Raw genomic sequence first — 71676 nt, 5'->3', positions numbered from 1 at the left:
AACCGTTTGGCTTGTTTAATTGCAGCACATGTTTCACACTCATGAACAACCTGGGCAATAGTGTCCATTGTTAAGTCCACCCCTCCATCACGAGCCCATCTATATGTTGCATCTCTGCCCTGATGGCCTGAAGTGTCATGGGCCCACCGGGCCAAAAATAATTCACCTTTATGTTGCCAATCTAAGTCCATCTGAGCCACTTCAATCTTAGCCGCTTTATCCACTTGTTGGTTGTTCTGGTGTTCCTCAGTGGCCCGACTCTTGAGTACATGGGCATGTACATGACGTACCTTCACCACCAGGTTCTGCACCGAGGCAGCAGCCACAGTGCAGCAGCCCAGATGGGTTTACCTCTGCGTTGCCAGTTGCTCTGCTACCATTGCTGCAATCACCCCACAGGGCGTTTGCCACCATCCATGAGTCAGTATAGAGATAAAGTACTGGCCATTTTTCTTGTTCAGCAATTTAAAATCATTCTTCTTCCGGGTCACATGATAGTGAAGGCTTACAATTGAACTGTAATTTGGGATGTGCATTCTCCAGAAGCCCACAACAGCTTTTTGTTTCCTTTTTGTTAGTTGGTGAAGACATTGCTGTTATCTTGTTGATCACATCTGTGGGGATCTGTCTACGTCCATCTTGCCATTTTATTCCCAAAAATTGAATCTCCTGTGCAGGTCCCTTGACCTTACTCCATTTTATGGCAAAACCGGCTTTCAGCAGGATTTGGATTATTTTCCACCTTTTCTCCAAGACTTCTTCCGCTGTATCGCCCCACACAATAATGTCATCAATGTATTGGAGGTTTTCTGGAGCTTGCCCTTGTTCCAGTGCAGTCTGGATCAGTCCAGGGCAGATGGTAGGGCTGTATTTCCACCCCTGGGGCAGTTGGTTCCAAGTGAACTGGACTCCCTTCCAAGTAAAAGCAAACTGTGGCCTGCACTCTGCTGCCAAAGGAATTGAGAAAAATGCATTGGCAATATCAGTTGTGGCATACCACTTGACTGCTGTTGACTCTAGTTCATACCTAAGCTCTAGCGTGTCCGGTATGGCAGCACTCAATGGTGGTGTGACATCATTCAGGCCACGATAGTCTGCTATTAGTCTCCTCTCTGTTAGACTTTCGCAGTGGCCATATGGGGCTATTAAAGGGTGAGCGGGTCCTGCTGATCACTCCCTGACTCTCCAGTCTACGGATCAGTTTATGGATGGGAATCAGGGAGTCTCAGTTGGTGCGATATTGACGCCAGTGCACTGTTGTAGTTCTGATTGGCACTTGTTGTTCTTCCACCTCCAGCAACCTAACAACAGAAGGATCCTCTGAGAGACCAGGCAAGGTGGACAGCTGCTCAATTTCCTCTGTCTCCAAAGCCCAATACCAAAAGCCCACCGGTACCCTTTTGGGTCTTTGAAGTACCCTCTCCTGTTGTAGTCTATGCCAAGGATGCATGGAGCCTCTGGACCAGTCACAATGGGGTGCTTTTGCCATTTCCTCCCTGTCAGGCTGATTTCAGCCTCCAGCACAGTCAACTCTTGGGATCCTCCTGTCACTCCAGAAATATAGATGGGTTCCACCCCTTGACAGCTTGATGGCATCAGGGTACACTGTGCACCAGTACCTACTAGAGCCTTATACTTCTGTGGGACTGATGTGCCAGGCCATCTGATCCACACAGTCCAGTAAATCCGATTGTCCCCTACCTCCACCTGGCTGGAGGCAGGGCCCCTCTAATGGTCATCACAGTGCTGGACACTTAAGTCGTGGTAAAAGGGACTATTCTTCGTTATCACAGGAGCTGGAGTAAAATCAGCTCTTCCATTCCATCTGAAAACCTGCTCAGCAGAGACTGAAGCCACAGCTCTCATGGGATGATCAGCCTTGACCCTTGCTCCTCTGTTCCATTCACCCACCCATTCCTCCAAAGCTGAAGCAATTTTTCATCCCACTTCGTCATGTCTTCTCCGTGATCCAGCAGGTAAAACCATAGGGTACCCCGTGGCGTATACCTCCTGTATCTCCTCTCTTGAACAATAGGACGCCTTTTGTTAATAGCTGAGACGTGTGTTGGTACACGTGAGGAGCTGGATAAATCAGATACATCGTCCCTCAATTGTTTGAGGTCCTGGGACAGTTTTTCCACAGCTGAGATGATGGAATGGGTGAGATTGTCTTCGAACTCTCGGAGTTTATGAACCATTTCATCCACTGTTAGTGGTACTATGTCATTTTTTTGTTGTTTGACCCCAGACAAGACCCGAACCTGACTCTGCTTAACTCTTGAAATCACTAGTGGGCAAAACACACTCTGTATGCGTGTTAGCATGGTGATTCCCATCACCATCAGCAAACAAGTCTCAACAGCATTAAAATGCCATTCAAAAAATTCAAAACTCTCAAATGTAAATGGTCTGGGGGGACGACTGGGAGGGTAAAAGAATGTCTCCTTCACAGGTTGAGCACCTGAGAAGGAGAAAAAAGATGTGTAATTGCTAAGCACCTCCATCATATACCTCCCAAAGTATAAAGGTGGTGACCACACTGGGAACATAAGCCAGATCAGTTTCATGATCAATGATTCTATTGTATTACAAGTCATTACCATAAAGTACAATGGGACAAAAACCTTAGCCCAAGCCCCACACTTGATAAACACTAACACAGCAAATACTGGCTCTAAGTAAGTTACAACATTCTGAAGCTGTGAGATCAAGAGGAACAACCTTGAGAGCCAATAAATCAGCATTGTGACGAGTGACTATCAATCCAGTCAGATCTGTTCTTATCTCAACCCCTCGTGCCCCACGTTGGGCGCCAAAAAGAACTGTCGTGGTTTAAACCCAGTCAGGTAACTTGTTCACTCACTCCCAGTGAGTGGTGCCGAGCTGACAACAATCGAGGTCCGTGTCCCCCCCCCACCGGGGTTCTCCCCCACTCCCGGAGGAACGGGGAGGAGGATCGAAAGAGTGCAACTCCCACAGGTTGAGACAAGAACAGTCCAGCAACCAATGTACACAAATCACCACCGCTACTATCAACTACAACAATGATAAGGGAAAATAACAAGGGAAGAGAATACGATACCACCGGCAGGGAAGACGAGTTCCACCCGGAAGCCCCATGTCCTTCCGGGTAACTCCCAGTCACCCCCCACCCCGGCCATGATGTGCTGTGGTATGGAATACCTCCCTGGCTAGCCCGAGTCAGGCGCCCCATCTCTGCTTCCTCCCGGCTTCCCCTCCTCCCTGGCAGAGCATGAGCCTCACAAAGTCCTTGGTCAGGGTAAACATCACTTAGCAACAACTGAAAACATCGACTTCACCAACACTGTTCTCAGGCTGGAAGTCAAAACACAGCACTGCACCAGCTAGCACAAAGGAAAAAAAAAAAAAAAAAACATGACTGCTACTGCTGAACCCAGGACACCTAGATACTTTCCCATACTATCCCACACACCCTGCCACTCATGACTGTCAAGCCTCAAGGAAAATCTCTTGGTCCTCCTATATCGTTGTCCTGGGTTCAGCAGTAGCAGTCATGTTTTTTTTTCCTTTGTGGTAAGATTGAAGTGGCTCAGATGGACTTAGATTGGCAACATAAAGGTGAATTATTTTTGGCCCGGTGGGCCCATGACACTTCAGGCCATCAGGGCAGAGATGCAACATATAGATGGGCCCGTGATCGAGGGGTGGACTTAACAATGGACACTATTGCCCAGGTTATTCATAAGTGTGAAACATGTGCTGCAATTAAACAAGCCAAACGGTTAAAGCCTCTTTGGTATGGAGGACGATGGTTGAAGTATAAATATGGGGAGGCCTGGCAGATTGAGTATATCACACTGCCACCAACCCGCCAAGGCAAGCGCCATGTGCTTACCATGGTGGAAGCAACCACTGGGTGGCTGGAAACATACGCTGTGCCCCATGCCACTGCCCGGAACACTATCCTGGGCCTTGAGAAACAGATTTTGTGGCCACACGGCACCCCAGAGAGAATTGAGTCAGACAATGGGACTCATTTCCGGAATAACCTTACAGATATTTGGGCCAAAGAGCATGGCATTGAGTGGGTATATCACATCCCCTACCATGCACCAGCCTCTGGGAAAATCGAACGGTACAATGGGCTGTTAAAAACTACACTGAGAGCAATGGGTGGGGGAACTTTCAAACATTGGGATACACACTTACCAAAGGCCACCTGGTTGGTCAACACCAGAGGATCTGCCAACAGGGCTGGCCCAGCCCAGTCAGAACTTTTACATATTGTAGAGGGGGACAAAGTTCCCGTGGTGCATATGAAGAATTTGCTGGGGAAGACAGTCTGGGTTATTCCTGCTTCAGGTAAAGGCAAACCCACTCGTGGGATTGCTTTTGCTCAGGGACCTGGATATACTTGGTGGGTAATGCGGGAAGATGGGGAAGTCCGATGTATACCTCAAGGGGATTTGATTTTAGGGGAAAACAGCCAGTGAACTCAATTGTATGCTGTTGCCTGCTGTAATGCTTTTATAGCCCATCAACTAGATGTCTCCAGGTCACCAGTGACTGGCCCTGACTTCCCTCCAGCCATCATCCCAACAGAGAATGAACTTTGAACATCATGGACCAAATGGACTCGGCAGCATTATAGGGATTGGTCCATGCACTAAGAAAATGATCTTTTCCTCTTGGTCTGTATGTATATGGATGTATATATATGGGAGAGCGATGGTGTATTGAAAATGTGGGATCTGAGCACGACGTGAATGGTATGGAATAAGGGGTGGATAATGTCCTGGGTTCAGCAGTAGCAGTCATGTTTTTTTTTCCTTTGTGGTAGCTGGTGCAGTGCTGTGTTTTGACTTCCAGCCTGAGAACAGTGTTGGTGAAGTCGATGTTTTCAGTTGTTGCTAAGTGATGTTTACCCTGACCAAGGACTTTGTGAGGCTCATGCTCTGCCAGGGAGGAGGGGAAGCCGGGAGGAAGCAGAGACGGGGCGCCTGACCCGGGCTAGCCAGGGAGGTATTCCATACCACAGCACGTCATGGCCGGGGTGGGGGGTGACTGGGAGTTACCCGGAAGGACACGGGCTTCCGGGTGGAACTCGTTTTCTTGGCCGGTGGTATCGTATTCTCTTCCCTTGTTATTTTCCCTTATCATTGTTGTAGTTGATAGTAGCGGTGGTGATTTGTGTACATTGGTTGCTGGACTGTTCTTGTCTCAACCCGTGGGAGTTGCACTTTTTCGATCCTCCTCCCCATTCCTCCCGGAGTGGGGAAGGGGAGAACCCTGGTGGGGGGGGACACGGACCTCGATTGTTGTCAGCTGGGCACCACTCACTGGGAGTGAGTGAACAAGTTACCTGACTGGGTTTAAACCACGACAATCGTGGTTTAACCTCAGACAAGACCCAAACCTGACTCTGTTTAACTCTTGAAATCAGACGAAAGGGTTGTGGGCAAAACACACACTGTATGCGAGCCAACATGGTGATCCCCATCACAATCAGCAAACAGGTCTCAACAGTATTAAAAGGCCATTCAAAAACTTCAAAACTCTCAAACGATGCTGTAAATGGTCGGGGGGGGGCTGGGATGGTAAGAGAATGTTGACCACCTGAGAAGGAGAAAAATGATGTGTAATTGCTAAGCAGTTCTATTATATTCCTCCCAAAGTATAAAGTATTGGTGTGTTATCAGCATTGTTCTCAGACTAAAGTGGAAAACACAGCACTGCACCAGCTACTAAGAAGGAGAAAAAGGACTATTACATCTGAACCCAGGACACACTTGATTGTCATTACTTCCAAATTCCCCTATTATTGCTCCTGGCATTGAAATTTCCTGGTGTGTTAGAATTAAATGCTTAAATCTAATAGCAGTTTAAAATCCAATCACTCCTTGCATATCTTTCTCACATAGATACTGTGATACTACTGTTCCCATGCAGGATGTACATACTAACGAGGATGTTGGTCTTATGGGATGTTGCTGTACCTTCCTTATCCAGGGAAACAGGTGTTAAACCAAAGAAAGAGTTATATAGCTGACACTTGGGATGTGTCTTTGAGCTGCCCTTCTAATTAGAGTTGATTGACCATTTGTTCTTGCTGCTGAAGCATGATACTTCTCCAGGAGAAGACAAAGTACACAGCTCAGGTGAGCTAAAGGACTTGATACAACACCTGATGTTCATTCAGTTTGTCCTCTGCAGTTAGAACTAGTTAAGACCAACCTGGAAATTTACCAACATGCTGTCCTCTACCAACAGCTCCTTCCTGAAGTAGCATTAAGTTGCAGCCAGATTACATTATTCCTTGTGATTATTTCTTTTCTTCTCCATAATTTATAGATGCCTGTTAGTTCCTCAGACAACTTTTGATACGGGTGTCTCTTCCCCAGCAGTTCATAGAATCATAGAATAGATCATAGATCATAGAAGAGTTGGAAAGGACCTTAAGATCAACAAGTTCCAACCCCCCTGCCATGGGCAGGGACACCTCACACAAAACCATCTCACCCAAGGCTCTGTCCATCCTGGCCTTGAACACTGCCAGGGATGGAGCATTAACAACTTCCCTGGGCAAACCATTCCAGTGCCTCACCAACCTCACAGTAAAGAACTTCTTCCTTATATCCAATCTGAATTTCCCCTGTTTAAGTTTTAACCCTTACCCCTTGTCCTGTCACTACAGTCTCTAATGAAGAGTCCATCCCCAGCATCCCTATAGCCCCCCTTCAGATACTGGAAGGCTCCTATGAGGTCTCCACTCAGCCTTCTGTTCTCCAGGCTGAACAGCCCCAACTTTCTCAGCCTATCTACATATGGGAGGTGCTCCAGTCCCCTGATCATACTCGTAGCCCTCCTCTGGACTTGTTCCAAAAGCTCCATGACCTTCTTATGTTGAGGACACCAGAACTGCACACAATACTCCAAGTGAAGTCTCACAAGAGCAGAGTAGAGTAGCATGATCACCTCCTTTGACCTGCTTTGATCCTTTTGATGCAGCCCAGTGTATGGTTGGCTTTCTGGCCTGTGAGCACACACTGAACCTGGCACATGTTAAGTTTCTCATCGACCAACACACCCAAGTCCTTCTCCGCAGGGGGGCTGCTCTGAATCTCTTCTCTGCACAACCTGTAGCTCTGCCTGGGATTGCTCCGACCCAGGTGTAGGACCTTGCAGTTGTCATGATTAAACTTCATGAGGTTGGCATCAGCCCACCTCACAAGCATGTCAAGGTCCCTCTGGATGGCATTCCTTTCCTCCATCGTATCAACCGAACCACACAGCTTGCTGTCATCGGCAAACTTGCTGAGGGCACACTCAATCCCACTGTCCATGTCACCCACAAAGATGTTGAACAAGACAGGTCCCAACACCGATCCCTGAAGGACACCACTCGTTACTAGCCTCCAGCTGGACACTGAGCCATTGACCACAGCTATTTGTGTGCGGCCATCCAGCCAGTTCCTTATCCACCAAGTGGTCCATCCATCAAATTGATGTCTCTCCAATACAGAGACAAGGATGTCATGCAGGACAGTGTCGAATGCTTTGCACAAGTCGAGGTAGATGACATCAACTGCTCTACCCCTGCCCATCAGTTCTGTAGCCCTATCATAGAAGGCCACCAAATTGGTCAGGCAGGATTTCCCCTTATGAAGCCATGCTGGCTGTCACCAAGCACCTTGTTGTTTTTCATGTGCCTTAGCATGCCTTCCAGGAGAATCTGCTCCAAGATTTTGCCAGGCACAGAGGTGAGACTGACTGGTCTGCAGTTCCCTGGGTCTTCCATTTTCCCCTTCTTAAAAATGGGGGTTATATTTCCCTTTTTCCAGTCATTAGGAACTTCACCTGACTGCCATGATTTTTCAAATATGATGGACAGTGGCTTTGCAACTTCATTTGCCAGCTCCTTCAGGACCTGCGGACGGATTTCATCAGGTCCCATGGACTTGTGCACGTTCAGGTTCTTAAGATGGTCTTGAACCTGATCCTCTTCGACAGTGGGCCTAAGATCTTCATTCTCACAGTCCCTGTGTCTGCCTTCCAAGACTTGGGTGGTGTGGTCAGGGCCTTTGCCAGTGAAGACCGAGGGAAAGAAGTCATTAAGAACCTCAGCCTTCTCCAAATCTGGGGTAGCCAGTTCTCCTGATAGCTTCCAGAGAGGGCCCACATTGTTCCTAGTCTGTCTTTTATTTGCAATGTACCTATAGAATCCCTTCCTGTTATCTTTCACATCCCTTGCTAGACTCAATTCTAACTGGGCCTTAGCTTTCCTGACCTGGTCCCTAGTTTCCCGGACAACATCCCTGTATTCTTCCCAGGCCGCCTGTCCTTGCTTCCACCCTTTATAAGCCTTTTTTTTCCCTCTAACTTTCCTCAGGAGCTCCTTATCCCTCCATGGAGGTCTCCTGCCCCTCCTGCTGCACTTCCTTCTAGTTGGGATGCAACACTCCTGAGCCTGTAGCAGGTGATCCTTGAATATCAATCAACAGTCTTGGGCCCCCTGCCCTCTAGGACTATATCCCATGGAACGTTACTAAATATGTTCCTGAGGAGGCCAAAGTCTGCTCTCTTGAAGTCCAGGACAGTGGGATTTCTGCATGCTCTTCTCACTCTCCTGAGGATCTTGAACTCGACCATCTCATGATCGCTACAACCAAGGCTGCCCTGGAGCTCCACATTTCTGACGAGCCCTTCCCTGTTGGTGAGCATGAGGTCAAGCATGGCACATCTCCTTGTTGGCTCCTCTATTACTTGCAGAAGGAAGTTGTCTTCCACACAATCGAGGAACCTCTTGGATTGCTTTTGCCGGGCCATACCATCCCTCCAAAAGATATCAAAGTGGTTGAAGTCCCCCATGAGGACCAGGTCCTGCATGTGTGAGGCTGTTCCTATCTGTCTATAGAGTGCTGCATCCACAGAGTCCTCTTGATCAGGCAGTCTGTAACAGATCCCCACAGTAATGTCTCCCATAGCTGTTCTCCCTTTAACCCTGACCCACAAACTCACTGTTTAATGATCACCTGTCCACAGACAGATTTCCTTGCTCTCCAGCCTATCCCTAACATAAATAGCAACTTCCCCTCCCCACCTGCTGGGCCTGTCTTTTCTAAAGAGCCTGTTACCTTCCATTCCAACACTCCAGTTGTAGGAGCCATCCCACCATGTTTCTGTGATGCCTATTATATCATACCCCTGTAGACATGCACACATCTCTAATTCCTCTTGTTTATTCCCCATACTACGGGTGTTTGTATAGAGGCATCTGAGCTGAGCTGCCAGTAAAGCCAGTTCATTGGCTGGAGCGGATGGAATTGCTAAATTGCTACATTGCTCCAAGCATTTATTATAGGTGCTGGCAACTGACTGGGAGTGTTGGGATGGAATGATGATCCCGTCCCCCAACACATCTAGTTTAAAGCTTTCTTGACCAGCCTGGCAAGCTTACCAAAACAGCTCTTCCCCTTTAGACCAGCTCCACCAGCCTCCAGTAGACTTGGCCTCCCAAATCAAGTCCCATGTTCTAAATACCCAAACTCTTGACTATGGCACTGCTGTTCTAACCATTTATTAACGTGCCAAATCCATCTGGCCTTTTTAAGGTCCTTCCCTTTATCCTGGAGAACTGACGAAAAGACAATCTGAGCTCCAGAGCCCCTAACTACCTCTCCCAGGGCTCTGTAGTCCAGTTCTGCCAACAAAATTGTGGTTTATGAGCTACTATGTCATTATGTCTGCCTAGGTTTATTTTCTGTCTGGATGTGTTGACTTTTCGACATCAAAAGTAGAGAGTGAAAACAGTTTCCTGTCACATCAGTAGATATAGCAAAGATCTCTACAATGCTTTGTTTGCTGTTTTAGACTTAAGGTAGGTGGTTTGATAATTGTCAATCTTGAAGCTCGTTAACACCTAACAAGGTTTCCCTTCTTGGAATTCTGATTCTTTTTTTATATCAGAATCTGTAGTCTTCAGCTGCTGTTCAAGCTTAGTCAATATAATTTCTGGCAACTATTTTTAACTTTACAATGTTAAAGAATTGTTTGTCTTCACCACCTTCAATACCTGTCAAGGGGACAGTTGGGATAGTGTCCTTTAAAATAGTGCTAGATACTGAGGCTGAGGCAGGTTCTTCTAGTGTAATGTTTTCTTCCAGAGGTATTAAATGGTAATGTAAGGCTCTAATCCCTTTATCTGAGGACTAAAATTGGAGTTCCTAAAAAAAGAACAAGATCAGTTGAAGAGTTACCACCTTTAGTACATCCTTGAATTAGAAACTGGATCTTGGAAGGTGCTATGACACCGTTTTAGCTCTAAGATGCTAAATAACATGGCCTGTAAAGTTATGCATCATGATTCTTATCCTTAAAAGAGCCTTAAAATGCTTTCTGCTGAGAATGGTCTCAGAGTCCTATGGTCCAGAATGGGAACTGTCCTATAGGTTTTATTCATGGGAGAAGCTAACTGGAGTTTAATAGGAGAAAATAATTTATCTTTTTAGCTAAAATATTATAGGTTGAGCATCCCTGCTCATTGCAGGGGGGTTGGACTAGATGATCTTTGAAGGTCCCTTCCAACCCAAAACATTCTATGATTCTATAACCCATGTTAGGATAAACTTATTGCTCATCAGTGACAAATGTTACGGGAAGGGTGACCCATGGGGAGATAGGCCACTGGGGGTGACATGCACTTGGCATGTGTAGGCTTGTTTTTTCTTACCCCAGAAGTCAACATCTGTGTGGGTTTGCTGGTGTGGTGGTGGTGAATCCATCTAAATCTACGGCATTCCTATACACTGGGAAGGGCTTGCTTGCCCCAGTGTCATCTGTAGTGGGAAACTGTGTAAGAGATAGCAGCCTCTTCCATTAAATTACTTTTTCCAGGTTATTACGTTGTCTTACACTTGTTGTGTCCTTTACTAAGCTCTCATGTTTTGTTAGTCCTTGAGTGAGTACCGAGAGGCTTGAGTAAAAGTGGTGTTAGAGAAGAGGGAGTTTCTTGTTCATATTTAATGATCTGAGGATAAAATTAAAGCAGTCTACTTAGGAATGAAGTTTTCTGTTTCAGGAGAGATTTTCACATCTGTCTTTGCCAGACTTAGTTTCTTCTTGTTTTCTCTGTGCTGACTAGTGTCCAGATTTGATGTGCCTTGCTGGATGGTTTCTTCTCATTATTTTGTGGCAAGGAGGGGAGTCCATGTGAAGCTTCCACTGCATCTCCAAGTCTTGGTGTAAGCTTGGATTCCTTCTTTCCACTGTTGCATTTAATCTGCCACTGATCATGTTGCTGTTCCTGCAACACCTCCAAATTCAGCCTGTGCTGCTGTAGGACCTCTCTTCTCTTTGTTCTACCCGATGTTTCATCATCTGAGGCAAGTTGGCTCTAGTTCTGTCTCTGTATTAATTCAAGCTCTTCAGCTTTCAGATGGTTTGGATACCAGCGTCCAAACTCCCAGGTGGGTTTGTGTCTGCTCTGTATTTCACCATTTAACACTCCTGCTCCCTGTGCTAAAGTTTTCCCACTCCCCTTAACACTTCTCTAATCTCCTTCCTCAGGCAGCTGAGCACATTTGTTCCTTTTGCCCATCAGAGCACAAGACTGCAAAATAATAAAAGGCAAGGGGATGGATGGCAGAGTGGCTGAGCTGAGGTGGAAGGAGAGGCATGAGTGCTGTTTGATCCTTTGCCTGTTATTCAACCACTTAAGCCCAGCACTGGAGAGAGGATCAGTTCTGATTCCCAGCTCAGGGAGCATCTTCCTCTACAGCCTTAGTGCTGGGCAAGTGCTGACAGGCAGTGATGGCTCTGGGAAGAGTGGGAACAGCGATATGAGGAATTGAGAGTAGTGGTGCTTCTCATTTTCCAGCACGTTTCCCTCTCTCATTTCTTGTAGCAATGAAAGGAATGGTGCTGCATGGCGAGGTGGGGAGTCTGTGCCCTTGATTGCTCATGATGCTTGTGTTTCTGGCATTCATAGAATCATAGAATCAATCAGGTTGGAAAAGACCTTTAAGATCAAGTCCAACCATTACCCAAGGACTTCCAAGTAACTGGGAAAGCACAGGACTGCCATTGCTGCCCTTGTCCTTCCAGCGCACTCTAACCAAATGGTCACATTTTGGGAAGAAATCTATGAAAACAATGTAGAAGTTTCTATGTTTGGGGGGAGAGAGGTTGCTTTCAGGGGCAGAAGTCATTTTTATTTCAGACAGAAGGCTTGGCTGATGAGAATCATAGAATCCCAGACTGCCTTGGGTTGGAAGGGACCTTAAAGCTCATCCTGTTCCAACACCCTGCCACAGGCAAGGACACCTTCCACTAGACCAGGTTGCTCCAAGCCCTGTCATACCTGGCCTTGAACACTGCCAGGGATGGGGCAGCCACAGCTTCTCTGGGCAACCTGTGCCAGCAAAATATTCACAACCTTCACATTTGTCTTCCCAAGTGATTTTATTCCAATGCTTGGTCAGGTTAATTTCTGCCCATTTCAGGATGCTTTTCTGTTTTAAACTACTTTTTCCTTAATGGATCGATTGGATTTTTATCTTTAAAAAGCATTTGGTCAGGGAACAGGGCTTTGGGAAAGAGGGGGTTGGTGTCAGCAGATGACTTCAAGCTGTCTCTAAAAAGCATTCATAAATTTTCTTTGCACTTTAAACTTCCTTTAAGTATCATGACTGTAGCATGCTTATACCTCTCAGTAAGAGGAGTCTGTATTTGAGAGAGGAAAACCAACTTTAAATATTTGTAGATGCCTTAAAGGTTGAGATGAGGTGTTTGGGCCCTGGTTGTGCCTGTTGTTTGATTTTCTTTCCTCCTGGAAAGCTATGTGCTGAGCATGCAGAGCAGACCCAAACCTTGGCAGGTATTTCTGAGTGTTGGTGGAAGCTGCAGTGTTTTGCTGGAATGAGCCTGAAATTCCTACTGAACTCAACTAAAAGTGCTGGGAGCGCCCCCCCCCCCCCCCCCCCCCCGGATGAATTTATTCACTGTATCGTTCTGGCTCTAATGGGTTTTCTTCTTCCTGGGCTGGTGCAGAGTATTCTGTGAGTATCCCATTGTATTAAAGGGAACAGAATCCTCTGCTTGAATGCTTCCCTGCTGTACCAGTGTCCTGGGTTCAGCAGTAGCAGTCATTTTTTCTCCTTCTTAGTAGCTGGTGCAGTGCTGTGTTTTTGACTTTCGGCCTGGGAACAGCGCTGATAACACTGATGTTTTTAGTTACTGCTCAAATGTTTAGTCTGACCAAGGACTTTCTGAGTGTCATGCTCTGCCAGGGAGGAGGGGAAGCTGGGAGGAAGCAGAGACAGGGCACCTGACCCAAACTAGCCAAAGAGGTATTCCATACCACAGCACGTCATGACCAGGAGGTAAACTGAGTGTTACCCAGAAGGGCGACATCACTGCTCGGTAGGGCTGCGTATCGGTTGGCGGGTGGTATTGTATTTTCTTCCCTTGTTATTTCCTTTATCATTATTATTATTGGTGGTAGCAGTAGTGGTTTGTGTTATACCTTAGTTACTGGACTGTTCATATCTCAATCCATGTGAGTTACATTCTTTTGACTCTTCTCCCCATCCATCCAGGAGCGGAGGGGGAAGGAAGGGGGGAGGGAGTGAGCGAGCGAGACTGCGTGGCTGACTGAGTTTAAACCACGACAACCAGCTGACATTTGCAGGAGAAGAGGGAGCAGAGACATCTTCTGATGCCTGTAACCTTTGTCAGGATGACTCTGAGACTTCCCATCTCCCATTTGTCTCAAAGCTCTGTTGGGTTCCTGATCACAGAATCACAGAATCCCAAGGGTTGGAAGGGACCTCAAAAGATCATCTAGTCCAACCCCCCTGCAAGAGCAGGATAACCTAGAGTACATCACACAGGAACTTGTCCAGGCGGGCCTTGAATATCTCCAGTGTAGGAGACTCCACAACCCACCTGGGCAACCTGTTCCAGTGCTCTGTCATTCTCACAGTAAAGAAATTTTTCCTGATGTTCACATGGAACCTCCTATGCTCCAGTTTACACCCATTGCCCCTTGTCCTATCACTGGACATCACTGAAAAAAACCTAGCTCCATCATCCTGACACTCACCCTTTACATATTTGTAAACAATGATGAGGTCACGCCTCAGTCTCCTCTTCTCCAAGCTAAAGAGACCCAGCTCCCTCAGCCTCTCCTCATAAGGGAGATGTTCCACTCCCTTAATCATCTTTGTGGCTCTGCGCTGGACTCTTTCAAGCAATTCCCTGTCCTTCTTGAACTGAGGGGCCCAGAACTGGACACAGTAATCCAGATGCGGCCTCACCAAGGCAGAGTAGAGGGGGAGGAGAACCTCTCTTGACCTACTAACCACACCCTTTCTAATGCACCCTAGGATGCCATTGGCCTTCCTGGCCACGAGGGCACATTGCTGGCTCATGGTCATCCTCCTATCCACCAGGACCCCCAGGTCCCTTTCCCCTTCACTACTGTCCAGCAGGTCAACCCCCAACCTGTACTAGTACATGGGGTTGTTCTTCCCCAGATGCAAGACTCTACACTTGCCCTTGTTGAATTTCATCAAGTTATTCCCTGCCCAACTCTCCAGTCTGTCCAGGTCTTGCTGAATGGCAACACAGCCTTCTGGTGTGTCAGCCACTCTGCCCAGTTTAGTATGATCAGCAAACTTGCTGAGGGTACACTCGGTTCCCTCATCCAGGTGGTTGATGAAAATATTAAACAGCACTGGTCCCAGCACCAACCCCCTGAGGGACTCCACTAGTCACAGACCTCCAGCTAGATTCTGCCCCATTAACCACAACTCTCTGCCTTCTTCCTTTCAACCAGTTCTTGATCCACCTCACTACCTGATCATCAAGCCCACACTTCCTTAGCTTATCTATGAGGATGCTGTGGGAGACAGTATCAAATGCCTTACTGAAATCAAGAAAAACCACATCTACCTCTCTACCATCATCCATCCACCTAGTTACTTCCTCATAGAAGGCTATAAGGTTGGTCAAACATGACTTCCCCTTGGTAAAACCATGTTGGCTACTCTTAATGACCCCCTCATCCTTGATATGTCTAGAGATGGTGTCAAGAATAAGTTGTTCCATCACCTTTCCAGGGATGGAGGTAAGGCTGACCGGTCTATAATTACCCGGGTCCTCCTTCTTGCCCTTCTTATAGACTGGCATGACATTTGCCATCCTCCAATCCTCAAGCACCTCTCCTGTTTCCCACGACTTACCAAAGGTGATGGAGAGTGGCCCAGCAATGACCTCCGCCAGCTCCCTCAGCACCTGCGGGTGTATTCCATCCGGACCCATTGATTTATAGATGTCCAGATTGCTTAACTGATCCCTAACCCAATCCTCATCCACCAAAGCAAACTCCTCCTTTATCCTGACTCCTTCTGGGGCTATAGGAATCTGGGTCCCCCAGGGAGAGTCTGCAGGAGTAAAGACAGAGGCAAAGAAGGCATTCAGCACCTCTGCCTTCTTTATATCCTCTGTCTCCAGGGCACCCACCTCGTTCAGCAGTGGACCTTTATTGCCTCTTGTGTTAGTTTTATCCGCTATGTATTTGAAGAAGCCCTTTCTATTGTCCTTAACCAGACTTGCAAGATTAAGTTCCAAGGAGGCCTTAGCTGGCCTAATTGCCTCCCTACATCCTCTAACAACTGTCCTATATTCCTCCCAAGTGGCCAGCCCCTCCTTCCATAATCCATAGATTCTCTTTTTCCGCATGAGTTTGCCCAGCAGTTCCTTGTTTAACCATGCTGGTCTCCTGGCTCCCCTACTTGACTTCCTACCCATTGGGATACTCTGATCCTGATCTTGGAAGAAGTGGTGCTTGAGCCCCTTTACCACCTAGTACCCTTTCCCATGAGACTTCCCTTAGCAATTGATTGAAGAGGCCAAAGTTGGCCCTTCGGAAATCCAGAATTGTGGCCTTGCTAGGTATTCTATTCCTCCCACACAGGATCCTAAACTCCACCATCTCATGGTCACTGCAGCCAAGGCTGCCATTGACCATCACCACTTCAACCAGACCCTCCTTGCTGGTGAGTACTAGATCCAGCAGTGCTCCTCTCCTAGTTGGTTTGTCCACCATTTGTATTAAGAAGTTATCATCAATGCACTGGAGGAACCTCTTAGACTGTGAATGATTGGCTGTGTAAGTCTTCCAGCAAATGTCGGGGTAGTTAAAATCCCCCATGAGGACCAAGGCATGTAGTCGTGGGGCTGCTTTCAGTTGCCTGTAGAAAGCCTCATCAACTCCTTCGTCCTGATCAGGAGGTCTATAATAGACCCCCACAACTGTATCACCCGTACCAGCCTGTCCCTTAATTCGTACCCACAGACTTTCCACTTGCTCCTCATCTGCCCCTGGACAGAACTCAATACATTGTAGTCTCTCTCTCACATAAAGAGCAACTCCACCACCTCGCTTTGCTGACCTATCTTTCCTAAAAAGGACATAGCCATCCATAACCACATTCCAGTCATGTGAGCTGTCCCACCATGTCTCTGTAATTGCCACCAGATCATAACCTTTAGACCGCACACAGACTTCTAACTCCTCCTGTTTATTCCCCATGCTGCGTGCATTGGTGTACAGGCATTTCAGGGAGTGAGCAGAGCACACTAGTGGCACCCTTGGGAGGCGGGAGGCCTTCTGGTCTTCATTAATACTAGAACAATGCCCCACTAGTTCAAACCCAGCTACAACCCCCTCACACTTTGTATCTAAAGCACCTAAAGCTCTGTGAGTGAGCTCTGCTAACTCTTGCCCTGGTACCCTTTTTCCCCTGCGGGACAGGGTCTAAACAACTATCCTTTCCCTCAAATGAAACAATAGATTGAGAGTCCTCCCTAGTCCACCATCCTTCAAGCCCTAGCATGTTTCTCTTGGGCTTGTCCCTAACAGGCCCAGTTATCTCCCCTTCCCCCTTCATATCTAGTTTAAAGCCCTGTCAATGAGCCCTACTAACTCCTGCCCCAAAAACCTTTTCCCCCTCTGGGACTGGTGTATCCCATCTGCCACCAGCAAACCAGGTGTCTCATATAGCAGCCCATGATTGAAAAACCCAAACCCCTGCCTTTGGCACCAGTCACGTAGCCATACATTAATCTGCAGACTCTTACTATTTATCTCTTCACCCTTGCTTGTAACAAGTATGGAGGCAAACACCACTTGCACTCCAGACCCTCTAACCAGCTGTCCCAGGGCCCTGAAGTCTCTCTTCATTGCCCTTGCCTTCCTTGTAATAATTTCATCACTGCCAACCTGAAAAATCAGCAGTGGATAGTAGTCAGAGGGCTGCACCAGATCAGAGAGTTTCCTTTTAACATCTCTAATCTGAGCCCCAGGTAGGCAGCAGACTTCCCTGTGGGATGGATCTGGTCGACAAATGGGCCCTTCTGTTCCCCTCAGAAGAGAGTCACCCACCACAATTACTCTTCTTCTTGGTTGAGGAAGTTCTAAGGCATGGGGGTGAGTGACAAGCCCTAGGTGACTCACTAGATAGATCTACCCCTCCATCTCCATTTACCTGGCCCTGTAGTTCCAAGACCTCAGACCTGTTATTCAAGGGCAACTGGGAGGGAGAAAGGGATTGCGAGGGTTTTCACTTACCTCTCCGAGGAGGGACCTCCCTCCATACCTCCTTGTCCCTTAAGTTCACTCCTTCTATCTGATGGTAGGAGGGAAGGGGATCCATCACTTGTTCAACCACTTCCCTCTGCCCTTGCCTTAGGGTGTGGCTCCACCAATCTATTTCATTCTCTGATGGCTCTCAACCTTTCTACCTCCTCCCTCAGTTCAGCCACCTGCCTGAGTAGATCATTTATCCGCTCACACCGCACACAAACGGTGTCACTGGCTCTCTCCAGTACAAGTGCCGGGCTCAGGCATTTACTGCAGCCAGAGACCTGCACGGTCACATGACTGCAGGAAGGCTCAGTCTGGGTACCCACATTATTCCTCAGCCTGTCAGCCTGGTTCTGAGCTACCACACGAAACAAAGCACTGCTTTGCAGGTATGACACGCTACGCTGCCAGAGAAGCGACCCGAGTCATGTTTGGGGGAAGGAGCACACATGCACTGTGACTGCAGCTGGTTCCAGACCAGTGGCAGGCAGCTGGATGATGGTGACACTTCCAGCATCTTATACATGGCAGACAAAACTAACACCAGAGGCAATGTAGGCCCACTGATGAACGGGATGGGTGCCCTGGTGACAGAAGATACAGAGATGGCAGAGTTACTGAATGCCTTCTTTGTCTCTGTCTACTCTGCTGCAGGCAGTCCTGAAGAGCCCTGTACCCCTGAGACCTTAGATGAAGTCAGGTCAACAGAGCGGTTTGCCTTAGTCGATGAGGAATGGGTTAGAGACCAGTTGAGCAATCTGGACATCCATAAATCCATGGGTCCAGATGGGATGCACCCGCGGGTGCTGAGGGAACTGGCGGAAGTCATTGCTAGACCACTCTCCATCATCTTTACCAAGTCTTGGGAAACGGGAGAGGTGCCTGAGGACTGGAGGAAAGCAAATGTCACTCCAGTCTTCAAAAAGGGCAAGAAGGAGGACCCGGGTAACTATAGACCGGTCAGCCTCACCTCCATCCCTGGGAAAGTGATGGAACACATTATCCTTGGTACCATCTTAAGGCATATCAAGGATAAGAAGGTTATGAGGGGCAGTCAACATGGCTTCACCAGGGGGAAATCATGCTTGACCAATCTCTTAGCCTTTTATGAGGAAATAACACGGTGGATGGATGATGGCAGAGCAGTGGATGTGGTCTACCTTGACTTCAGCAAAGCATTTGACACAGTCTCCCACAGCATCCTCACAGCTAAATTGAGGAAGTGTGGTCTGGATGATCAGGTAGTGAGGTGGACTGTGAACTGGCTGAAGGAGAGAAGCCAGAGAGTTGTAGTCTATGGGGCTGAGTCTAGTTGGAGGCCTGTAACTAGTGGAGTGCCTCAAGGGTCAGTACTGGGACCGGTATTATTTAATATATTCATCAATGATTTAGATGAGGGAATTGAGTGTACTATCAGCAAGTTTGCTGATGACACTAAGCTGGGAGGAGTGGCTGACACGCCAGAAGGCTGTGCTGCTATCCAGCGAGACCTGGACAGGCTGGAGAGTTGGGCAGGGAATAACTTGATGAAATATAACAAGGGAAAGTGTAGAGTCCTGCATCTGGGCAGGAACAACCCCAGGTTCCAGTATAGGTTGGGGAACGACCTGTTAGAGAGCAGCGTAGGGGAGAGGGACCTGGGGGTCCTAGTGGACGACAGGATGACCATGAGCCAACACTGTGCCCTTGTGGCTAAGAAGGCCAATGGCATCCTATCCTGGGGTGTATTAGAAAGGGGGTGGTTAGTAGGTCGAGAGAGGTCCTCCTTCCCCTCTACTCTGCCCTGGTGAGACCGCATCTGGAATATTGTGTCCAGTTCTGGGCCCCTCAGTTCAAGAAGGACAGGGAGCTGCTGGAGAGAGTCCAGCGCAGGGCAACGAAGATGATTAAGGGAGTGGAACATCTCCCTTATGAGGAAAGACTGAGGGAGCTGGGTCTCTATAGTTTGGAGAAGAGGAGACTGAGGGGTGACCTTATAAGTGTCTATAAATATATAAAGGGGGAGTGTCACGAGGATGGAGCCAGGCTCTACTCAGTGGCAAACAATGATAGGACAAGGGGTAATGGGTACAAACTGGAACACAAGAGGTTCCACTTAAACTTGAGAAGAAACTTCTTCTCAGTGAGGGTGACGGAACACTGGAACAGGCTGCCCAGGGAGGTTGTGGAGTCTCTTTCCCTGGAGACATTCAAAACCCGCCTGGACACATTCCTGTGTAACATTATCTAGGTGTTCCTGCTCCGGCAGGGGGATTGGACTAGATGATCTTTCGAGGTCCCTTCCAATCTCTAGCATACTGTGATACTGTGATACTGTGATCTTCAGCACGGGTCGGGGAAACCCCTTTTTGGTCCTCATCAACTCCTTGCTGCTGCTCCTGAGACAAAGACCTTTCTGTCCCTTTCTGCTCTGTCCTAGCTGTGTATGTGTGATGGCTCTTGCATACACAGCTGTGTTGCAGGAGCCCTGAAGTCTGTGGGAGAAGGGCTCCCTGTTCTTGGACAGGCACCTAGGGCAGGTCTCCTGAGAGGAGACTGCCATCTGCACCAGTACCTCCCTTCTCTACCATTGCTTCTGGTTATCAGGCGCGCCAATATGTGTCCAAAGCCCCTTCATGCTTTTATCAATCTCCAGAGATCTTAAAAGGCTCGGAGGACTTCTGAAGTGTGCTGCTGCTGAAATTTTAAGAACTGAAGTTTGAACCTGTGAAAACATTTTCCTAGTGCCTTATGCTTGTGAATGTTGTGCAATAGATGTAGTTGAGGTGGGACAGAGCAAGGAACAACTTCAGTAGTGTGCTTCCCCATCCACTTCAGCCATTTCCCTCTCCCTTTGCAGTATCGTGGCAGGCAGACACCCACAGATCATCTCTAGCAGCTTGGTGATGCTTTTTTATTCCTTTGAGATCTGGGGATGTAGAAACCTTGTGCCAGGTGGTTGAATTTGAGAGGAGCCGTGGCTTCACCTCTGCCAGTTTTGGATTCAAAGGGGTTGGGGAGAGACAAAGCTGTTCTGATGGCTAAACCCTGTGGTGGAGGATGTGAACAGTTGTTTCCAAGCACACAAGTCAGAATGAGTTTACTGCTCTCCACTGAGACCACGTTGTTATATAGACTGCATTTATTTCATGCTTTATTTCATTTCATGTTTTGGTTGGCCTAAATGTTGCTAGGTTTGTATGTTATTAAAAAGGCATTTTAACTACTCCCGAAGTGAGTGATTTGTTGCACAGGAGCTTCATTTGTCCTTCGGGATCCAATCCCCTGGTCATCTGGATGGGATCCTGCCGGGACACTGGGCCTGTTGCAGGGTCCAGCGTGGAGGCAGTGTTCTCACAGGAGAATGGATAATTGGTACATGAATTCTGAATAATCCTGAAAGATACAGCAAGGCCATGAGAGGCCTGAGGAAGCCTAAACAAGCAAGATAAGAAGAAGCTGGATTTCACTGAGTTAATGAGAACTGTGAACTGTTGGCAAGCTTTCGAGGTCAAGTTCTCACACCTGTGCTTAACCAATTATATGTTAGTCATTAAGGGTCTTCAAGACATGTATCCAATCATAATATGCCAAATCACTTTAAGTGCATGTAAGAAATAGTATATAAGGGGTTAAGGCTTGGTAATAAATGGCTTTTGTCTGATCACACTGATTTCTGACTGAGTCCATATATTTTCTGCAGCAAATGGCACCCGAAAAGGGACCACCCCACCCCCCTATTTTTCATACTGAAACTGAAGGAATTAAAGCACGTGGCACTGAAGAAAGTGGAAAACGCAGAGCCGAAGGGACGTCGGCTGGGATCGATCCAGCAGGACCAGGATCAGGAGGTAGACACTTCGGAACGGAGCCTTGTGAGCCCGGAAGACACTGTGCAGTGCAAATAAGGTAACAGCCGATGGGGTCTGGAAGAGGGTTAAGATGGGGAATCATTTAAGTAAAGAAGAAATGGTCATCCTTAAGCTCTTCCAGCATATCCTCTCAGTGAGAAGAATAGAATATGACGATAATCTGTTAAAAAGAATATTGCTCTGGAGTAAACAGAAAGAGCTGATCCAGGGGGTTAATGAAGCTTTTGATCTCGGGACTTGGAAAAAAATTGGGGCACGCCTGTGGGATCAAGTTACTTGTGGGTCTAAGGAGGCAAAGTCTCTTGCTGCCCCCTGGCTACTACTGAAAGGGACTCTAACAGCAATGAAGGCTGAGAAACAGGCGGCAAAATCCGCTTTTACAGCTCTCTCTGACTCGCCTTCACAACAGCAGGGCTCGGCACCTACATAAGATTCATCACCCGGTGCTACAGCCATGGTAGTGTCGTCTGTTTCGGGCATAAAACATTCTGGTCAAAAACTGGCGCGCAGTACAGTACAAAAGTTTGAGGACCCTGCACCTTTCCCCTATCCTGTATCGACAACGCCTTTATGGGCGGTAGCTCCAGCTGATACTCGGGAGCCAGTAGTGGCTACTGAGCAACCGAAACAAACTGATGTTAACCCTTTTCGTGCTACTACTGCCCCTAAACTTACTCTCTAAGATTTTTTGCCAGGGTGGGAGTCTCCTGAGGAGGAGAGTGTAACTCCGAATAAATGGCCACCTCCGCCACCTACACCACCGCTTGCATCGCTCCCACCGGAGCTGCAAAATGAGTGGAACTGGGAACAATGGACAAAATCCTTAGATAAACAATTGCAGGACTTGCGGGACCGTCTGGGCAAATTGGGGGAGGAGAGGGAGCAAGCCCCGGAAAAAACGGATAAGATCAGTCCTTGTGATGTGTCGTTACCACCGACTCCTACATCTAATAAAATTAACCCGAGTGCCATGAGATGGTGAGGCTGCATTCAGGATGCAATTATAGACGGTACTATTTTACCGATAGATGTTCCCGCTGCATTCCCTGTTCTTATAAATTCTCAGGGACAGTCTGTCTGGACTCCTATGGACTGGAAAGCTATGAAAGAAATTAAGGGAGCAATTACTCAGTATGGGTTGTCTTCCCCATATACACCGCAAATGTTATCTGCTTTCTTTTCTAATACTGTTCTAACTCCAAATGATTGTCTCAGAGTGGCTGTAATTTTCTTAACTCCTTCACAGCTCTTACATTTTAAAAGTGGGTTTGAGGAGCTTGCTGCAAGAGCTGCAGATGAGAATTCAGAGTGTAATCCTCATCACCCTTTGCACGGTGTTTCACCTGAAATGTTATTGGGAAAGGGACAATTTCACCCTGGTGGAGTACAAGCTCGTATGAAAGTTGAAGTTCTACAGCAAACACAGCAATTGGCTTTAGCTGCTCTGAAAGCTGTGCCGGAAGCAGAAAATCCTAATCCTTCATATTGAGACAAGGAGGCACAAAAGCACAAAATATAATCAGTTCTAAGCAATGTTAAGTGTGATGGCTTTGTAATGGAAAATAACTGCGGTGCTTGAAGGTTGTTGACAATGTTTGGGGTCCTCAGGACCTTAGCACAAAAGGTGTGAGAAAACCAGAATAGAAAAACAGGACCTGGAGATGGGGAGTATCTGGGACTAGCAGATGTCCAGGGCGGGCGCAGATAAACTATCTGATAAGTAAAAGGACAGGATGATTGCTATGTTTGGGGTGTTAATAAACCCATTAAGCTGGTGTAAGCATCTACTAGGGAGTATCCCGGACTAGCAGATGTCCAGGATGAGAGCAGTTAAACTAACTGATAAGTAGAAGGCCAGGATGATTGCTATGTCTGTAATGTCAATTAAGCTTGTTGAGAAAAGTAAACGACCCTTAATGACCATGTATGCATGCCGGAAACTTTTTGGAAAATGATGTAATATGCTCAGTGACCATATAAGGATGACCTGTATAGCAATTCGGGGACACACGTTAGGAGGAGCTATCCCCCGTGTCTCCCGGCGCCGCAATAAAGAATACCTGCTTGTCAACTTGAAATTCTGTTGGCGAGTTTGTTCCTGGAGTTATCTCCGAATCAATTTGGCACCCCAGGTGGGACCCTCTCTGCTCGGCTGCAGGACCTGCTGAGGAAAGGGCTCCCTATGGCCCGCGGGAGTTTTTCCCGGAGGGACCCCTCAGCTCATTCGGATCACTGCGGGAGCAGACAAGGACCATCTCATAAAAGTTATTCTTTTCTTTTATATAGTCTTTAAGATGCATGGGGCATCTCGGTTTGGTAAATTGGCTTGGTAAGCGTACGCATGGTGTGGAAGCCTTCTGTAAATCGAGATAGGAAATCTCGTGGGTAAAGGCATATACCCGCCTGCTAGCGTCCGTTTGGTGTACACCCACAAGAAGCAGGGGGCATCTTGTGGCTTGGCTCCTGCAAGACACAGTGGGTTGTCTTGTGGAAAAGGTTTTGGTTTTACCGGTATACAGTCACAATAAGCAGGGGGCATCTTGTGGTTTGGGTCCGACAAGAAGCAGTGGGCGTCTTGCACTAAAGGTTTTACGTTTTATTGGTATATATGCACAAGAAGCAGAGGGCATCTTGTGGTTTGGGTCTGACAAGACGCAGTGGGCGTCTTGCACTAAAGGTTTTAACGTTTTATTGGTATATACGCACAAGAAGCAGAGGGCATCTTGTGGTTTGGGTCCGTCAAGACGCAGTGGGCGTCTTGCACTAAAGGTTTTACGTTTTATTGGTATATATGCACAAGAATCAGAGAGCATCTTGTGGTTTGGGTCCGGCAAGACGCAGTGGGCGTCTGTAGAAAAGGTTTTGGATTTTACTGGTATATGACTTATGTTGTGGATTGTTATACTTATGATTTTGGTCTTGTGATTTTGGTATTGGTGACAGACTTATAAATGCATTATTGATTGTTTTCTTTGTTTCAAGTGTAGGAAGATTTTGTTCTTGTGATTTTGGTGCTGGTGACAGACTTATAACTGTTAACTGTTAATTTGATACAATGTTAGTCTGTCTCGAGTGCTGTAACCGTGGAGTGTGTCTGTGGGATCCCGTGTGTGTGTGTGTGCGAATGCGAGACTGATACTAGGAAATCAGCAGAGTGGAGAGATCTTGAAAAAGAGTCCTTTAGAGTGCATTTTGGCACACTGGAAAGAACTAGGTTTCCTGGGGGCTCGGTAAATGAGAAAATGTTGGTAATATATTGTAACCAATGATGGCCTTTGTATACTTTGGAAGAACAGGGAAAATAGCCTAAAAATGAAACTTTGGACTATGATACATTGTTACAATTAATGTTGTTTTTGAGGGGGCAAGGAAAATGGGATGAAGTAATCTATGCGGATATGTTTTTAACTTTAAGAAACCGCCCCACGTGACAGACGGAATGCGAAATTAATATAGCTCCGACAGATCCCTTAATTTTGGCTTTGGAAAAGGACAGAAAAAAAACCCTGAAAGCTAAGCTGGAGAATTGTTCAGATTGTGATACTAGGGAAAGATGCTTAAAGTTAAGGAAAACCAAGGGGGAAAGGAGGGGAGCTCGGGCAGCTCCTGTGTTTGAACGTGGGATGAGTGCTGGGGAGGCAGAGGTGGAGTGATGTCGGGCGGAGGGGGAGTGGGTTCTTCTCCTATGGGGCCGAATCGGTGGGTGTGTGTGCTGTGGGGAGTTTTGGACGTTGGAAGTGAGACTGCCCTGGGGGGGGAGAGTGCCATGAGGTGGCTCCGGTGGCTGAAGAGGAACTAGACTGACAAGGGACCTGGGGAATCTACCCTAGCAGATCCACTGGTTAAATTAAAATGAGGAACTAGAGGAAATAAAGTGGAATTTTAGTGTATACAGGAGCAACTTATTTGGCTTTAATTCAGAGGGAAAGGAATTTGTTACAGATGTGGGAGCTACTGGCCACAAAGGAAAAGAAAAAAAAGAAGAAAAAGAGGTATTCAAATTGGGAAAACAAATAGGAATGCATAAAATTTTTATGAGTGCGAAATTCTCAGAAACCTTTATTAGGGCCAGAAGCAACATTTAAAGAAGGCAAAATGGAATTAAGAATTAAAAATCAATTAATTGCAGTTTTGAGTTTATCTTTAATTCAACAGAAAAGCGAACAGGAGGACCTCCCTGAAATAGAAGAAATCCTTAATCAGGTGATACAGAAGGTTGACCAATGTACAGGGGGGTAGTACAGGGGTGTTGTACAAGGGAGTTGTACAGGGGGGTTGTAAAAGGGGGTTAGAGGAATTTGCTTGTTTAAACAAAAGTTTTGTCTGTTGTAAATGCCTGCTGAGCAAAACAAAGACACCTGGTCCTATTGATAAGGAAAAGCAGACACTTGGTCCTATTGATAAGCAGCTATTGATTAGGAAAAGCAGATGCCTGAATCTACTGATAAGGGGGAGAAGCAGATGGTTTATGGCTGGGATACCGACCAAACCCTAAGGCCATATGTGAAGACTGAAAGGTGAAAAGTGCAAGAAGAGGAAGACTCATTTACTTCATCTTGAAGACCCCTACCCAGAGGAGGAAGACTCAGTTACTTCATCTTGAGACCCCTCCCCATGACCAGAGGGGGCACTGCGCAGGTGCAGAGGACCTTCTGGCTCATTATAATACGAAGCGGGGATAGGACATGAATATGTATAGGCGTGTTGTGCAACCTTATGAATATATATAACTTTAGAGAATAAATGTAGAGGGAAACAACACTGAGGCACTCATAACTTTGAGGAATTATCCCTATGCGTCTCAGCGCTGAATGAAAGCATACCTACTTTACAACTTTTAACGAGTTGTGGAGTTTATCCGCGCATCACAGGTATATCTGGGAGTATGAGCATCTGAAGTTCCAGGTAAGGCAAAAAAATGCTTTGCCTGTTAAAGTAGAAAGAAAAAGGGTGGGGCTGCCCAATTAGAATAAAACAATATCCCCTAAAATTGCAGGAAAGGGAGTTAAAAAGTCATTGATAAATTTTAAAATATAAATTGTTAATTGAATGTGAATTGGAATATAATACTCCTATCTTGCCAGTAAAGAAAAGTTGCAGATTGGTTCAAGATCTCAGGAGTCAACAAATTTGTAGAGGATATTCAGTAATAGCTAATCTGTATACTTGACTAAATTGAATCAGAAATGGCACTGGAACTAGAATCATGGAAACCACCCACTCAGACGCGGACTCTTACAATATGTGGATGACCTATTAATTGCCACAGAAACAAAGGAAGAATGTGTCCAGTGAATGGTGGGATTATTGAATTTTCTATGACTGAATCATTATTGGGTAACCAGACAAAAGGCCCAACTAATCCAAACCCGAGTTTCCTACCTAGGATATGAAATAACAGGACAGAGAGAACTTGGAACTGCTATTTGGAAGCCATTTGTCAAACTCCACGACTGTCAACCATCAAGGAGCTCCAGACGTTCCTGGGAATGACTGGATGAGGCAGACTTTGGATGCATGATTATGGTGTTCTGGTAAGACCCCTATATGAACTGTTACAAGAAACCCCTCTCTCTTTGGAATGGACTGATTCAGCAGAGGAGGGCTTTAGAAATTTAAAATCAGAGCTAAAGAGAGCTGCAGCTCTGACTTCTGGATGTGACTAAATCCTTTTGGCTATATTCCTATGAAGAACAGGGAATAGCTTTGGTGGTCTTTACTCAGAAACTAGGACCCTATAACAGGGCAGTGGTGTATTTTTTAAAACAGCTGAATGAAGTGAGCAAAGGATGGCCCGGATGCCTAAGGACTGTGGCAGCAGTTGTCATGAATATTGAAGGGGCCAGCATATTTACCTTGGGACAAAAATTACTGTACTAGTGTCCCATGTTGTATCAGCATTCCTGGAACAGAAAGAAGCCCACTGGTTATCTCCTTCATATTTTTTAAAATACCAAGCCACCCTTGTGCAAAACGATGATATAGAAATTGTGGTCACTAATGTTGCCAATCCAGCATCCTTTTGCAGGAACAACCAACAAACTGTTAACACACGTCTGCTTGGCCACTATATGAAACTGTATATTCAAGTCAACCAGATTTGAAAGAAACCTGGAACGTGCCCTGGAATTGGCTAAAAACAAAAGGATAAATATTTGGACTGATTCTAAATATGCATTTGGTGTGGTCCATGTACATGGTGCCATCTGGAAAGAATGAGGACTTTTGTACACACAAGGGAAACAGATTAAATATGCTACAGAAATTCTATGACTACTGAAAGCTGTTCAGCTACCTGAGGAAGTAGCTATTATATATTGTTGAGGGCATCAACAAGGTGAAATTTGGCCAATTCTGAAGCCAAACGAGAAGTTGAACAATCTAAACTCATTCCCTTAATCCCTGATGGCAAACTAACAATTGAGAAATCTAAACCTAGATATTCAAAGGAAGATAGAAAACTGATTGGAGCTCTCAAAGGAGAGAAAAACAAAGAAGACTGGGTTCAGATACCTGATGGGCAAATTCTAATCCCCTATAACCAACTCTGGAAGCTAGTTCAGGAGAAACATGACAAAACTCATTGGGGTAGCAACTCTTTGTATAAATACTTAGATGAACAGATTGAAGGAAGGAATCTATATAACATAGTTCAATTAGTGACAATGCCAGCTCTGTCTCAAGAATAATCCTAAAATTGAAAATAGAAATCAAATTGGTACAACGGGGGAGGAAGTTGTCCGGGGCAGCACTGTCAAATAATTTTTTCTGAATTACCGAGACCAATATTTGTTGGTGTTAATGAATACTTTTTCAGGGTGGCCAGAAGCATTCCCTTGTAGAATAAATAATGCAAGACAAGTAATTGGAACATTGTTAAACAGTATAATACCTTGTTTTGGAGTACCAGAGGCAATTTCTTCCGACCAAGGCTCACCCTTTAGTGCAAAATAGTTACAAGAAATTAGCAAAAATTAGAAATTGATTGGCAACTACATGTTCCTTACAGGCCTCAGGCCAGTGGGCAAGTAGAAAAGATGATCAAACAACAGATTAGTAAAATATGTCAAGATATTGACATCAAGCTTTACCACTGGCTCTGTTGAGAATTTGAACTAAACCTCAGTCGAAAGAAGAGGCTATCCCATGTAAAATTCTACATGGAAGACCATATCAGTCCCAGTTTAAAGGAGAAAGTCTTCTGGAAGTGGGAGAAGGTTGTCTCCTAGGGTTTCTGATCAATCTGGGAAAGCAATTAGAAGAAATAAGAGAATACTGGGGACAGGAGCGAGAGGCATGGATTATCTGACTCACCCTTTTAGATTCAGAGACTGGGTTTATGTTAAGAAGTTTTCAGGAGATCCTCTACAGGAGAAGTGGAGCGGACCGTAACAGATAATGTTGACCACCTTTACAGCCATGGAGATAAAGGAACAACCTTTCTTCAAAAATGAAGACAGCACCAGAACCAGAGAAGACATGGCGGATCGAACCTTCAGGACCTTCACATGAAATTGTATCAGTCATAATTAGGATTTATGTGATAACTGACATACCAGCTTGGGACCAATACTTACCTGAAATTAATGCAGAATGTTACTAAAGTTGTTAGTTGTAGTGACTGTTGGGAGTATGCACAGTTGCCTAAATCAGGAAAAGATCAGGGCCTTCCATTAATTGGTGTTCCAATTTCCAACACTATCTCATGGACAAATTTAAGATTTTTAATAGTTAATCCTAATCGAAGTAAAGAACATTATACCTGTGTACGAAGATGTATTACACCAGGAACCAGAGTATGAGGTTTGTTTAAATGCCACAGGTGTAAGTCACTATTCAAATTGCAATCACACTATTAATATAGATGGTATTGTGGTTCAGGGGTGGCCCATTCCTGAAGGGAAAGGATGGCATTGGTTATGTGGAGAAAATGCTTATAAGACCCTACCCCCAACTGGAAGGGGGCATGCACCTTGGGTGCTGTGATACACCATCTCAGAACCTGGGTTAGAAGTTTTGCTACTTTCATAGTTTTGTGAGATGGCTAATTCCATCTTTGGGAGTAAGTAAATTAGAGAAGGCAATCATAAAATATCTCAGCAACCATAGAGGAAATAGAAACTAAAACCATTGATATAATCCAAGTGGAACAAGAATCAATAAAAGTTGCTGATCCTGAAACAGATCTGGTTTTGCTGATAAATGTATTAAATGTTGGGAACTGAAAAAATGCATTGGCAATATCAGTTGTGGCATACCACTTGACTGCTGTTGACTCTAGTTCATACCTAAGCTCTAGCATGTCCGGTATGGCAGCACTCAATGGTGGTGTGACTTCATTCAGGCCACGATAGTCTGCTATTAGTCTCCACTCTCTGTTAGACTTTCGCAGTGGCCATGTGGGGCTGTTAAAGGGTGAGCGGGTCCTGCTGATCACTCCCTGACTCTCCAGTCTACGGATCAGCTGATGGATGGGAATCAGGGAGTCTCGGTTGGTGCGATATTGCTGCCGGTGCACTGTTGTGGTCGCAATTGGCACTTGTTGTTCTTCAACTTTCAGCAACCCCACAGCAGAGGGATCTTCTGAGAGACCAGGCAAGGTGGACAGCTGCTCAATTTCCTCAGTCTCCAAAGCAGCAATACCAAAAGCCCACCAGTACCCTTTTGGGTCTTTGAAGTACCCTCTCTTGAGGTAGTCTATGCCGTGGATGCATGGAGCCTCTGGACCAGTCACAATGGGGTGCTTTTGCCATTTCCTCCCAGTCAGGCTGATTTCAGCCTCCAGCACAGTCAACTCTTGGGATCCTCCTGTTACTCCAGAAATATAGATGGGTTCCACCCCTTGACAGCTTGATGGCATCAGGGTACACTGTGCACCAGTACCTACTAGAGCCTTATACTTCTGTGGGACTGATGTGCCAGGCCATCTGATCCACACAGTCCAGTAAATCCGATTGTCCCCTACCTCCACCTGGCTGGAGGCAGGGCCCCTCTAATGGTCATCACAGCGTTGGACACTTAAGTCGTGGTGAAAGGGATTATTCTTCGTTATCACAGGAGCTGGAGTAAAATCAGCTCTTCCACTCCATCTGGGAAACTGCTCAGCAGAGACTGAAGCCGTAGCTCTCATGGGATGATCAGTCTTGGCCCTTGCTCCCCTCTTCAATTCACTCACCTGTTCTTCAAAAGCTGAAGTAGGTTTTCCATCCCACTTTGTCATGTCTTCCTTGGTTTTAGGTTAGGCTATGGCATATACCTCCTGTATCTCCTCTCTCAAACAATAGGGCGCCTTTTGTTAATAGCTGAGATGTGTGTTGGTATACGTGAGGAGCTGGATAAATCAGATAGATTGTCCCTCAATTGTTTGAGGTCCTGGGACAGTTTTTCCACAGCTGAGATGATGGAAGGGGTGAGATTGTCTTCGAACTCTTGGAGTTTATGAACCATTTCATCCACTGTTAGTGGTACTATGTCATTCCAGGTTACTGTTGCCAATGAATGGGCATATGATGACGGTGCATTCCATGTAAGTTTTCGCCACATGGGTCATGTACATTCGACTTCATCTGGATATATGGGTATATCCCTGTAATTTGGCTTGATGTGATAAATCATCTCTACGATGGCTGATTCCCTCAGAGACTAGACGCCTTTCTCTAAAGTAGTCCACTTGGCTGAATGAATCATAACATCGTCCTTGTATGGAAACCTTTCTCTCACAGCTGCCAAGAGCCACCTCCAAAGACTGAGGGACTTTTTCTCTCTTGCAATTGCTTTGTCAATTCTCCCTTCTCTAGCAAGTGATCCCAGCTGCTTGGCTTCTGTACCTTCTAGTTCGTGACCATCGGCCCCATTGTCCCAGCATCGGAGTAACCAGGTGATGATGTGTTCCCCTGGTTGACGGGTAAAATCTTTTCGCATATTCCGCAGCTCGGTTGAGATCCGAGGTCGAGAAGTTACCTCTTCTTCTTCTTCTTCGTCATGTGATGATGACTCCTGGTCAGATGCTAGACTGGGTGGTGAATACCTTGTTTCTTCATCTTGCTTCACCCTTCTTGCCTCTTTTTTGCTTTTTCTCTTGCTTACAGGGGCAACCGATATTGGTACAAATTGGTCCTCTGGTTTGGCTGCAGTGATTATCACTGTGGTTTGAGTAGCAACTGTACTTGTTGCTGTGGTTGGTGTAGCTGTTGTGCTTGGAGCTGGGGTAGCCGCGCTGTCTGTTGCAGTTGAAGTTTGAGCAGCTGCTGTACTTGCCACTGGGGTAGCTGCGTTGTTCATTGCAGCCAAAGTTTGAGTAGCGACTGTACTTGTCGCTGGGGATGGTGAAGCTGCTGTGACTGGACCTGGAGTAGCTGCGCTGATTGTTGCTTTGCCCTCAGATGCAGCGACTTTTTTTTCATTTTGAAGGTGCTGGGTATTGTTGAACAAGGCCCTGTAAGCATAGGCCAAGCCCCAGCACGTTGCCATGATTTGTTTGTGTCTGGTATGGCCAGAATGACCACACACCAATTCTTCTGGATTTTGCAGTTGTTCGGTAGTGAAATTCCAAAGTACTGGAGGGGCCCACTGACCTAGATACTTGCCCATACTTGTCGTTTCCCATATATTGTCGTTTAACCCCAGACAAGACCCAAACCTGTCTCTGCTTAGCTCTTGAAATCAGTCATGGGCAAAACACACTTTGTATGCGTGCCAACATGGTGATCCCCATCACGGTCAGCAAACAAGTCTCAACAACATTAAAAGGCCATTCAAAAACTTCAAAACTCTCAAATGTAAATGGTCTGGGGGGAGGACTGGGAGATTGACTATATCACACTCCCACCAACCCACGTGCCATGTGCTTACCATAGTGGAAGCAACCACCGGATGGCTGGAAACATAGGCTGTGCCCCACGACACTGCCCAAACACTATCCTGGGCCTCGAGAAACACGTTCTGTGGCAACACGTCACCCCAGAGAGAATTGAGTCAGACAATGGGACTCATTTCTGGAATATTCTTATAGATATTTGGGCCAAAGAGCATGGCAGTGAGTGCTTTTGCTCAGGGACCTGGGTATACTTGGTGGGTAATGCGGGAAGATGGGGAAGTCTGATGTATACCTCAAGGGGATTTGATTTTAGGGGAAAACAGCCAATGAACTTAACTGTATGCTGTTGCCTGCTGTGCAATACTTTTATAGCCCATCAACTAGATGTCTCCAGTAACTAGACCTGACTTCCCTCCAATCATCATCCCAACAGAGAATGAACTTTGATAGAACCGGATGAGTTCCGCAGTAAAGGAACGACCAGCATCAGCAGGCAATGATCCAATACTGCACACAGCCTTTCCTGCCCTGAAAGATTGTTACAAGAGATGGAACCTGATATCATGGACCGGATGGACTCGGCAACATTATAGGGATTGGTCCATGCACTAAGAAAATGAACTCGTTCTCTTGGTCTGTGCGTATATGGATATATATATGTGGGAGTGCGATGGTATATTGAAAATGTGGGATCTGAGCATGACGTGAATGGTATGGAATAAGTGGTGGATACTGTCCTGGGTTTAGCAGTAGCAATCAATTTTTCTCCTTCTTGGTAGCTGGTGCAGTACTGTGTTTTGACTTCCAGCCTGGGAACAGTGCTGGTGATACCGATGTTTTTGGTTGTTGCTAAGTGATGTTTACCCTAACCAAGGACTTTGTGAAGCTTATGCTCTGACAGGGAGGAGGGGAAGCTGGGAGGAAGCAGAGACGGGGTGCCTGACCCAGGCTAGCCAAAGAGGTATTCCATACCACAGCACGTCATGCCCGGGGGGGGTGTAACTGGGAGTTACCTGGAAGGACACGGGCTTCTGGGTCAGACTTACTTCTCAGCGGGTGGTCTTCCCTTGTTATTTTCTCTTATCATTGTTGTCGTTGGTGGTAGTGGTGGTGATTTGTGTTGTACATTGTTTGCTGGACTGTTCTTGTCTCAAACCGTGGGAGTTGCACTCTTTCGATCCTCCTCCCCATCCCTCCGGGCGCTGGGAAGGAGAGAGCCCTGGGGGGGGGGCCTTGATTGCTTTCAGCCCGGCACCACTCACTGGGAGTGAGTGAACAAGCTATCTGGCTAGGGTTTAAACCACGACAAGATGTTACCTCTTATTCTAGTAAACCTGTTGGAGGATTAACTGTCTTTATAGATGCAAGCAAAATCAATCACAGAGCTGGATATGTTTGGCAAACAGATGATGGGTTGAAAGAGCAGAAGATACTTGGTCATTTTTCCGATTCACTACAAACACTAGAGCTAAGTGCTGTTATTGCAGTATTTCAGCGATGACCTGACACCCCTCTTAATATTGTCTGCAATTCTTTATATATTGTAGGCATTGTTCAATATATAGAGAGGGCAATTTTACAAGAAGTTGCTAATCACAGATTGTGGATCTTCTTAAAAACCTTATTACATCTTGTGAATACTCGTAAATGTACATATTTTATTATGCATATTCGCAGTCATTCAGGCCTTCCAGGAAGCCTCAGTGAAGGCAATAACAAAGTGGATAAATCAGTTGCCCCAGCATGGGCAGGACCCTCTGTAAATATCTTTCAACAAGCTCGAGCATCCCATGCCTTCTTCCATCAATCAGCAAAAATGCTAGTTCGACAGTTTGGACTGTCCCTAACAGGTGTCTGAGGCATTGTGCAATCTTGTCCCGACTGTCAAGGCCAAGTAGTAGGTATAGGCCTTGGAGTCAACCCTCAAGGCCTCCAGCCTCTTCAGCTTTGGCAAATGGATGTGACTCATGTACCCTCTTTTGGGAAATTGAAATACGTCCATGTTACTTTTGACACTATTCTCTTACAGGACAAGTTATTATTGAAGGAACACATCAAACTTTGAAACAGTTGTTGGAAAAACAAAAAACGGGGGAAGAAGGACTTACACCGGTAGCAAGGATACAGAAAGCTGTATATGTTATGAATTTTGTGCGATTGACAGGAGACTTTAATGACCCCCCTGCTGTAATACATGGTCAGGCATTAGGTTCAGGTTATATGACTAAAACTCCGGGTATTCTGGTCCAGTACAAGGATTTGGAAACCAGCATTTTGAAAGGTCCTGCAGAAGTAAAATTAACTGGTCGAGGTTATATGTGTGTAATTACAGATTCTGGTCTGCGGTGGGTGCCAGTTCGATGGGTGAAACCCTGGAAAGAGTCAGCATTGCCCCAGGACGCCCCCCTTGTTAGTGTTTGAATGAATTGAAATTTGAGCTTAGGATTTCCATTTTATGGATGTTTTCAGTCCTTCTTAAAGTGAATGGAGCAACCTTTTTTACGTTAAAGTTAAAAAAAACCAAAAAACAAAAAACAAACAAACAAAAAAAACACTCCCCACCCCCCCCGAACCTCCAGGGAAGTGAGACCAGCACGGGATACAGACGTATTGTGTGAGTTTCCGGTGGTGGGAAGGTCTCTCTTATCAGGGGTATTGGGCATACTGTGATGGACCATGGACTTGGGCGCCCATATACAACTCATTTAATACAGTTTCTCTGTGATACTTATATTTACCAGCTTCTAGTATATGAGTATGTCCAGGTTTCTATCGACCTTTGGAGACCTTTAAAGATATTGCTGGCCACTTCTTCCAACATAGGCTGGCCACCTGTGTTGGAATGAGTGTGCATTTTGGTCAGTATAAAAGCCCAAGCCTCATGCGCTGTGGGGGGAGGCAGAGCCTCTGTGGGGACGCCCGCTGTGGTTGAGCCTGAAACCTCACACTGCAATGATGCTTCTAGGAGCTGGTTTCCTGTTAGTCTCCACAGGGTCCTTGTGCCACGTTCCGTACATGGAACTGTAGTGGGAGTAATGATTGTCTGGATTTTGTGCTTCAAATATTGTAGTTGTGTGGAGTGTGCTTGTGGAATCCCATATGTGTGTGTGTGTGTGTGTGTGTTGAGGGCAGACAGTTTTCTGTGTATTTTTTTTTTTTTTTTGTTGGGTTTACGTAAAAGATTTTTAACGGGTAGCTGTTTAACATTTCGGGCATGAAAGGGTTAATGCAAAAGTGCAGCTGCCGGCAGGTCTGCTGAAGCAGGCAGGCAGCTGTAGCTGCTGCCGAGCAGGCCAGTGTTTGTCAGGTGAGCAACTTTGGATAAAAAAAAAAAAAAGAAAAAAAAAAAAAAAGATGCAATGATGCAGCAAACTCCTCGACAGTTAACAATGTGCAGTTTAACCTGTCTACTTCTCAAGAACTGATAACCTGGAATAGGGGGTATATTTGTGTCCTCCTGCCTACAGGTCTGTAGCGACTGCCTGCAAAGTTTGTCAAGCCTTGCCATGAGCTGGACAGACGAATGGATAAACCTGATGCCTCAGCTACAGGAGCTGACCGTGAATACCCCAAGCCGAATGAGACAGAGGAAGAGAAAAATGAATGATTGAAAAACATCACTTGGGGGCAACTGAAAAGTAACAACTATGTACGTGTGCTTGTAAAGTAGCTATTATTAGAGGCTGTGATTTTGTGTATAAAATCACCTGTATTTACTTGCCAGTTGCTAATAAGAAATTACACCTTGTATAGATTTGTCACTTGTAAAAGAGATGTTAGAGTATGGAAATTTGCAGTAGCTGCTAGAAAATGCTAAGGCAAAAGCTGGAAAGATTCTAATACAATGGTAGTGTTATAAAGCAGGTAATGGAACAAATTAAGAGGGGGGGAGAATTCCACTGGTAAGAAATTTCTTTGGCTATTCCCTCGCTGCCACCAGCATCTTCAACATGCTGCTGCACCCTGTAATAGTTACTCTGCTAATGTAAATTTGTGTGTGCCTTGCTGTAGTATCAACTTGTTACTGGATGAAGCAGGTGAAACTGTGCATTGACAACAAGGTGCAAGGACTGAGGCTGACAAAAGGCCTGCTACCACAATCAAGGGCAAGACTGGGTTGGCCTCTGTGTTTGCCACCAAGAAGAACCTTTAGCCCCGCTGTTGGCTGCAACCCAGCAGGCATGGAGCGGTGGGGACACAAGCCATGCCAGACCTTGATGTGAAGGATGGCCTCCCCTGCTATCAGAGAGCCATACAGTAGAAAAAAGGGGCAGGCCCAGCAGCCTGTAGTCAGCATATGTTGGAGATATGATCTAGCCCAAATCCCCTGCTCCAGTAGAGTCATCCAAAACATATATAAAACAAAAAGGGGGAGATGTGGAGGCAGTGTTCTCTCAGGAGAATGGATCATTGGTACATAAATTCTGAATAATCCTGAAAGATACAGCAAGGCCATGAGAGGCCTGAGGAAGCCTAAACTAGCAAGATAAGAAGAAGCTGGAATTCACTGAGTTAATGAGACCTGTGGACTGTTGGCAAGCTTTCGAGGTCAAGTTCTCGCACCTGTGCTTAACCAATTATATGTTAGCCACTAAGGGTCTTCAAGACATGTATCCAATCATAATATGCCAAATCACTTTAAGTGCATGTAAGAAATAGTATATAAGGGGTTAAGGCTTTGTAATAAACGGCTTTTGTCTAATCACATTGATCTCTGACTGAGTCCATATATTTTATGCGGCAGTCCAGTCTTTGGTGGTGGGAGCTGGGACCTCTTTTTTTAGCGTCCAGAGAGGGTCAGGAGAGCTGTATCAGACATGGATGCAGGGTGTAGGTGAGCTGTGGCATCCCCTAATGGTGGGCTCTGGCCAGAGCAATGGTGTTGGTGCTCTGCTGCTGGGCACCCAGGCTAGCTCCTGCTCTGCTGCATGGGTGCAAGTCACAACTGGTGGCTGATGTCCAGCCCAGCAGCAGCCCTAACAGAGAGAAGAGAGGAGAGCAGGACATCCTCCCAGCCCCACCAATCCTCCTGCTCCCTTTCCCTCCCCTCCTGAAGTGGAAGGTGTCCCTGCCCATGGCAGGGGGCTGGAACTGAATGAGCTTTAAGGTCCCTTCCAATCCAAACCATTCTATGATTGAAATGTAGTGTGTCTTGAACTAAAATACATTTCTAAATCGATGTCTTGCCTCCTCTTGAGGGATTTGTTGGAGGTGTCATTGCAGGAATTGCTTCTTGCTGCTCCGGTTGGTGTTTGTGGGCTGGTGTGTCCTCAGTCCCACTCTCCACCCCTAGCCCATTACCCTGGTAAAGACAAAGCAATGTGGTGGCCTGGAGAGAGCACAGGGTGCTCCGTAAATGTGACAGTCCTCACAAAGCTGTTCTGTCTTCTTGCTTTTAGAAGATGGAGTGTCTGGAAAGGAAAGCAACAGAGGGAAGAAAACCCACTTCAGTGTTTCAGATTTTGAGGACTCCTGGACCTTAAAGGTCTTTTCCAACCTAGTTGATTCTATGATTCTACGATTCTACGTTAGCAGGCAGGGCTACTAGAAGGAAAACACAGAGCAGTTCTGATGCATGGGTTTTTATTGTTTTCTTTTTTTTTTAAGTTGTTTTAAGACAGTTGTGTGCAGAAATCTCCATGTACACAGAAGCTACAGGTGAAGGCAACTGCCTGCTCCCAGCCCTAGCTTAGAGCACTAGTGTCTCTTACGCTCCTGGTGGGGTGGGAGGTGATGGGTGCTCCATCAGGCACCATGTGATGAAGACAAAGCCTTGGCCCTTCTTCCCTGCCCGTAGCCTCTGCCTGACATCTCCTCTATGTACAGTATAGTGGTGTTCATCACGACAGCTCCCCACTGGCTGTGCAGCATCCTCCTCCTGCACCTGGTCAGTGGCTGCTCTGCCAGAAAAACAGAAGGCTCAAGTCCTAGTGGGACATCTTAAATAACAGTAACTGTTTAAAAAGGGGGAAGGAAATCAGCCCCCAAAATACTGTCAGGATAGCAAGGAGCCACAAGCATGCCAGACGCCATCACTGTGCTGCCAGTGGGTTTGGTACCCAGCACCTCTGCTCACCCTGTGATTGTCCTGCCTGGCCCTGGTCAGACTCATCAAGCTGGATTTGGACTCTCCAGCCAAATGGTGACCTGGATGTGTCTGTGTCCCCCCTACAGCACTTCCCAGCTGAGAGCCAGCCCTGTGCAAGGAGAGAAGTGGGTCTGACTGCTAGATAAATCAACCAAGTCCCCTCTGCTGGTACAGGAGAGGGCACAGCCTGGTGCAGCAGACAGGAGATGGTCAAGGCACTCATTGTTGCTTGTGGTTTTGTGGGTTTTAGTTTTCTTCCGCTAAAAAAACAGGGGGAAACCAACCCAGGAAGGTGGAGACCTGGGCTTGCTGCAATCTGCCTCTGTGTCCCAGGGTGGGGTTTGGAGCTGGTCACAGCAGTTGCAAGTCATGCAGCTCATGCTGGGGCGGCACCGCTTCCACCAAAACCCATCATGAAACTCAGGGGTTTAAAGCCCTGTGCACAGAAAAGATGAATTTCCCCAGCCCAGGGGATGCTCAGTGCCTGCTCCAGGTGACCCAAACCCTTGTGTTTCACGATTGCAGAAAGAAACCTCAGAAAAAAAAGAAAACCCTGAAAATTGACCAAACCAAAGCAGAGAAACAGGTAAGAGGATGCTGCAGGAAAGCCCGATACAAAAGGGTAAAAAAATATCTCCAAGCCCCAAAAAACTCCATTGTGATTGTTCCTCAAACTATTGCAACTAGGGATCTGGTCCTGCAGCCCCTGCCCCAGTCCTGGCACCCTGGTGCTTGTGCCACCACTGTGCCGAAGCACCCAGTACTGTCACCAACCATGTAGGCCGAGGGTCCCTCTATGGGAGACTTTTTCATGGTTGCCTTTTTCTTGAGCTTTCCAGCATCTCCTAATAAAAAACAACAAAAAACCCCCAACAACCCATCTGCCTGTTTGACCCAAATAATGCGGTTTTGATTCCATTTCTGGGGAGGCACTTCCCTTCTCCATCTCCCTGGGTAGAGGAGTAGGGATGCCCAGCCCCAAAGCCGGGATTCCTGTCCATCTCTCAGCCTGGCCATGCCAGCAGCCACCAGCCCACAGCAGAGCATCAGTGATGGTCAGCTTCCCACAGCCACCAGCTCCCCATGATGGGTCTATGTGATGCAGCTACAGCAGGATGTACTTGTGTGTGTTGGGAGGAAACCTTCCCCAGGGAAGTGATGGCAGCAGCTGCCCCAGGTGGGTAAAAAATCCCATATCAAAATAAAGGAAGAAAGAAGCAGCTGGCTCCACTGGCAAAGCTGCTTGCCACCAGGTCTCCCTCAGCCCAGATATGATGCTCGAGTGTTCCCTAAAGTCACCCAGCTTTGGTGGCTGGGGTAGGGGGTTCTTGTTTTAAAAAGAGCAGCATTTGGTTTGACTGTAAAGAGATGCAAGCTGGCCACCTCTGCCATCAGTCACTGATTGTGTTTACAAATCCTTTTTTATCCAGGTTTCTTAATAATAATAATTAAAAAAAAGTCTCCTTTAGCTCTGAACCTGACTGGGTGCTGGAGGCACCGAGCATGGCTAGTCTGGCTCTGTTGGTGGCACAGGGCTGTGCTGCCCAGCTGGTGCCGTGGGGAGAGCCAAGAGCTGGGGCAGGCTCAGTTCCCCCGGTACACCTCTATCTTGCTGGTTTTGGCCAGCATGTCAATGATGTGTGCCTCAAAGTCGGCATCATGCACTCCTGTCTTCCTGAACTCCCCGGCGTAGCGGTTGTTTTCCCAGTAGTGGTGCCAGTTGCCCCGGCTGTCAGCGCCAAATCCGAAGACGTTCACCTGCATCAGTGAGAAAGGGGGTAAGCCAGCCCTGACCCCCACAACAGGCTGGGGACCCCCCTTTGGTTGAGCATCCACTGCACTTCTGGGATTTCACACCATACATTCCTCTGGCCTTTGTATTACTCAAGGGTGCCCAGCAGCACAAGGGTGCCCATCATCATTGTCAGGCAGGTCACCCATCCAGTTGTCAGGCAACTGGAGCAAGTGAAACTGCTGTGGTTGGTCCCAAAGAAGCCACCTTCCTCCTTAACCCCTCAAGGTTCAGGGTCCCAGCAACCACAGCCTGTGCCAGCCAGGACCCAGCAGCCCAGAGGAGGACCTCAAAGAGCTATCACCCACCTCATCGCAGACGTGGAGGGCAAAGAAGAGCACCAGCATGCCAGTAGAGGGGTAGCGCCCATGGTGTTCTGTCCAGCGATCGTGGATGTACTTGAAGAAGGCAGGGTTGTAGATCTGCACCTGGGAGAACACACTGGGGTTAGTGCTAGAGCCGTCCACACTCCCTTCAGCATCAGCACCCCAAGAAGTAGCACCAAGACTCCAGGAGGGGATGGGGTGACAGGGGCCATGGCCAAACAGGTGCTCATCTCAGCAGTAGGGGTGAGCCTTCCTTACCTTTTCTTTGTCCACCCCCAGAAAAGGCTTCACAGGTGCGTATGTACTGGGAAGAAAGCAGAGAGGCAGATGAGCAACTGGGGGTCCCATGTTGTCCAATCCCAGGCTCAGCTGCCAGCCATTGGGATGCTCTGGGAGAAAGGAACTGAGGGAGTAACCCAGGGGATATGCCCCTGTGGTAGGTGAGTGACCAGTCCAATGCTGCTGGTGCTGGCTGGGTACTTACAACCTGATCTGGCCGGTGGAGAGGGCACTGGCAATCCAGAGTAGGTCCAGGGTTTTGAAGGGCACCAGCACAAAGCTGACATTGGCGGGCAGGTTCTTGGCACTCTCGGGGTACATGAAGTGGTGTGTGGTCCGACCACCCACATCACCCTCAAAACCCACTGTGGGGGCCTGGTTCATCCTGGGGAGAGAGCGGGGAAGGTGACACTCCCCTCCCAGCCACCCTGTCCCTTGCAGATGACACAGGTGTCCCCTGTGACCTGCTGAATGCTGCCAAGGGGCAGTTTCCCAGCCTGCTGATGCTTAGGGTGCTGGGATGAGCTGGTGGTCCTCCAATTCAGCCCAGGGGAGGTGGCAGGGCTGGACCCATTCCAGCACCCAGCAGAACCCATGATGGGCTTCTTGACTGAGCAGCTGGAGCAGGGACAACCCCCTGGCACCTCCAGACTTGGAGATGCTTCTGCAGTGACCAATGCGAGCTCAACACCCACTGGTGCTGCCAGCATCACCCTGTGCCTCTGTGCTGGCTGTGGGGCTGAGTGGGTCCCCTGTCCTCACCGCATGATGAAGTCGTGCCTGTCAATCTCCGGCCCATAACCAGAGCCTCGTAGGTTGCCTGAGTTGCCAACCACGGCGCAGCGGCGGCAGCGGTGCGGGTCACGGGAGCGGTAGGGATCCTCGCCTGGCACGATCTGGAAGAGCTTGCTCAGGACCTTGTGTGTATTGTGGGACTTGAACTGGGGCTGCAGCATCTGCAAGGGGTGGAGGAGGGTGGGGTGTCATCAGCCAGTGGAGGACAAAGCTGTGCCCCCTGTGCCAGAGGTGTGGAAGACCCATGAGGGGGCCCATCCCCTTGCTCACCATCCACCACCTCTGGACGTCGGGTGGCAGGTCCATGTTGTCCTTGGTCCACACTGGGGACACGGTGCCATCGTAGCGCCCATCAAACCAGTCAGCAGCCCCAGCCTTGTCGGCTGGGCAGCGGTGGCAGGTGCAGCCCAGGGGATATGGGCTCCCCTTGCTGAGCTGCTGCATGCCAGTGTAGCCAGACACCAGCTTCACCTGGTGGATGCTACCCAGCCCACCAGGGTCCAGGTAGGCGGTGCTGTGGTGGGAGTAGGTGAAAAGGAGGGACATGATGAAGATGAGCAGGAAGGCAATTGAGAGGAAGCAGAAGCGCAATGAGTACTTCATGGTTGGCAGACGGCTGAGCCAGGGAGGGCACCCGCTCTGGCATAGGACTGGGGCATAGGGTGCAGGATGGTGTTAGCTGGCCAGCGAGGCTCTCGATGGGACACAGAGCTTCAGCTCACTGCGGTGGCTACAGGGGGGGAGATGTGGACCCCCTAATAGCCACCATGCTGGGCTCCTACTTGTCGGGCTGCAGCTTTCCATCCACGTGGTCTGGCCACAGTGAGAGCATGTGCTGCTGGGCACAGAGTCTGGTACACTTGGCACACCAGCCTCAGCCGCGTTACCATGCCTCGGCAGTGACTCCAGGTCCAGGTCCTGGCTGGCTTTCAGCTGAGACAGTGCTCATTGTCCCCGGGGTTTAGCTGATCTGCTGACATGCTGCCCTCCACCACTGTCTCAGGAACATGGCCACTGCAAGACCGGCCTGGAGTGGGAAGGAAGGGATGGTGATGCACATGACAGAGCTGGGGGGTGCACCAAGCAGGAGGGTGCTGAGGGGCTGAAGAGTTTGTTAATTCCATGTTGAGCTTTGCAAAATGCCACCCAACACATCCCCAAAGGGGACAAGCTGGTGCAAAGCAAGCAGAGATGCTCCATGCTGACAGCACTGGGGGAGCTCCCAGGCTGTGCCCTCTGCCAAATAAAGGGTGAGCCATGAACTTGCCTCTGGAGCCGAACAAGCGGCTCCTTTCTCAGGCTCAATCCTCCTCCTCTACCAAGCCACAAGCAGCCCCTCCAAAACCCTCTTCACTGGCTGCTGCCACCAACAGGAAACAGCCATGTCACAACCCCACGGGTGTCCCACCAGGTACCAATGCTAGTGGCTGTTGTCCCCCCTCCATGTGGCAGAATCCCTCAGGGAAGGTCACTGTTGAAGGCTTGTGAGCCTGATGGGAAAAAAATAACTGGGGTAGAGGTGCTGGCATCTGCGCCTGGGGAGGGAGGGGAGGAGCTGGGGGGGGCAAAGCCAAACCCTCCTCCTCAGGCAAAAAAAAAACACAAGTAGCCGAAAATCCCCTTTTAAGACAGCTGCTGAGATGGGATAGGGTCCATCACCCCAAAAAGGAGAGGAAGATACCAGGACAGGATCCTCCCATGGCAGCATCATCGCCATAGCTCAGCCCTGGCCCAAATTAAGCCAGAGCAGAAGCCAGCAGCACTAATTACGACTTATCAGGCACCAGGATGCCTCTTTCCCATTAAAAAATATCCTGTGGAAGAGCATAGAATCATAGAACAGATAGGATTGGAAAGGACCTCAAGATCATCAAGTTCCAACACCCCTGCCATGGGCAGGGACACCGCACACTAAACCATCTCACCCAAGGTTCTGTCCAACCTGGCCTTGAACACTGCCAGGGATGGAGCATTCACAACTTCCCTGGGCAACCTATTCCAGTGCCTCACCACCCTAACAGGAAAGAATTTCCTCCTTATATCCAATCTAAACTTCCCCTGTTTAAGTTTGAACCTGTTACCCCTTGTCCTATCACTACAGTCCCTAATGAAGAGTTCCTCCCCAGCATCCCTATAGTCCCCCGTCAGATACTGGAAGGCTGCTATGAGGTCTCCACACAGACTTCTCTTCTTCAGGCTGAACAGCCCCAACTTTCTCAGCCTATCTTCATATGGGAGGTGCTCCAGTCCCCTGATCATCCTCATGGCCCTTCTCTGGACTTGTTCCAACAGTTCCATGTCCTTTTTATGTTGAGGACACCAGAACTGCACACAATACTCCAGGTAAGGTCTCACAAGAGCAGAGTAAAGGGGCAGAATCACCTCCTTCGACTGCTGGTCACGCTCCTTTTGATGCAGCCCAGGATATGGTTGGCTTTCTGGGCTGCAAGCGCACACTGCCTGCTCATGTTCATTTCCTCATCAACCAACACCCCCAAGTCCTTCTCCGCAGGGCTGCTCTGAATCTCTTCTTTGCCCAACCTGTAGCTGTTCCTGGGATTGCCCCCACCCAGGTGTAGGACCTTGCACTTGTCATGATTAAACTTCATGAGGTTGGCATCAGCCCACCTCACAAGCGTGTTGAGGTCCCTCTGGATGGCATTCCTCTCCTCCATCGTATCAACCTAACCACACAGCTTGGTGTCATCGGCAAACTTGCTGAGGGTGCACTCAATCCCACTGTCCATGTCACCCACAAAGATGTTGAACAAGACAGGTCCCAACACCGATCCCTGAGGGACACCACTTGTTACTGGTCTCTTGCTGGACATTGAGCCATTGACGACAACTCTTTGTGTGTAGCCATCCAGCCAGTTCTTTATCCACTGAGTGGTCCATCCATCAAATTGATGTCTCTCCAATTTAGAGACAAGGATGTCGTGTGGGACAGTGTTGAACGCTTTGCACAAGCCCACGTAGATGACATCAACTGCTCTGCCCCTGTCCATCAGTTCTGTAGCCCCATCATAGAAGGCCACCAAATTGGTCAGGCAGGATTTCCCCTTAGTGAAGCCATGCTGGCTGTCACCAACCACCTTGTTGTTTTTCATGTGCCTTAGCACACCTTCGAGGAGAACCTGTTCCAAGATTTTGCCAGGCACAGAGGTGAGACTGACTGGTCTGTAATTCCCTGGGTCTTCCATTTTCCCCTTCTTGAAAATGGGGGTTATATTTCCCTTTTTCCAGACGTCGGGAGCTTCACCCGACTGCCAGGATTTTTCAAATATGATGGACAGTGGCTTAGCAACTTCATTCGCCAGCTCCTTCAGGACCCACGGATGGATTTCATCAGGCCCTATGGACTTGTGTACGTTCAGTTTTTTAAGACGGTCTCAAACCAGATCCTCTCCTATAGTGGGCCCAAGGTCTTTATTCTCACAGTCACTGCATCTACCTTCCAAGACTTGGGTGGTGTGGTCAGAGCCTTTGCCAGTGAAGACCGAGGCAAAGAAGTCATTCAGAACCTCAGCCTTCTCCAAATCCTGTGTAGCTAGCTCTCCCGAGAGGAGGGGAAGCCAGGAGGGGGGGGAACTGGGAGGGTAACAGAATGTCTCCTTCACAGGTTGACCACCCGAGAAGGAGAAAAAAGATGTGTAATTGCTAAGCACTTCTATTATATACCTCCCAAAGTATAAAGGCGGTGACCACACTGGGGACATAAGCCAGATCAGTTTCATAATCAATGATTCTATGGTATTATAAGTCATTACCATAAAGTACAATGAGACAAAAACCTTAGCCCAAGACCCACACTTGAAAAACACTAATACAGCAAATACCGGATGGAAGTAAGGTACGATATACTCAAAATGTGAGATCAAGAGGAGCAACCTTGAGAGCCAATAAATCAGTATTGTAACGAGTTACTATTAATCCGGACAGATCTGTCGTTCATCGTTGGGCACCAAAAAGAACTGTCGTGGTTTAAACCCTAGCCAGATAGCTTGTTCAGTCACTCCCAGTGAGTAGTGCCAGGCTGGAAGCAATCAAGGCTCCCCCCCCCCCCCCAGAGCTCTCCCTTTCCCCACTCCTGAAGGGATGGGGAGGAGGATCGAGAGAGTGCAACTCCCACAGGTTGAGACAAGAACAGTCCAGCAAACAATGTACAACACAAACCACCACCGCTACCACCAACGACAACAATGATAAGAGAAAATAACAGGGGAAGAGAATACAATATCACCCGCCAAGAAATGAGTCTGACCCCGAAGCCCGTGTCCTTCTGGGTAACTCCCAGTTACCCCCCCACCCCGGGCATGACGTGCTGTGGTATGGAATACCTCTTTGGCTAGTTTGGGTCAGGTGTCCTGTTTCTGCTTCCTCCCGGCTTCCCCTCCTCCCTGGCAGAGCATGAGCCTCACAAAGTCCCTGGTTAGGGTAAACATTACTTAGCAACAACTGAAAACATCGGTATCAGCACTATTCCCAGGCTGAAGTCAAAACACAGCGCTGCACCAGCTACCAAGGAGAAAAATTGACTGCTACTGCTAAACCCAGGACAGTTTCCTGAGGGGGCCTACGTTCTCCCTTGTCTGTTTTTTATTTTCTATGTACCTGTAGAATCCCTTCCTGTTATCCTTAACATCCCTAGCCAAGTTTAATTCTAACTGGGACTTAGCTTTCCTAACCTGGTCCCTAGCTTCCCAGACAACATCCCTGTACTCTTCCCAGGCTGCCTGTCCTTCCTTCCACCTTTTATAGGCCTCATTTTTCCCTCCAAGTTTCCTCAGCAGCTCCTTATCCATCCAAGGAGGTCTCCTGGCCCTCCTGCTGCACTTCTAGTTGGGATGCAACACTCCTGAGCCTGTAGCAGGTGATCCCTGAATATCAACCAACAGTCTTGGCCCCCCTGCCCTCTAGGGCTATATCCCATGGAACCTTACTAAGCAGGTTCCTGAAGAGGCCAAAGTCTGCTCTCTTGAAGTCCAGGGCAGTGAGCTTGCTGCATGCTCTTCTCACTGACCTGAGGATGAAGATGCCATCTTTCTTCCTGGGGATGGAGGCTGCTGAGCCCCTCCCCCAGAAAAAGGTCTTTTCTGGGATGGGGGAGACCTAAGCATGGCCCAAAAAATTCCCCCCCACAGCCCATTGCACAGACAGCTCCTGACCAAATCATTATTAACCCACTATCAAGTGTTTGTCCAAGGGGTGATAGTCTTTAAAGAGCCAGAAAATGGGTGCACATCCCTAGCATGATTGTTGTCCAAGTCTATTCCCTGTCTCCAGGGGGGTTTAATATGCCTCCATGGTGCACACATGGCCAGTGAGCAACTGCAACGAGTTTTTGGGTTGCTGCCAGTAGAAAACGCAGAGGTGGTTGTTAACGGAGGAGTTGCATCAAGGGGAGTTTGGGATAAACCCAGTGAAAAGCTCTATATTCCCACAGGGTACACCATGCTGGAAGGTTTCAGAGTTAAAAGGCAATTTTGGGCTCTTTTTAGCTGTGTCATGTTGGGGACAACAAGCAGGATGGGCTGACCCCCCTTCCCCTGCTCCCGCCACTCTCCATCCCACAGGGCTTTTTAAAGACTAAAGGAAATCAGCTATCATGTGCCCATGGTATTTTTGCTCCTGGTGAAAGGGGGAAAAATCCCTTTCCATCTCCCCAGCCCAGCCACATCCTGCCTGCTGCATCCTGGCATCTGGAGGACATTTTTTTGGGGACCTCCCAGAGCTGCCCCCAGTGGAAAACCATCCTCCAGTCCAGCATCCTTAAATCCCAGGGGCTCAAGTCATCCCTTCCCTAACAGAAGATGGCAGCTGTTGCCGTCTGCACCAGTCCTCATAGACCCCGGCAGGGACACGGCACCTACACATCCATCCACATCCCAGGATTAACCATACCCTCCCTGACAGCTCTCAAAGTCCAACCCAACCTGCCACCGCCAAATTAAATCCTGCCAGACAGGGGCATTGCAGAGGCTCTTTGCAGCAGGATTTGATGTTTCCTTCTTAAAATAACAGGGGATTTGGGGATTTCTTCCATTGTGAGTGAGCCCAGCAACTCAGCAATACCACTAAATGTCCTCCCACTTCCAAATTCATCCCCAGATCTCCCTAATTGCCCACTAAAGACCATGGGCTCATCAAACAGGAGTTTCTCTTTGATTGCAAGAGATAATGAAGCAAGGCTATTAAAAGGGCCTGGCAAATCTCTTCACTGCTTTTACATTTGGATGATTTCTTCCAATCATATAATCTTTCCTTTTGGGATGTATAATGTTTAATTTCAGGATGAATGCTGGAGTGATGTGACCAACAGCCCTGTGGCCTGGAGGATGTCTTTCACTTTCCCATCGGCTCTAACACCATCAAGCCCATCCCCAACACGGCTTTTTCTTTAGGTCTTTTCGGCTTTGATTGATCATTTCTAAGATATCCTGAGGCACTGATTTCCTTGCTGGTAAATGCCAGGGTGGGCATAGGAAGGACCTGTCACCCTGCTTGGGGCCAGGAGAGAAGGGGCACAGAGGAGCAGAGGCAGTGCTGCCCACACCAGCTGCTGCTCCTCACAGGAATGCTGGGGCTGGGAATTCCCCCAGGAGTCATCAGGAAATGCACCCCTAGGTGTCCAGGTGCCACCTATCCCATGGCCCTTGTGCAGGGATGAAATCTCTGCCACCAGCAAACCAGTGACCAGATGCAGGAGCTGTGCCTGGCTTCTGTAGGTGGAAGAGGGAGCAGCACACAAGGATGGCTCCATCCTGGACCAGCATCTCTCTTGCTATCATGGGTGGGAAAAATGAGATTTAGGGATTTTTTCTTTAACAGGGAAGAGAGCTGAGTCTTCTCCCACTCCTTCAGCCCCAGGCAGAAAGAAACAGAGTGGTGATCTGTTCTTGTTTCAGACCTGGCTTCAGTGAGCAGAATTACTGCAAAAACTCATAAAACCCCTCAAATTTGCTTTTTTTCCATGGCCCAAGTGGTTGTCTGACGTCGCAGCACACACACCACCCCCCCAGGTGCTGCTTTAGCCAGGGCTGACAGCTTGCATCAGCTTGGAATGGCAACCGGCAATCTGCCAGGGGCAGCATAGTAAGGGGCCATGCTCCCATCCTTCTGCATCACTTGGCTTCCAAAATCAAACTGAGACCAAGCAAGAAAAGCGTGATCAATTAAAAAGGTCCTTTCCTGCATTGTCCATCCAGAGGGATCATCTTTTTCCCCTTTTATCTTTTTTTCCTCTCTGGAAGGTGTATGGGAGAGGGAGTAAACTCGTTGGTGGAAGGATGTTTCTCTCAGCTATTAAGTGATGCTATGAAGACTGACAGCACCAGGGATTAACAGGAGAAGCCAATTTCATGGGTTAAATCATTGCCACCACCTGACAGCAGCAAGGACTCAGTAACTTATTCTTCATACTTTTAATTAATCATACTCTTATCAGCCAGCTCAATCAGCTAATGGAGCCCAGATAATTGGTTGCTGGCCATGGCAACAATTCTAGGGTTTCCTCATGCCCAGAATCTGGAGGGGTTATTTCAGGCTCATCCCTCAGCACTGGGATGGGGCCAGGAAAGAGCATGGGAGGCCAAATCCCCAGCATAGAACTGGGATGGAGCTAATCACCACCGAGGCTATTTCCTGTGAGATTTGGGGGCACAAGGGAGGTGCCAGCAAATGGGTAAGCTCAGAAAGGGATGCTCCCACCCTTGTGGTTGAATGGGGATCGCAGGGACCAGTCCAGCAACATCCCAAGTCCCTGCACTCCAGGGGGGTTGATAAGACCAAGGCCACACTCACTGTGTGGCCTCATTACACCCAGGTCCCTGCATTGGGAGCAGAAGCCTTCTCTCTGAGGTAGGACAGGAAGGGAGAGGAGAGGAACTTGCTGCTCAGTCTGATGCAGCGGAGAAACTCTGCCCCCTGGCCCTGAATGCCTGCAGAGATGGTCAGAGCCAAGGGGCAGACCCAGCCCTGCTGCCCTGCGCACCCAGGCACCCACCCTAGAGGCTCCAGTTTGCACCAACTGCCTCACTGCTGGGTACCACTGAGTTGGGTACCATCACGCCACCAGATTGGGTACCAACAGGTTGGGTGCCACCAGGTCGGGTGCCACCAGGTCATGTACCACTCAGGTACCACTTGGGTTGGGTACCACTAAGCCATCAGGTCAGGTACCACCAAACCACTGGGTCACAGACCAGCAGGTTTCGTACCACCAGGTATAGGTACCACCAAACCACCAGGTCAAGTACCACCAAGCCACTGGGACACGTACCACCAGATTAAATACCACCAGGACACCAGGTCATGTACCACCACATCAGATACCACTGGTCTGGATAACACTGAGCAGCTGGGCTAAGGGCTGGCTAGCAGATAGGGTTGCCAGCCAGCCCTGGCAGAGCAGAGGAGGCAGAGCCCAGGGCTCACCACCACCTGCTGCCTCCTCTCCCCTGTCCCCCCTCCAGCTCCTCATGCAAAGCCACCAGGCCCTGCAGGAAGCTCACATTTCCATCTCTTCCTCCCATGGCCACAAAGCTGGGGTCAGCAGGGTCTGCCTGGTCCGTGCCCCACTTCCTGACTGCCACAACAGGGCTGCATGCCATGAACACCACAAAACTGGTGTCCCCATCCTCAGCCACATGCAAGGATGTGGCCACACTGCAGTCAGGCATGGTCCCCAGCAAGGGCAGGGCTCCTGCTCCTCTCCAGCACACAGCAGGGAGGGAACTGCTTCCCCTCCGCCGCCACAGCTTATTTCTCAGCCATTAGGTTCATGATCCATGCTTCACCAGGAAAATATGTGCAAGAGTGCAGGATGGGCCAATGCCAGGCTGGGGAGCTGACTCCAACCATAGCCTTTTGCCCAGGGCAGGCGAGCAATGATGCAGCCCCCCCCCCCCCATCCCTCTCCCTGGGGCTCAGCTGCTCCAAGGATAGGAGGTGGTAGAAACCTAAAGGCTTTGAGGACTGGCTGATGGGTGCTGTGACCCAAAGCTCCCCTCTCTCCCCGTGGACACAACCTGAGCAGAGAACTGCAAACTACTTTGCTTGTGTGTGGCACTGAGAGGGCCTTGAACTTGTTAGGAAAATTGTACCTAGGAGATTTCATCTCAAGGATGTTAGGAAAGGCTCCACCACTGATTCCAGAACAGCACAGCAACTGCAGGGGACTCCCATCAGATGTAAAATTAGAGCAGCACCCAGCATGGAAACCCAACTTCTCCTTTCTTCTAGCCAGGGCTCTGCTCAGACACTTAGAAGAGGGAGCATTTGCATGCTCCTAATTAGCCCAATTATAGCTGCAGTTCAAAGGTCCCTTGCTGGGAACATGGTGGCATCCAAGGCAAAGTGACTGCACCTTGCTCTGGTTTCCCAAGAGTGACTGTTGTGGGGCTTACTTTAGAGCCCCATCACTGTAAGGAAAAAATACAGATCCATATATCACACATGCACATATATATACATATATATATATAAAAATTGGTTTTATATATTCACCATTCATCCATGTGTGAATTTGTGAACATCTTTGGAAACTTTGCCACAGAGCTGAGGCCCACGTTTCTTGCAGTCTCCAAAAAAGCTTTCAGGAGATGCCAACAGCAAAGAGCAACATGGAACTGAGAAATTCCCCAGAGCCTGACATGGAGTTTCCCGGCCTCTCCTACCACATCCCAAGCCCCCGGGGACTGGTAGGCTCCGATAAATCACAGCTCACTGGGAAGCACCAAAGCCAGCAAAGCCCCTAGAGAGCAATTAGCAGTTTGCACACTTGCAAGAATTAAATGCAGTGGGAGGAGATGAGAGCCATTAAGCTGCTGTGGCCTCGGTATGGGCCAAGCTGGGGCAGCATCTGGAGTGCCAAGAGCTGGTGGGAAAACCATTTCACCCTTGAAACCTGTCTCAAAAGGTATGAGTTTGGAATTATTTGGCCATGAAAATCCAAGCCCAAGTCAGTTCCCCCAGTGTGTAGCTGCTGGGGCTCTCATCTCCCTCTTCCTCTCCTCCTCTCGATTGCTGCCAAATGGGGACAAGCAGACAGATGAACAGGCACATGCCGAGATGAGGAGGCACAGAAGCACAAAATGCAATCAGTTCTAAGTAATGTTAAGTTTGATGGCTTTGTAATGGAAAATAACTGTGGTGCTTGAAGGTAGTTGACATAGTTTCAGGTCCTTAGGACCTTAGTACAAAAGGTGTAAGAAAAGCAGAATAGAAAAACAGGACCTGGGGATGGGGAGTATCTGGGACTAGCAGATATCCAGGATAGGAGCAGTTTAACTGATAAGTAGAAGGACAGGATGATTGCTATGTCTGTAATGTCAATTAAGCTGGTTATGAAGATTGTTGGGAAAAGTAAACGACCCTTAAAGACCACCACCACATTTTTGTATGCATGCCGGAAAATTTCTGGAAAATGATGTAATATGCCCAGTGACCATATAAGGATGGCCTGCATGGCAATATGGGGACACACGTTAGGAGGAGCTATCCTCCGTGTCTCCCGGTGCCGCAATAAAGAATACACCCACAAGAAGCAGAGAGCATCTTGTGGTTTGGGTCCTGCAAGACGCAGTGGGTGTCTTGTAGAAAAGGTTTTGAATTTTACTGGTATTTGACTTATGTTGGGGCTTGTTATAGTTATGATTTTGGTCTTGTGATTTTGGTATTGGGGACAGACTGCTATAAATGCGTTATTAATTGTTGTCTCTGTTTCAAGTGTTGTAATTGTGTGGAGTGTCTATTTTGTGGCTTGTTATAGTGATGATTTTGGTCTTGTGATTTTGGTATTGGTGACAGGTTGTTATAACTGTTAATTGTTCTTTTGATACAGTTTTAGTCTCTGCCTCAAGTGTTGTAAGTGTGTGGAGTGTGTCTGTGGGATTCTGTGTGTGTATGTGTGAATGCGATATTGATAATGGGAAATTAGCAGAGTGAAGAGATCTTGAAAAAGAGTCCTTTAGGGTGCATTTTGGCATATTGGAAAGAATTGGGAGGGTTTCCTGGGGGCTCAGTAAATAAGAAAACGTTGGTGAAATATTGTAACCAATGCTGGCCGTTGTATACTCTGGGGGATCAGGAGAAATGGCCTAAAAATGGAACTCTGAATTATAATACATTGTTACAATTAATGTTGGTTTTGAGGCAGCAGGGAAAATGGGATGAAGTGATGTATGCAGATACGTTTTTCACTTTAAGTAACCACCCAGAGTGGCAGACAGAATATGAAATTAATACAGCTCTGCCAGATCCCTAACTTTGGCTTTGGAAAAGTACAGGGAAAAACAGAAAGCTAAGCTGGAGAGATGTTGTTCAGCCTGTGATACTGGGGAAAGATGTTTAAAGTTAAAAAAGAAAAAAAACAAAAAAACAAAAAAAAACCCAACCAAACATAGTAGTCAGGAAGATAGGTTGGGGGATTATGTATCACAGGTACCTCTGAGAGGAGTATTCTCGGCATCTGCCTTATCTGTTGTTGATCAGGAGGAAGAGGTTGCTGTCACTGGCAACAGAGCAGAAGGACTTGAGAATGTTAAAGAAGTGTGGAGAGTGTATTGGATTCAGAAACATGTAGAGAAGAAAGAGCTGAGTCGTGCTATAGGCACAGCTAGAGTGCCTGCTTTGGGACAAGTTGAAACTGGTGGAGGGACAAATGTGAGAGGATGAGGCAGAGGTAGAGGAGGAATGACAAGCAGAGGTGAGAAACTGAATTCTCCTGTGGGATGGGATCAGTGTGCATACTGTAAGGAGTTCGGATGTTGGAAGTGAGACTGCCCTGGGGGCAGTGCCATGGGGTGGCTCCAGTGACTGAATTGGAACTAGACTGACAGGGACCTGGGGAATCTACCCTAGCAGATCCACTGATTAAATTAAAATGAGGAACTAGAGGAAATAAAGTGGAATTTTTAAGCAGATACAGGAGCAACTTATTTGGTGTTAAATCAGAGGGAAAAGAATTTGTTACAGATGTGGGAGCTACTGGCCACCAAGAAAAAGAAAAAAAAAAAAAGGAAACAAAAACAAAGAAAAGCATTCTTTCAGAAACCTTTAGAGAATAAATTGGGAAAACAAATAGGAATGCATAAATTTTTATACATGCCAAATCCTTCAAAATTCTTTATTAGGGCAAGAAGCAACATTTAAAGAAGGCAAAATGGAATTAAGAGTCAAAACCGATAAATTAATTGAAGTTTTGAGTTTATCTTTAATTCAACAGAAAAGCAAACAGGAGGACATCCCTGAAATAGAAGAAATCCTTAATCAGATATATTTGGGAGTATAGGCATCTGAAGTTCCAGGTAAGGTGAAAAAATGCTTTGCCTGTTAAAGTAGAAATAAAAGGGGGGGCTGCCCAATTAGAATTAAACAATATCCCTTAAAATTGGATGATCAAAAGGGAAACAAAAAAATAATTTTTAAAAAAACATTCATTATTAATTGAATGTGAATCAGAATATAATACTCCTATCTTGCCATTAAAGAAATCCGATGGAAAAAGTTACAGATTAGTTAAAGATCTCAGAGCAATCAACAAAATTGTGGAGGATATTCATCCAGTAGTAGCTAATCTGTATACCTTATTGACTAAACTGAATACTAATCAGGAGCGGTTTACCATTCTGGACTTAAAGGATGCATTTTTCTGTCTGCCCCTGGCCAAAGAAAGTCAAAATTTATTTGCTTTTGAATGGGAAAACCCTGAAATAGGAAGAAGGACACAGCTCAGCTGTGGGGTGTTACCTCAAGGATTTAAAAACAGTGGGATGATTTTTGGAAATCAATTGGCACGAGAATTAGAATTCTGGGATGCACCCACCCAGACAGGACCTTTACTACAGTATGTGGACGACCTGTTAATTGCTACCAAAACTGAGAAAGAATGTGTACAATGGACTGTAGAATTGTTAAACTTTCTGGGTCTAAATGGATACCGGGTATCTAAATTGAAGGCTCAACTAATTCGAACTCGAGTATTTTATTTAGGATGCAAAATAACAGGAGGACAACCAGAACTTGGAGCAGCTAAGAAGGAAGCAATCTGCCAAACACCACGACCATCCACAGTTAAAGATCTCCAGACATTTCTGGGAATGACAGGATGGTGTTGACTCTGGATCCATGATTATGGTATTCTGGTAAGACCCTTATATGAGCTGCTAAAAGAAAATCCAAACTTTCTAAAATGGACAGATCAAGCTGAAGAAGCATTTCAAAGTTTAAAGACAGAACTCATGAGAGCTCCAGCTCTGGAGCTCCTGGACATAACCGAACACTTTTGGATATATTTCTACAAGAAACAGTGAATAGCCTTGAGAGTTTTGGCTCAAAGATTGGGACCTTATAAAAGAGCAGTGGCCTATTTTTCAAAACAACTGGATGAAACAAGTAAAGGCTGCCCTGGATGCCTGAGAGCAGTGGCAGCAGTTATCTTAAACATCCAAGAGGCCTGAAAATTTACACTGGGACAAAAGATCACCGTGTTAGTAACACATGCAGTATCAACAGTCCTAGAACAAAAAGGTACACATTGGCTATTGCCATCACGTTTCTTGAAGTATCAAGCCATGCTAGTAGAACTGGATGATGTGGAAATTGTGATCACAAATGTTGTGAATCCAGCATCTTTCCTTCAGGAGACCCCTACCAAACAGCTGACTCACGATTGCTTGGCCACTATAGAGACAGTATATTCGAGCTGACCAGATCTGGAGGAGCCTCTGGAGGGTGCAGATTCCTGGTACAACAATGGCAGCAGCTTTGTTAAAGATGGTAAATGAAGAGCAGGGTATGCCATAACTACAACTTCAAAGGTAATAGAAGCTAAACCTTTACCCTCTAACACCTCAGCACAAAAGGCAGAAATAATAGCCTTGACTAGAGCCTTGGAGTTGGCAAAGGACAAGCGGATAAACATATGGACTGATTCCAAATATGCCTTTGGTGTAGGTCATGCACATGGAGCAATTTGGAAAGAAGGAGGACTTTTAAATACCCAGGGAAGACAAATTAAACATGCAACGGAAATTCTACGATTGTTAGAAACTGTACAATTACCCAATGAAGTGGCTATCATACACTGTAAAGGACATCAAAGAGGTAACTCTGATCAAGAGATTGGAAATAATTTGGCTGATCGTGAGGCTAAACAGGCAGCAGAAAGAGTTGAGGTGATGTCCTTAATTCCTGACGGTAAACTGGTAATTGAGCAAAATAAACCTAGGTACTCTAAAGAAGATATGAAACTAACTGAAGACTTGGAAGGACAGGAAAATGAAAAGGGTTGGATAAAAATGCCTGATGGGCAAGGAGTGATCCCCTATAATCAATTATGGAAGTTGATACAAGAAGAACATAACAAAACACACTGGGGAAGTAATGCCTTGTATAAACATTTAAACAAACAGATCATAGGAAGAAATTTATATACCACAGTGCAATTAGTGACAAAACAATGTCAACTATGTCTGAAAAACAACCCTAAGACTGAAAACAGGAATCAGGTAGGGACAAATGGAAAATGGAATTATCCGGGACAACAGCAGCAAATAGATTTTTCTGAATTACCTAGAAAAGAAGGTTATCGATATTTGTTGGTGTTAACGAATACTTTTACAGGCTGGCCAGAAGCATTCCCTTGTAGGATCAATAATGCAAAACAAGTGATTAAAACATTATTAAATGATATAATACCTTGGTTTGGAGTACCAGAGGCAATTTCTTCTGACAGCGGCTTGCACTTTAGCGCAAAATAGTTACAAGAAATTAGCAAAAAAATTAGAAATTGATTGGCAACTACATGTTCCATATAGGCCTCAGGACAGTGGGCAAGTAGAAAAGATGGTTCATCTGATAAAACAACAGACTGGCGAAATATGTCAGGAAATGAATTAATATTGCTACCAAGCCTTACCACTGGCTCTATTAAGAATGCGAACTAAACCTCAGTCAAAAGAAGAGGCTATCCCATGTAAAATTTTATATGGAAAACCATATCAGTCCCAGTTTAAAGGAGAAAGTCTTCTGGAAGTAGGAGAAGGCTATCTCTGAGAGTTTCTTGTCAATCTGGGAAAACAATTAGAAGAAATAGGAGAATACTGGGGAAAAGAGCAAGAGGCGTGAATTATCCAACTCACACTTTTAGATCCAGAGACTGAGTTTCTGTTAAGAATTTTTTAGGAGATTCTCTACAAGAGAAGTGGAGCGAACTGTACCAGATAATATTGACTACCTTTACAGAAGTGAAGATAAAGGAACAACCTGCTTGGATAAATTATTCAAGAACCAGAAACACATCAGAACCAAGAAAAAGTATGGTGCGTTGAGTCTTCAGGACCCACACATATGAGACTACATTGATCATAATTTGGACTTGTATAATAATAGGTGTAGAAGCATGGAATCAAAATCTATATCTGAGATTGATACAAAATGTTACTAATGTCTTAAACAAGAGTGATTGTTGGATCTGTACTCAGCTACCTAAATCAGGAGAGAGACTGCGTTTTCCTTTAATTGGCCTCCCTATCCCCTTTAAGACAAATTGGAATAGATTATGGAGAGATCTTCTTTATACCGACAAGGGCCATACAAATTGATAGGTTTTAAGGATACAAGCCTCAAATATGTCAGAAGTTAAATGTGTAACCACTAAAAAAAAACTCTTAATCAAGGCAACATGTCAGTAGGAAATTACCCATATTGCAGCTGGGCAATGTAAATATCTCAGCTGCAATTGAGGAAATGGGAAATCAAACTACTGATGCTATTCTAGCAATACAAGAAGAAATAACCAGCCTGTCTAAAGTAGTGCTCCAAAATAGAATGGCATTAGATATACTGTTAGCATCCCAAGGAGGAGTTTGTTCTGTAGTCAATGATAGCTGTTGTTCCTATATAGATCAAAGTGGAAGAATTACTACTGATCTAAAGGAAATGTGGAAACAAGTTAAAATATTTCATGAGGTGGGGCAGGACAATACTGCATGGGGATTTGAAGAAAATTTGGGAAAAATTAACATCATGGGTACCCAATCTCACCTGGTTCAGACAGTTGTTTTTTTACTGTATTTGTAATAATAGGAATGGTTGTAATTACATGCAGAACAGTCCAATGCTCCTTTTGGTGTTGCAAACAAACCATGATGAACTATGACGAATGGAAGAGAAACAAAATTAAGCATCAAATAGAGACAGGAAAATACTTCAGGAAACTTTAAATAAAAATGAAATATCTCAGTTGCAAAAGAATTTGCAATAGGACAAGTAAAAGGGGGCACTGAAGAATGCGGTTGATTGAAGAATAGGGTTGTAAATAAGTAGCCTCAAGAACGTTAGGCTTTGTTAGCAACTATAGAGAAAATGAAAATTACTAAGATAAGCTTTGCCAGAACCACCTGGTGGTTACTGATATGATAATGATCCTACAACAAAGTGATGAAGAAATAACCACCAGGGGTCGAAAAGCCCACTACCACATTTTTGTATGCATACAGGAGGCACTGTCTAAGAAGTATGATGTATGTGATCTAATGAATAAGTATGTTTAAGGACAATATAATCACAGCCTGGTTGATGCCTGGGATACATGTTAGGAGGAGCTATCCCCCGTGTCTCATGGTGCCGCAATAAAGAATACCTGCTTGTCAACTTAAAACTTTGTTGGCGAGTTCCTGGAGTTTTCTCCAAATCAATTAGAAAAAGAAATGAAATTTAAGCATCAAGTAGAAACAGGAAACTATTTCAAAAAGACTCTAGATGGCAATGGTAGTATATGAAATTTTGCAAAAGAATTTGCAACAGGACAGAAAAAGGGAGGATTTGAGACAAGGAGGCACAAAAGCACAAAATGCAATCAGTTCTAAGTAATGTTAAGTTTGATGGCTTTGTAATGGAAAATAACTGTGGTGCTTGAAGGTAGTTGACATAGTTTCAGGTCCTTAGGACCTTAGTACAAAAGGTGTAAGAAAAGCAGAATAGAAAAACAGGACCTGGGGATGGGGAGTATCTGGGACTAGCAGATATCCAGGATAGGAGCAGTTTAACTGATAAGTAGAAGGACAGGATGATTGTTATGTCTGTAATGTCAATTAAGCTGGTTATGAAGATTGTTGGGAAAAGTAAACAACCCTTAAAGACCATCATCACATTTTTGTATGCATGCCGGAAATTTTCTGGAAAATGATGTAATATGCCCAGTGACCACATAAGGACGGCTTGTATAGCAATACAGGAACACACGTTAGGAGGAGCTATCCCTCGTGTCTCCTGGGGCCACAATAAAGAATACCTGCTTGTCAACCTGAAACTGTTGGCAAGTTTGTTCCTGGAGTTTTCTCCAAATCAGTTCATGGCGGGTTGCAGGGGGTGGCAGCTTCCTCTTCCCGCCCCAAGCATCACCGCTGTGGATGCAACATCTGGCTATAATAAAAGGGGAAGCAAAAGGCAAACCAAGCCCAAAGCGCTGAGCAACTTCCCATCGGAGCTCACCACCCCAGGATGGCTGAGATGTGGCTAGAGCTACTCTACTGGAAACAGGGGATCCCGAGGTAACGGGGCAAAACTGCCTCTGTCAGCAAGCATGGAACCTATGTGTCTTCCCAGAGGGAAGCTCAGCAAGTTTTAGAGGTCTAGTTATTTGGTTTCACCCAGCTATGTTTTTTCCTTGTTTGCAGGATGTAACATGACCCTTTATCCCTTCCAAGCTTCCCACCACCCAAACAACATCCTCAGACCCCAAAATCCTCCTGCTGGGATGGGGAACCCTCACTCTGGGGAAATATTTGTGAGCTTTGCAACTGGAGGCCCAGCAGAACCTCACCTTCTCAGCAGCACCCTAGTCCCCAGCATGTGTGGGGACCCCTTGCATTGCCAGGCCCTGAAAGCTGGGCTCCAGCACCCTGACAGCCATGCCTTGGCCAGGAAGACACCCCATAACCCCGGCCGGTTGAAGGCTGATCAGACATGTCCCTGCTCAATGAGTCTCCTAGCCTGTCCCCAGAGCCCCTCGTGCTGTGTTTATGAAATCCTGGCTGCCACTACCCAGTCAAGGTGTGTCACGCAGCCATGTGTCACTCTGCTGCTGAGGGGCCTCGCGTGCACATTGGCACTGCTGGGGACTGGGGGCACCCCCAGCCAGCTCTCTCCTACCCCTCCGGTCCCCTCTGTGGACACCCTAGCTCTGCCCCTGGCACCCTCCCGGCGTTCGGACCCCTCGCAGCACCCCGGCTGGAGAGGGCAGCTCCCCGGGGAGTACCCCCACTCCCGGAACCCTCTTCCAGGGCCGATCATCCTCCAGGGGCAGAAACCGGGGGCTGTGGACAGCGCATCCTGCCAGGAGCCAGCACGGCAGGGCTTGGGCCAGCATCCGGGATCAGCGCATCCTCCCCGGGCCTGATCCCAGTGCACCCGGGGCGCGTACTCACCCAGTACTGGGGCAGCTCCCAGTAACCTTTCCCGGGGCGTACCCCGCGGTCCTCCCGCCCTAGGCCCGCTTTCCGCTGCGGTACCTGGCTCGGCTCCGGCACAGCCCCGCCGCCGGGGGCACACGGGCCCTTCCGCTACTGCTGCTGCTGCTGCTGCTGCTGCTGCTGCTGCTGCTGCTGCCGCCACCGCCCGCCGCGCCGCGCCGCGCCCTCCGCATCGTGCGGGGCCGGGCTGTGCCGCGCCGCGCCGTGCTGCCGGCAGGGCCCGGCAAGCCTGGGAGATGTAGTCCCCGGCCGCCCGGCGGGGCTTGTGGGACTTGTAGGAGGAGAGCTCACCTGGCCCACAGGCGTCTTAGGTGTCTGTCCCAGTGTACAGCCCGGAGCATTGCAACCCCCCGGGCATCTCCCCTGTGGAGAAGGACTTGGGGGTGTTGGTCGATGAGAAAATGAACATGAGCAGGCAGTGTGCGCTCGCAGCCCAGAAAGCCAACCATATCCTGGGCTGTATCAAAAGGAGCATGACCAGCAGGTCGAAGGAGGTGATCCTGCCCCTCTACTCTGCTCTCATTATACCTCACTTGGAGTATTGTGTACAGTTATGGTGTCCTTAACATAAGAAGGACATGGAACTGTTGGAAAAAGTCCAGAGGAGGGCCACGAGGATGATCAGGGGACTGGAGCACCTCCTGTATGAAGACAGACTGAGAAAGTTGGGGCTGCTCAGCCTGGAGAAGAGAAGCTGCATAGAGACCTCATAGCAGCCTTCCAGTATCTGAAGGGGGCCTACAAGGATGCTGGGGAGGGACTCTTCATTAGTGACTGTAGTGACAGTGTTAGTAATGGTTAAAATTATATGCCAAATAATCATATGAAATAAAGGAGATAATTATATTCAAAAAATCTGTTAATCAGTGGAAGGGTTTTTATATATTAGAAAAGTTAAGAACTAGTTGAAATTTTGCTATTGTGAATCTTAGTTACTCTATAACTAGACATTACAATGGTAGCCACAGTAATAAAACTAACATAGCCATATATGGAAAAGGGTATATGAAGTAGATTTAGGAGAGTATTGTGAAACTCTACCGAAGCAGAACTCACAAACATACCAGGAGTAGTCAAGTGAAAATAAGAGAATGCTGGCATCCAGACAATGGTTGGGACATGTCCAAGGAACAGAAAGGAGAACAGGACAAGCTGAGGAAGACTTCTTACTTCATCTGAGGAAGACTCCTTACTTCATCAGGACGACCACCAGAGGAGGCTGCGCAAGCGCAGAAGAGGCTGATGTCGTAATAGACTGATGTGGCAATCCTTGATGCATATGTATTAGTTAATGATGTAATCTATATTGAATATGTATTAGTTGCGAAATTCTTAGTGTATAAATTGCGAACGCGATGTGACGAGGTTGGAATCAGATTTGGGTGCGTACCCCTGATTCCCAGAGCCTTAATAAAGCACCTCATATAACCATCCCGGTGGTTATGTGTATATCTCCACGCTAACATTTTGGTGACCCAGATGGGACCTCGCAGTCACTGCTGAGGCGGATAGCGTCTTGATCCTGCTCCAGCCGGCACCGAGAGCTTCTCGGGGAGCCATTAGCCGCGACTGACCTCTACTGCTCACAACGGACTTCTGACATGGTAAGAAGGTGCTTTTCTAATTTGGTTACGGTACCGATCCTTGATAACGTATGGTGTACCGACTTCTGATAAAGCCTTCCTGTTAGATGCGGCGAAAGCTGCATTTGGTTTGGCAAAGTCTGGTCTGGTAAAGCCTGCCTGTTAGATGCGGTGAAAGCTGCGCTTGGTTGGGCAGGGAGCTCCCAGGGTAAGCCTAGGCACCGTCCGTTAGACAGTGACGAAAGTCCTGTGGGTTCGGCAAAAATTTGGTTTGGTATTGGTTTTATGCTGCAGGAACAGCGTGGGTAAAAGTGCTGTAATATAAGCAGTGTAAAGGAGCTTGTCCTTTAGGAATTTTTGTATTTACAAAATGCCTTCTATTCCCAAATCATCCCCTTTAGGCTGCCTTTTAAGCCATTGGAAAGAAGGGGGATTTGGGCAAAGCATGCGGAAAAATAAGCTGATTGATTATTGTAATGTTTGGTGGACGCAATATGAATTGGAAGATCAAGAAAAATGGTCTGAGAATGGAACTTTACAATATAACACTATATTGCAATTAATGTTGTTTTGCAAAAGGGAAGGAAAATGGGATGAAGTACCATATGTGGACCTCTTCTTTACTTTAAGAAATAATGAAGAGTGGCAGAAATCTTGTGGACTTATGGTTGTTAAAACAAGTGCAAATGAACAATGTAAGGGATGTGTTGCTGGAAAAAGGTGTATTGGATGTCTCGCTTTAGAAAATAGTTTGCAGCATCAAAGGGATGATGAAAATTTTGATTTAGCAAAGGCTCCATCAGCCCCACCAGTAACAAGTGGAGAAAGGGGGGAGGATGATAGCGATAGTGAAAGTGAGAGTGACTATGAATGTAAGGAGGGCCGTAAGGCAGATCTCCCCATTACCCCAGTCTCGCACCGAACTCGCCGGAGGGGAGGACGGGAAGGAAAGGTACAGGTTCAGGCACCCAACGCAATGCTTGCACCTTTAAGACAGGGAGTAGGAACGGAAGGACCGATATACGTTAAAGTACCCTTTTCCCCGGGGGATTTGGTTATCTGGAAGCAGTCGGCAGGGACATATAGAGAAAACCCTGATAAAGTAGCTTGAGTAATGAAAATGATTATGAAAACCCAGAATCCAGACTGGGATGACATCCAAGTACTTTTAGATACTCTTATGGATTCAACAGAGAAGGAAATGGTATTGCGAACTGCTAGGGAAAGGGTTCGGGAGGATATCAGACAGGGGCTGGTCATGGGAAATGTAGATCAGAACCTTCCGATGGAAGATCCAATGTGGGATTATAACTCACCAGGAGGAATGAGGAATTTACAAAGGTACCAAGACTGGGTAATCATTGGGGTACAGAATGCTATGCCCAAAACAATAAATTGGTCAAAATTATATAACATTAGGCAGGAAAAGACGGAATCACCATCTACCATTTTAGAAAGGCTTAAAGAGACTGCAAAGAAGTAGACGGATTTGGATGTAGAAACTGAACAGGCTAGAGCTCAATTTGCTTTAATTTTCTTAGGACAGTCCCAAGATGACATTAGGAAAAAGCTGCAGAAGCTGGAGGGAGCAGACCTGCGAAATTTGGATAGATTGTTAGAGGTGGCTTGGAAAGTGTATAATAATCAGGAAAAAGAGAGCTCCCAGAGACAGCAACAAAATTTACTGGCAGTGATACAGGGAAGAGAACAAAGTCTTTCTAATCCTAGAGGAAGGGGCCGGGGAAGAGGATTTTATAATCCTAGGACCGGAATGAATGCAGAAAGGTTAGGATATAATCAATGTGCAAATTGCAAACAAGAGGGGCATTGGAAAAATGAATGTCCATTGAGGGGAGGACAATTTATGTCCCCCAGGAATCCTTTTGCAGGATCGGAGGTAGCTAAGGTGATGGTATTGGGAGAGTATGATAATCAAAGCTGACTAGGCGGGGTGGGAAACGAGGAGCCCCTTGTAAAAATTCAATTGGGAAATAAAGAAGTAAAGTTTCTAGTAGATACAGGGGCCACCTATTCGGTTTTAAATGACTTACATGGAAGATTAGGAAAGAAGACAACAACAGTTGTAGGAGCCACAGGGAAGAAAGAAGTATGGCCATTCCTGCAGCCCCTAGACTTGCGATTCAGAGGGAAGGAATTAACACATGAATTTTTATATGTGCCTGAATGCCCTATTTCCCTTCTGGGATGGGACTTATTAGCTAAATTAGATGCAACAATCATTTTTGAAAATGGTGACTTAATAATGCAAATTCCTGAATCAAAAGCAGGACAAATTTTGGTTCTTAAAGACAAACCTATTACTCGAATTCCAGAAGAGGTGGAACAGGCTGTAATACCAATAGTTTGGGAAACGGAGATTCCAGGGAAATCAAAAATGGCTCAACCGGTAATGGTGGAACTTAAAGATGGAGCCAGACCAGTAAGAATTAAACAATACCCATTGAAACTAGAAGCGAGGTATGGAATCATAAAAACAATTGAGACATTTTTAAAATATCAGATTTTGGAAGAATGTGAATCAGAATACAATACACCGATATTTCCAGTAAAGAAACCAAATGGTGAGTATAGACTAGTACAAGATCTGAGGGCTATAAATGAAATAACAAAAGATATCCATCCGGTGGCAGCAAATCCTTATACATTGTTAACATCTGTGAAGGAAAAATATAAGTGGTTTACGGTAATTGATCTAAAAGATGCTTTCTTCTGCATTCCCCTTGACAAAAGTAGTAGGAAACTGTTTGCGTTTGAATGGGAAAACCCACGGAATGGACGGAAGACACAACTGACATGGACCAGACTTCCACAAGGATTTAAAAATAGTCTGACTCTTTTTGGGAATCAGTTGGCCAAAGAACTGGAGATATGGACCACTCGAGGAAAAATACAGGTACCAAGGTCACAATATCTCTTATTGCAATATGTAGATGACATTTTTATCGCAACAGAACAAGAATCATTATGCATAACAGTGACTATTGAAATCCTGAACCAGCTAGGCCTGAACGGTTATAAGGTCTCAAAAGAGAGGGCCCAAATTGCATGCACAACTGTGTTGTACTTGGGATGTGAAATTTCGCAAGGAGAGCAAAAACTGGGAATAAACCGCATAGAGGCATCTGTGCCATTCCAGAACCACGGAATCTACACGAGTTGAGTACATTTTTGGGCATGGCAGGGTGGTGCAGACTGTGGATAGTGGACTATGGACTCATTGCTTAAACCCCTGTATGAAGCCCAGAAAGCACCTGCTTTTGTTTGGGATAAACCACAGAAAGAGGCCTTTAAGAAATTGAAGGAGGCATTAATGAAATCTCCGGCATTGGGACTCCCGGACTTGACAAAGGACTTTCAGTTATTTGTCCATGAGGGACAGAGATTAGCACTGGGAGTATTAACCCAGAAACTGGGAAGCTGGAAGAGACCAGTGGGATACTTTTCAAAACAACTAGACCCGGTAAGTGTAGGATGGCCCTCATATTTAAGAGCAGTAGCAGCAACTGTCGTTCTAATACAGGAGGCCAGAAAACTGACTTTGGGAAAACACATTGAAGTGTTTGTGCCGCACATGGTAACAACTGTCTTAGAACAAAAAGGGGGGTATTGGTTATCCCCTAGCAGAATGATGAAATATCAAGCAATATTAACAGAACAAGATGATGTGAGTTTGAAAACCACTAACTTGTTGAATCTAGCAGCTTTTCTAGGAACTGATCTAGAAGAAGGAACCCTTGAACATAACCGTATAGAGGTTATCGAACATACATATGCAACCAGGACAGACTTGAAAGATGTACCTCTTGAGCAACCAGACTGGGAACTTTTCACAGATGGAAGCAGTTTTGTGGAGAACGGGACACGGTATGCAGGATACGCCGTGACAACGCAACAGGAGGTAACTGAAGCAAAAGCATTGCCTCCTGGAACATCAGCTCAACGGGCAGAGCTAATAGCTCTCACAAGAGCATTGGAACTGAGTGATGACAAAAGGGTAAATGTATGGACTGATTCAAAATATGCATTTGGTGTGATACATATACATGGAGCATTATGGAAGGAACAGGGACTGTTGTCTTCACAGGGAACTAATATAAAATATCAGAAAGAGATTTTGGAATTAATAATCGCAGTGCAAAAACCTAAACAGGTGGCTGTTATGCATTGCAAAGCACACCAAGGAGGAATTTCAAAGATATATGAAGGAAATACATTGGCAGATCGAACAGCCTGACAAATAGCCCGGAAGGTATGGAATATGATGGCCTTGATACCTCTTAAGGTAAGCCCACTCCATACATATCTTTCAGAAAACCCAAATTACTCAAAAGAAGATGAAAAGTTGGCAGGACTTTTAAAGGCTCAAAAGAATCCTGAAGGGTGGTATACGACAACAACTGGACAAGTAATAGTACCCCCAGCAATAATGCGAAAAATTCTGCAAACTGAACATCAGAAATGCCATTGGGGTGCAGAAGCATTGGTAACTTATTTGAGACGAGGAATAATTTCCACACAGATGTTAACTATGGCAAAATCAGTAGGATCAAAATGTGAAATTTGTTTGAAAAATAACCCAGTGGTAAAAAGACAAGTGGAAATGGGAAGGATCAGGATAGGGGCAGAACCAGGAGATTATTGGCAGGTTGACTTTGTGGAATTACCAAAGGTACAAGGGTACAGATATCTGTTGGTAGGGGTTGACACCTTTTCTGGATGGCCGGAAGCCCTTCCCTGTCGCACCAGTAAGGCAAAGGAGACAGTAAAATGGTTACTCAAAGAAATTGTTCCACAGTTTGGAGTTCCTTTAGGAATATCATCAGACAGAGGTCCACACTTTGTTGCAACAATAGTACAGGAAGTAAGTAAATTGTTGGGAATATCATGGAATTTACATACCCCTTGGAGAGCCCAGTCTAGTGGGCAAGTAGAAAGGATGAACCAAATGATAAAAAGACAGATTAGTAAAACATGTCAGGAGGCAAAAATAAGATGGCCACAAGCACTACCTATCAGGAAACAGAAATTTAGAATAAAGGATGAAAATACTTGCTGAGATGAAGTATTTTCAAAGGGGGGAAATGTTAGTAATGGGTAAAATTATATGCCAAATAATCATATGAAATAAAGGAGATAATTATATTCAAAAAATCTGTTAATCAGTGGAAGGGTTTTTATATATTAGAAAAGTTAAGAACTAGTTGAAATTTTGCTATTGTGAATCTTAGTTACTCTATAACTAGACATTACAATGGTAGCCACAGTAATAAAACTAACATAGCCATATATGGAAAAGGGTATATGAAGTAGATTTAGGAGAGTATTGTGAAACTCTACCGAAGCAGAACTCACAAACATACCAGGAGTAGTCAAGTGAAAATAAGAGAATGCTGGCATCCACACAATGGTTGGGATATGTCCAAGGAACAGAAAGGAGAACAGGACAAGCTGAGGAAGACTTCTTACTTCATCTGAGGAAGACTCCTTACTTCATCAGGACGACCACCAGAGGAGGCTGCGCAAGCGCAGAAGAGGCTGATGTCGTAATAGACTGATGTGGCAATCCTTGATGCATATGTATTAGTTAATGATGTAATCTATATTGAATATGCATTAGTGGTGAAATTCTTAGTGTATAAATTGCGAATGCGATGTGACGAGGTTGGAATCAGATTTGGGTGTATACCCCTGATTCCCAGAGCCTTAATAAAGCACCTCATATAACCATCCCGGTGGTTATGTGTATATCTCCACGCTAACAACAGGACAAGGGGTAATGGGTTGAAACTTAAACAGGGGAAGTTTAGATTGGATATAAGGAAGAAGTTCTTTACTGTTAGGGTGGTGAGGCACTGGAATGTGTTTCCCAAGGAAATTGTGAATGCTCCATCCCTGGCAGTGTTCAAGGCCAGGTTGGACAGATCCTTGGGTGACCTGGTTTAGTGTGAGATGTCCCTGCCCATGGCAGGGGGTTTGGAACTAGATGATCTTAAGATCCTTTCCAACCCTAAGTATTCTATCCATCCCAGTACCCACCCGGCACATTGGCCTCCGTGGGCACCCCTGTACACCTCCCTGGTGCCCACCCTGACACATCAGCACTTCCCATTACCCACCCCGACACATCGGCACTCCCCTTTACCCACCGTACCACCCATCCCATCACCCCCTGGACACTGGCACCAGCACTCACCGCCGGTACCCGGGTACCCCCAGCCCCGCCGCAGAGGAGCCCGGCTGAGTCCGGGCGGGCTTTTGACACGAATGACCCCAGGCACCTAGGGATGCGCGCCGCCGCCGGAAGAGGCCAATTTTGGGACAGAAACTGTACCTTTAAGCAGCCCGGGCCTGCCCGGGCGCGCAGTGTACGCTGGGAGATGTAGTCCCCCATTACTTGCCTCCTGCAGGGCGTGCTGGACGGCGTTGACTACATTTCCCAGGGTGCACCGCGGCCTCACGCAGGGTCGGGGGAGAGGGGAGAGGGGAGTGTCGCTGGTGCATATGATGGTGGTGGAATGTCGTGTCGTGTCGTTTTCCCCGGTCAGTGCAGCGATTGTGTGTCCGCCTTTCAGTGAGGTTGGCAGTGGGGCTGGTGCTTGCCCTCTCTCTCCGGGTCTTGTGGCGCAGGGGGTACCAGCTTTTTCAGTGCCTCCCGTCTCTCAGTTGGCAGAGCTGGAGGCCAGCCGGCTGAGGGGCGGCTTGGGTCCGCGGCCCGTCCTGCTGCTCCTGGCCGTGGAGCACGCCTGGGCACGCCTGGGCAGCGGCGGGGTTCCTCAACGCCTTGCTGGTGGTGGCTGAGTATCGGGTGGGCTACACGGTGAGGGGCCTTCCCTGGCCAGGGAAGGCTGGACCCCAGGGGGGAGGGGGGGAAGAGTGGCTGTCTTATCCCCAATGACTGTCCCCTGCACTGCCCTCCCAGGTGGTGACCTTCGATCACAGTATCACAGTATGCTAGAGATTGGAAGGGACCTCGAAAGATCATCTAGTCCAATCCCCCTGCCGGAGCAGGAACACCTAGATAATGTTACACAGGAATGTGTCCAGGCGGGTTTTGAATGTCTCCAGGGAAAGAGACTCCACAACCTCCCTGGGCAGCCTGTTCCAGTGTTCCGTCACCCTCACTGAGAAGAAGTTTCTTCTCAAGTTTAAGTGGAACCTCTTGTGTTCCAGTTTGTACCCATTACCCCTTGTCCTATCATTGTTTGCCACTGAGTAGAGCCTGGCTCCATCCTCGTGACACTCCCCCTTTATGTATTTATAGACACTTATAAGGTCACCCCTCAGTCTCCTCTTCTCCAAACTATAGAGACCCAGCTCCCTCAGTCTTTCCTCATAAGGGAGATGCTCCACTCCCTTAATCATCTTAGTTGCCCTGTGCTGGACTCTCTCCAGCAGGTCCCTGTCCTTCTTGAACTGAGGGGCCCAGAACTGGACACAATATTCCAGATGGGGTCTCACCAGGGCAGAGTAGAGGGGAAGGAGGACCTCTCTCGACCTACTAACCACCCCCCTTCTAATACACCCCAGGATGCCATTGGCCTTCTTGGGCACAAGGGCACAGTGTTGGCTCATGGTCATCCTGTCGTCCACTAGGACCCCCAGGTCCCTCTCCCCTACGCTGCTCTCTAACAGGTCGTTCCCCAACCTATACTGGAACGTGGGGTTGTTCCTGCCCAGATGCAGGACTCTACACTTTCCCTTGTTATATTTCATCAAGTTATTCCCTGCCAACTCTCCAGCCTGTCCAGGTCTCGCTGGATGGCAGCACAGCCTTCTGGCGTGTCAGCCACTCCTCCCAGCTTAGTGTCATCAGCAAACTTGCTGATAGTACACTCAATTCCCTCATCTAAATCGTTGATGAATATATTAAATAATACTGGTCCCAGTACTGACCCTTGAGGCACTCCACTAGTTACAGGCCTCCAACTAGACTCAGCCCCATAGACTACAACTCTCTGGCTTCTCTCCTTCAGCCAGTTCACAGAGTAAATTCTTTTACTATATTATTTATGACAGAGCTATCCATGTTCCTTCTATGGATTTATGAAGTGATTTCGATATACATTGTATTATGCAAGGTACAATCATTAAAATGAGTAGTCCTATAGCTAAGATTAGAAGGCCTTGTTTAAGTATTTCCCTGAGCCATCCAGTAACTCCTAGGTTATTTAGCCATTCATCCGATCCGCCTCCAACAACTCTAAGCTCTTGCATATTTTCCTGCAATTTTCACAGCTTAGCATGAATTGATTCAGAATGGTCAGATAAGTTCATGCAGCACATACCTTCGAAATCCTCACAACCATCCTGTAACAATATCTTTGTTACCTCCCAGGCTTGTGCACTTCTAGTTGGAAAGGCTTCTGGCCAACCTGAAAAGGTGTCTGCTAGTACCAGCAAATGTCTATACCCCTTTTTATGTCCTTTGGCAAATTCTTTTGCAACATTTTATATGCTGCCATTACCATCCAGAGTCTTTTTGAAATATTTTTCTGTTTCTACTTGATATTTAAATTTCATTTCTTTTTTGTTGCAGAACGACTCTAAGAGCAGGACCATAGAGCCCTGGAGGACTGTGCAAGCAAGGCAGGGGGTGGCCCCCACAGATGGCCGGAGACCGGACCTGGGAGGAGAATGTGGAGGAAGCTGTGGGGGCTAACCAGTACTGTTACGCCAAGAAGGAGTGGCTGAATACCACTCCTATATATGTGTGAACTGCGTCACAAATAAAGCAGAAGTTGCTTATCACCCATATTGGGTTGGCCTGTCTGCTTCTCCTCGCTGCTTACAAATGGCGCCCGAACAGGGACGCGGACTACAGGGCCCTGGTCGCTGGGGACCCGGGATACAGGGCCCCAACTAGCGGGGACCCTGGATACAGGGCCCCGGTTTAACGGGGACCCGGATTACAGGGCCCCGGTCGACGGGGACCCGGATTACAGGGCCCCGGTCGACGGGGACCCGGATTACAGGGCCCCGACTAGCGGGGACCCGGGATACAGGGCCCCGGCCGGCGGGGACCCGGGATACAGGGCCCCGGTTTAACGGGGACCCGGATACAGGGCCCCGGTCGACGGGGACCCGGAACGGCGAGTGAGCAGCGGCAGCGGCCGGGAAGCGCGGGCAATGCTGCTGCGGTGGCGTGACAGACCCGGGTGCTTGGACTAACCGAAAGAATCCGCCGCTGGGGCGAACCAGACACTGCTACGTCGGGAGGCCGATCCGGAGACCGAGGTTACAGGACGCCCCAGAAGAAGACGATCCGGAAAAGGCTGGCCATGAAAATGGACCGAGAGGTAGCCCTGGACTTATTACAGTGCTTCTTATAAAGCGGGGAACTGAGCCCTGAACTTTTTACAGTGCTTTTTATAAAAGCGGGGAATTGAGCCTGAGACTCTAAAGCAGCTAGCAGGTCTAGTGTCTAGGGAAGGCTAAGAGATTTTTTTTGCAGATCCTAATACAATATTTGAGGAGAGTGAGTGGCGAAAGTTTGGTAATGAACTATTTGACTCAGTGCTTAATGATTATAAAAAGGCAAAGAAACTCGGTAAACCACGGAGGGAAGTAATGAACTGTATAAAAAGATGCAAGGCAGAAAAGAAAACTGCCGCGGTAGCAACGGAGAAACTAGGAACAGACGTCCCCGGTCGGTTGAAACCGGGGGAAGATTACAACTCGTTTCCCCCAACTCGCGGGAGCACAAGGTTTCCCCCGCACCCCCCCCCCTTCCTTTTCTCCCTCCCATCAGAAGGTGCCGCGGAGGAGGTGTAACCCCCTGCTCCCCCACCACCCCAGTTCCGAAAGTAGGGACTTTGAAAAGGACAGAGAATGTATATTAGAAGGTATATGCATGATAAATGTCGAGAAATCCGAAAGAAAGAGGGCGGTGCCTCGGCGCCGGATCGATTGCGGCGCCACTTTGAAGCACGCAGTAGAAAATAGGGATCATGCGCGAGCAGGAGATTTAAAGGAACCGCGAGCCTCTCCAACCCACTACGCTCTAGAGTGAAAAAATTTTTA

The 71676-nt window shown here is 47.1% G+C and overlaps 1 protein-coding gene across 3 annotated transcripts; it reads right to left on the bottom strand.

Moving 5' to 3' along the window:
• Window positions 1–37078: 37078 nt before the first annotated feature.
• On the bottom strand, window positions 37079–60160 carry LOC133276332 (CMP-N-acetylneuraminate-beta-galactosamide-alpha-2,3-sialyltransferase 2-like). 3 transcript variants are annotated; one of them, XM_061467058.1, is made up of 7 exons: window positions 60092–60160; window positions 41847–42603; window positions 41544–41737; window positions 40987–41166; window positions 40761–40806; window positions 40485–40604; window positions 38642–40142 (listed from the first exon to the last, which is right to left on the bottom strand). In XM_061467058.1, the coding sequence occupies exons 2-7, from the start codon at window positions 42177–42179 to the stop codon at window positions 39969–39971; spliced, it is 1047 nt and encodes a 348-aa protein (XP_061323042.1). In that variant the 5' UTR covers window positions 42180–42603; window positions 60092–60160; the 3' UTR covers window positions 38642–39968. The 3 variants fall into 3 exon arrangements, with proteins under 3 accessions (XP_061323043.1, XP_061323042.1, XP_061323041.1); XM_061467059.1 differs by lacking the exons at window positions 38642–40142; window positions 60092–60160 and adding an exon at window positions 37079–37707 and having other exon boundaries at window positions 41847–43083; XM_061467057.1 differs by lacking the exon at window positions 60092–60160 and having other exon boundaries at window positions 41847–43081.
• Between the last annotated feature and the right edge of the window lie 11516 nt (window positions 60161–71676).

The sequence above is a fragment of the Pezoporus flaviventris genome, unplaced genomic scaffold, assembly GCF_033815535.1.
Source record: "Pezoporus flaviventris isolate CSIRO_AGI_PZ_B2104156 unplaced genomic scaffold, CSIRO_AGI_Pfla_v1 ptg000044l, whole genome shotgun sequence".
NCBI lineage: Eukaryota > Metazoa > Chordata > Aves > Psittaciformes > Psittacidae > Pezoporus > Pezoporus flaviventris.
The sequence above is the reverse complement of the archived record's forward strand: the minus strand, read 5'-3'. Positions and strand labels throughout refer to the sequence as shown.

Excerpts from the sequence above, each read along its gene's own strand:
- LOC133276332 (XM_061467058.1), bottom strand. The coding sequence starts at position 42,179 with ATGAAGTACTCATTGCGCTTCTGCTTCCTCTCAATTGCCTTCCTGCTC. Across the intron at positions 41,167-41,543 it reads AGGCACGACTTCATCATGCG|GATGAACCAGGCCCCCACAG; the intron begins GTGAGGACAGGG and ends CTCTCTCCCCAG. Across the intron at positions 40,605-40,760 it reads TGGGGGTGGACAAAGAAAAG|GTGCAGATCTACAACCCTGC; the intron begins GTAAGGAAGGCT and ends GTGTTCTCCCAG.